General features: G+C 47.0%; 1 protein-coding gene across 1 annotated transcript; it reads right to left on the bottom strand.

Moving 5' to 3' along the window:
• Positions 1-7,831: 7,831 nt before the first annotated feature.
• Positions 7,832-29,320, bottom strand: TXNRD3 (thioredoxin reductase 3). The gene is made up of 16 exons (XM_044301388.1): positions 29,120-29,320; positions 26,965-27,025; positions 26,553-26,662; positions 25,194-25,301; positions 22,262-22,334; positions 20,919-21,038; positions 20,688-20,830; positions 19,394-19,509; positions 16,023-16,248; positions 15,704-15,796; positions 15,197-15,273; positions 14,962-15,118; positions 12,469-12,576; positions 11,924-12,019; positions 10,043-10,177; positions 7,832-9,279 (listed from the first exon to the last, which is right to left on the bottom strand). The coding sequence occupies exons 1-16, from the start codon at positions 29,222-29,224 to the stop codon at positions 9,217-9,219; spliced, it is 1,791 nt and encodes a 596-aa protein (XP_044157323.1). The 5' UTR covers positions 29,225-29,320; the 3' UTR covers positions 7,832-9,216.
• Positions 29,321-62,355: the final 33,035 nt, after the last annotated feature.

Raw genomic sequence — 62,355 nt, 5'->3', positions numbered from 1 at the left:
TAACCCTTCCAGCTCTTCCTGGTGCTGTGATCCGCGGGGATGCAGTGGTGCAGCTGCAGGGATTGTAGGGGTAGCTGTTCCCCTGGACCCTGGGATCTAAGGAGACCTCAACCACCTGAGACGACACCAGTATTATAAATAGTACATTGTAGGTGGAGGGACTCTGATCCCAAAATGAATCCCTGGAGATTTTTCTGAACAGTCGTTTCCCTCCTCCTGCTGCTCCTCCTCCCCTCTCACAGCGAGAAACTGCAGCTGTATACTCCTCCCGCCTGCCCCGTATTCACCGTTTTACTTTCCATTTTATATGCAGATTTTTTATTTTATTTTTACTGTCTCAGAAGCTTTGTAAATATTAACAGAGATCCTGCATGGAGGGAAATGGTGAACTAAAGGCAGGTAAAAGGGAAGTTCTATTCATATACTTAGTAGGCAGTATTATAGTAGTTATATTCTTGTACAGAGGAGCAGTATTATAGTAGTTATATTCTTGTACATAGGAGCAGTATTATAGTAGTTATATTCTTGTACAAAGGAGGCAGTATTATAGTAGTTATATTCTTGTACATAGGAGCAGTATTGTAGTAGTTATATTCTTGTACATACGAGGCAGTATTATAGTAGTTATATTCTTGTACATAGGAGCAGTATTATAGTAGTTATATTCTTGTACATAGGAGCAGTATTATAGTAGTTATATTCTTGTACACGGGGGGCAGTATTTATAGTAGTAATATTCTTGTACACAGGAGCAGTATTATAGTAGTTATATTCCTGTACATAGGAGCAGCATTATAGTAGTTATATTCTTATACATAGGAGCAGCATTATAGTAGTTATATTGTTGTACATATGAGGGAGTATTATAGTAGTTATATTCTTGTACATAGGAGCAGCATTATAGTAGTTATATTCTTATACATAGTAGCAGTATTATAGTAGTTATATTCTTGTACATAGGAGCAGTATTATAGTAGTTATATTCTTGTACATAGGAGGCAGTATTATAGTAGTTATATTCTTGTACATAGGAGGCAGTATTATAGTAGTGATATTCTTGTACATAGGAGGCAGTATTATAGTAGTTATATTCTTGTACATAGGAGCAGTATTAGTAGTTATATTCTTGTACATAGGAGCAGTATTATAGTAGTTATTTCTTGTACATAGGAGCAGTATTATAGTAGTTATATTCTTATACATAGGCAGTATTATTGTAGTTATATTCTTGTACATTAGAGGCAGTATTATAGTAGTTATATTCTTGTACATAGGAGGCAGTATTATAGTTATATTCTTGTACATAGGAGCAGTATTATAGAAGTTATATTCCTGTACATAGGAGCAGTATTAGTTATATTCTTGTACATAGGAGGCAGTATTATAGTAGTTATATTCTTGTACAGAGGAGCAGTATTATAGTAGTTATATTCTTGTACATAGAAGGCAGTATTATAGTAGTTATATTCTTGTACATAGGAGGCAGTATTATAGTAGTTATATTCTTGTACATAGGAGCAGTATTATAGTAGTTATATTCTTGTACATAGGAGCAGTATTATAGTAGTTATATTCTTGTACATTAGAGGCAGTATTATAGTAGTTATATTCTTGTACATAGAAGGCAGTATTATAGTAGTTATATTCTTGTACATAGGAGGCAGTATTATAGTAGTTATATTCTTGTACATAGGAGCAGTATTATAGTAGTTATATTCTTGTACATAGGAGCAGTATTATAGTAGTTATATTCTTGTACATAGGAGCAGTATTATAGTAGTTATATTCTTGTACATAGAAGGCAGTATTATAGTCATTATATTCTTGTACATAGGAGGCAGTATTATAGTAGTTATATTCTTGTACATAGGAGCAGTATTATAGTAGTTATATTCTTGTACATAGGAGCAGTATTATAGTCATTATATTCTTGTACATAGGAGCAGTATTATAGTAGTTATATTCTTGTACATAGGAGCAGTATTATAGTAGTTATATTCTTGTACATAGGAGACAGTATTATAGTAGTTATATTCTTGTACATAGGGGCAGTATTATAGTAGTTATAATACTACTGTATGTACAAGAATATAACAGTTATATTCCTGTAAATAGGGGGCAGTATTATAGTGGTCAGAGCAGTAGCCATTTCTCTCCCTTGGTCATACATAGTACATTATATAGTTATGGGAAACATAAGGTATTACTTTGGATTTGGGGTCGTAGACTTGGGGTGGGGAGATGTAATTCAGCATTTATGTTTGGATACAGTTGTAATCATTGTGTAAACCACTAGAAAGCTCTAAGACAAGCAGACGACTTGTGCAGTGACATAAGCCATGGAAAACAACCGCCCTGAAGATGATGGGAGAGCGCTGCCACTGGCTGTCTCGTTAATGACTGGTAATTACTTCAGTATATATCTATATATGTATCTACTGAGCGCATCTTCTGCTCGGCAGTGTAAACATCTCTTTATAGAATTACAGCATCAGGGAGATGTGAGCAGGAACAATGGAGAGAACATCAGCGAGATTAAATCTCCCTCCCACACACAGGTGCGCGCTCAGACACATTGACTGATTCATGGCCGCCATTAATGCTGCACCAGTCAAGGATCTGTATGTTTTCCACTAAGAAAAGTGACATAAAAATACGTACAATACAGAGGGAAAATCTGTCATTGCTGAATATCAATGATCCAGAAATCAGTTCACAGTGACAGGGTAATGATACTTTATTGTATCTTGAATGTCGCTCCCATGATGTCTCCAGGTGGAGCACAGATGTCAAATTCCTGGGAGGACCTTATTCTTCTCCTCCTTTTACCCAATGCTGGGTAGTTTACGATGTATCAAAGTGGAGAAAGGGAGGCTACAAATACTCTGAACAAATTATTTGCCTTTGTTACTTTTAAAGGGAGTCTGTCACCTACATAACATGTTATAAACAGATTACATAGCTCTGTGGGAGTCAGATCCATAACCCTGATGGTACCTGGGTTTAGTTTTTCAGAGCAGACGCTGGCTTTTGAATAGAGACGAGAATGACGCAGCAAGGACACAGGGCTGGTCGTGCGATACAAAGGGAAGGAGTCAGGCGGGAGCACTGGGCACTTGCGATATGCAAATTACCTATCTTTTAAAACTTAGTTTTTGGCACTTTGGAGGTTCTGAAAAACTAAACCCAGGTACCATCAGGGTTATGGATCTGACTCCCACAGAGCTATATAAATCAGTTTATAACATGTTCTGTACAGTCGTGGCCAAAAGTTTTGAGAATGACACAAATATTAGTTTTCACAAAGTTTGCTGCTAAACTGCTTTTAGATCTTTGTCTCAGTTGTTTCTGGGATGTAGTGAAATATAATTACACGCACTTCATACGTTTCAGAGGCTTTTATCGACAATTACATGACATTTATGCAGAGTCAGTATTTGCAGTGTTGGCCCTTCTTTTTCAGGACCTCTGCAATCCGACTGCGCATGCTCTCCATCAACTTCTGGGCCAATTCCTGACTGATAGCAACCCATTCTTTCATAATCACTTCTTGGAGTTTGTCAGAATTAGTGGGTTTTTGTTTGTCCACCCGCCTTTTGAGGATTGACCACAAGTTCTCAATGGGATTAAGATCTGGGGAGTTTCCAGGCCATGGACCCAAAATGTCAGCGTTTTGGTCCCCGAGCCACTTAGTTATCACTTTTGCCTTATGGCGCGGTGCTCCATCGTGCTGGAAAATGCATTGTTCTTCACCAAACTGTTGTTGGAAGAAGTTGCTGTTGGAGGGTGTTTTGGTGCCATTCTTTATTCATGGCTGTGTTTTTGGGCAAAATTGTGAGTGAGCCTACTCCCTTGGATGAGAAGCAACCCCACACATGAATGGTATCAGGATGCCTTACTGTTGGCATGACACAGGACTGATGGTAGCGCTCACCTTTTCTTCTCCGGACAAGCCTTTCTCCTGATGCCCCAAACAATCGGAAAGAGGCTTCATCGGAGAATATGACTTTGCCCCAGTCCTCAGCCGTCCATTCACCATATTTTCTGCAGAAGATCAATCTGTCCCTGATGTTTTTTTTGGAGAGAAGTGGCTTCTTTGCTGCCCTTCTTGACACCAGGCCATCTTCCAAAAGTCTTGGCCTCACTGTGCGTGCAGATGCGCGCACACCTGCCTGCTGCCATTCCTGAGCAAGCTCTGCACTGGTGGCACTCCGATCCCGCAGCTGAATCCTCTTTAGGAGACGATCCTGGCACTTGCTGGACTTTCTTGGACGCCCTGAAGCCTTCTTAACAAGAATTGAACCTCTTTCCTTGAAGTTCTTGATGATCCTATAAATTGTTGATTGAGGTGCAATCTTAGTAGCCACAATATCCTTGCCTGTGAAGCCATTTTTATGCAACGCAATGATGGCTGCACGCGTTTCTTTGCAGGTCACCATGGTTAACAATGGAAGAACAATGATTTCAAGCATCGCCCTCCTTTTAACAGGTCAAGTCTGCCATTTTAACCCAATCAGCCTGACATAATGATCTCCAGCCTTGTGCTCGTCAACATTCTCACCTGAGGTAACAAGACGATTACTGAAATGATCTCAGCAGGTCCTTTAATGACAGCAATGAAATGCAGTAGAAAGGTTTTTGGGGATTAAGTTCATTTTTATGGCAAAGAAGGACTATGCAATTCATCTGATCCCTCTTCATAACATTCTGGAGTATATGCAAATTGCTATTATAAAAACTTAAGCAGCAACTTATTCAATATTTATGTAATTATGAAAACTTTTGGCCACAACTGTAGGTGACAGACTCCGTTTAAGGGCAATTGTTATGATGAGCCAAGTAGGATATCTTTACTTACACACAACACTCAATGGGGGTCATTTATAAAAAGAAAATAGTGGTTTATGCCAATCTTTGAAATCCCCTGCGCTGCCAGAGGATGTGCAGTGTCATAAATTAGAAGTATCTTCCAGCAGTCCCAGTTCCTAGATTGCAGTCTACTCCAGTCTGTCACACGGGCATTAAAGTTGTATAACGACGAGTTTCCACTTTATCCACAAAACTTGCATAAACTTTCTTAGTAAATGACCCTAAATATCTACAAGAATATAACTACTATAATACTGCCTCCAATGTACAAGAATATAACTACTATAATACTGCTCCTATGTACAAGAATATAACTACTATAATACAGCTCCTATGTACAAGAATATAACTGCTATATAGTGTATATAAAAAAAATATATATAATGCAATAGCTCTCTGCAAACTAAATAAGGGCTCTTTCACACTTGCGTTGTTCTTTTCTTCCGGCATAGAGTTCAGTCGTCGGGGCTCTATGCCGGAAGAATCCTGATCAGTTTTATCCTAATGCATTCTGAATGGAGAGAAATCCGTTCAGGATGCATCAGGACGTCTTCAGTTCCGGACCGGAACGTTTTATGGCCGGAGAAAATACCGCAGCATGCTGTGCTTTTTGCTCCGGCCAAAAATCCTGAACACTTGCCGCAAGGCCGGATCCAGAATTAATGCCTATTGAAAGGCATTGATCCGGATCCGGCCTTAAGCTAAACGTCATTTCGGCGCATTACCGGATCCGACGTTTAGCTTTTTCTGAATGGTTACCATGGCTGCCGGGACGCCAAAGTCCTGGCAGCCATGGTAAAGTGTAGTGGGGAGCAGCATACTTACCGTCCGTGCGGCTCCCGGGGCGCCCCACGCGCATGGATCACGTGATCGCATGGCACGTCATCCATGCGCATGGGGCGCTCTGACGTCATTCTGGAGCGCCCCGGGAGCCGCACGGACTGTAAGTATACCGCTCCCCCGCTCCGCGCTCCTACTATGGCAACCAGGACTTTAAGAGCGTCCTGGCTGCCATAGTAACACTGAAAGCATTTTGAAGACGGATCCGTCTTCAAATGCTTTCAGTTTACTTGCGTTTTTCCGGATCCGGCGTGTAATTCCGGCAAATGGAGTACACGCCGGATCCGGACAACGCAAGTGTGAAAGAGGCCTAAAGCACAAAAAGTATTCTGATGCTAATGCTATGCTTATTAAATACATTTTAGATTCTTGGCAAATACATTTTGTACAAAATGATTTGGGCCCGTCTGCCACGCGTCAAGGCGATCTCTCTAAGACGGGAACCTAACACTAAATTCTACCTGTTATGAAAATTATTTTGTCCTCTATACGTTATACATTATATAGACTGAAGGCTGTGTCCTGAAGGGGTTAAGTACACCCTTTCATGTTCCAGTCATTACTTGTCCGGGTAAGTTACTGTCGCAGATTTGTGGTCGCTGAGGTGGCGTTCCTGTGTCACGGTGACAGTGCAGGGCGAGTTCTCTTATATAATCACCGCACGAGGCACAGTATGGGATCCATACTCCAGAGAACATTCTCTGCCCCTTGACCCCACCTGTTACATCACACTCGCCCAGAAGGTAAGAGATCATCAGGTTCAGCAGTTTTTTCCCTTCCCGTCAGCAGGGGGCGATCTGGATCCAGCTTCTACAATTCATAGATCTTACAAATATGTACAACCATTAGAAGGAGGACTTAAAGGGCCGGTACACCTGTATTCTCTCCATTTGCTGTGCAATCGCTTGTTCTCTGTTATCAGCCACTTTAGCTATCAGGTTGACTGACTGTAGTTAGTTTTTTTTTTTCTAGCCCATACCACGGATAATTTAATTTGTCATGTTCTTCGACGGTGTTTGGAGTGTGGCTGGGGCATTATCCTGCTGCAAGCGGCGCTGCTGCCATGAAGGGGGTACTTATCCGTACAGTGGGTAGGTGCGTGTACCACATAATGCCAGGACATAATTTCCAGCAGATTGTCCAGAGCTTCACACTGCCTCTTCCAGCTTGTTTTCTAATAGTGCACCTGGTGCCATCTCTTGCCCAGGTAAGTGACGCACCCGGCCGTCCACATGTAACCCGATTCATCAGACCAGGCCTCCTTCTTCCCATAGTGCCATCTCTTCTCCAGGTAAGTGATGCATGCACCCAGCCGTCCACATGATGTAACGCGATTCCTCAGACTAGGCCGCCTTCTTCCATTGCTCCGTTCTGGTGCTCACTGCAGGCACTTTGAACAACGGACAGGTGTCACACAGGGTGACGACCGTCTGCAGGTACACACCGAGCTGCAATGTCCTGGCACCTTTCCATTGCCGTCTGCATTAACCCCGACACCAATTCTGCGGGATCGGGCCAGACGGTCTAGCCGCCATCCCACCACCCTCAATCAATGAGCCTTAGGCACCCACAACCCCGTCACCGGTTGTCCACGTTTGGTAGGCATTAATCTCTACTTACCAGCAACACCCACAAGACCGGCCATTCCGGCATCATGTGGCCCCTAGCACAGTCGCTCATATATCAGCTCCACCACATCACTGTGGGGGGGGGTTCTCATGGATTCAGGGCATCCAGCCGCCATCTCCTCCCCTGTAATGAACCCTCATCTATATCAGTAATGTCCCACATTGCATCAGGGTTACGGCCATTCTGTGTTTTTCCTGTTTAGAGCTTACAAATGCCACCGAGCCTGAGTGGCCCCTGCTCTATCCACGTGTTACATGATCGACCATTCATTTGATCAGTTATGTAATGCTATATGTCCCCGCAGTATAAATGAGCCCCCAATGGGCCTGGCCGGTGTACCACTGAGTATCAGGGCGCAGCTTGAACCATCACCCCAGAGATCCCTCTTTACCCTTATGAGGCAAGGGTTTAGTTTTGATAGGGAGACAGGAGAAGCATTTGACGATTTCACCCGAATGTGTCCCAGTAAAGGAGACGCCTCCGACACCAGATGTTGTATCTCACAGTTTAATGCACCATCATTGTGAACGGACAAAACTACATGCAACATACACACAAAAAAACACAACTACATGACAGATCAGAGGCCTGCAGCCTCAGTACAGGGGTAAACACTGGATCAGTAGAGGTCAACTGCTGGGACGTCCACGACCAGGACTCGTATGTCCCCCATCTGCATGGGGCAGCAGACTATGGGACTGCAGGAGGTGATGAAGTGCTCTACTCCCTCCAGCAGCCCCCTAGATGAATGGAGAGGCCGTGCATGAGTGACCCCTCCTCTCATGCGGTCCCAGAGGTTAGACCCCCACCAATCTGATAACCATTTCATGTGTCAGACCTCCCACCAATTGCATTACATTGTAACTCTAATTCATCTTTTGCCTGGAGCTAAGGTCTCGTAGCTACCCCAACATACGACTCGCCTGAGAGGCACCCCTCTCCTCCATCATGCCCATGGAGTTTCTAATATTAAAGGCAATGTTCCAAAACAGCTTAGTGTTTCAATCCCTGCTTGCTGTCCATGAATACAAACCATTATCCCAGCATCCTTACGGTGAAACACCATCTGGTTCAGGGGCCGGTACAGTGTATCACACCCTTCTCTCATTGTGACCTGACACTCTGTCAAGCTGGATTTTTATCAGGATGCATTTTTTTATTTTTTTAACCTCTGGTTGCAAACTGGAATGTTTTCATTTACCGACAACAAGCAGAGATCTTGGAAAAGGTAGAATTAAATTTTTACAAAGCAGAAGAGCATTGTATCACATGAAACTCCTTTAATGTTCCGGCACAGCGAGCGCCCCCCCCCGTCTGGGTAGGAACAGTGGGGACCCTCTGGACGAGCTCCTATCGGGTAAGTTGGGGGATGAGGACATAACTATTCGATTACAGCTCAAATAAATACAGATGGACAGAAAGGTTTGTATCAGACAGACGTGTCCTTAGAGGAATCAGACAGGACGTAGAAGGTAGGTGATGGGGGGGCTGCAAGAAGTGGCGGCATAGAAAAATAACGAGAGGGGAGAGGGTTAACAAAAAATACTCCTAATCATAAAAAATAAACTGCAGACAGAAGATGATGAAGTAGTAGTAGTGATCCAGACCATGTCTGGTCATCCGCCGCTGCTCTCCTCCAGGAGAGGTGATGAGCAGAGGCTTCATAACAAGCATTGCAGATCCAAACGCTAATCCAAACAGGTCCAGGCCTCTCGGAAACCCTGCTGTTCCACCGTTCACCCTTGAGACTCATCCTCGTGTCGACCGCCGGGAGTTGTGGGTAAACGCATTGATGACCACACCTTTGGAGTCGCGGCCCCACACCGGACGTATCGCAGGAAGATCAGTCAAGGGGACAGTCAACAGCAGGGCTTAACCTCAGCAACCCTTCTGGGTGATGTCTCCTCCGGATGATTTGGTGACCTCCATGGTTGTAAATATCTACAAGGGAAAGAAAAAAAATCCAAAGATGGACGTTTTACTGCGATGAGATACAAAATCGGGAACTTTAGTACAAGGCAGGAGGGAAATAAAGGATTAGTCGCCCAGCTGGAGAGTAATAGCAGAGATTGTCGACTTTTATGATGTACAGGTGGTTACGCCTCAGCAGAGGAAACTGAACAGGCGGCCATTTAAAGGAGAACGGCGCCAGCAGAGCCAATTCGTTTATTTGACTATTTACAGCATATGTTTGCATTAAGCAGCTTGGTGAGAGCTCTAGAGCAAGTGGAAAAAGCTGGAATAAAAGCAATTCATAATCAGACAAGCGTCCTGCTCACACAACGGGCCGATACACCCGAAACACAGCTGCCTCCATTACAGGTTTACCTGGCTATAGATCCAGGTAGTTGTGATAGGAGGCAGAAGTCCTCTTTTGTGGAGGTACTGATCCATTAGGACAACCCTTTCCCATAAGCTCTATGAACGGCATAGAAGAGTACCCTTCTATTCGAGACGCAGAAGTATCTCAGCTAAGGTTTACATGGCATTACCCTGTAATACCACTTTTCTCCTGCAGTGGCCGCTGCAGGAGAAATAAGCGTTTGCAAGCAGCAGACGGAGCCACAGCGATCGGCCGATTGCCTCCAGAGTCAGAACACAGAAAGGGGCTCTGTCAGGCAGGCGAGAAGCACGCAGCTCCGCTGTGGCCCCAAGTGTGGTGCGCTCCTGAAGAAAGCAAGTTAGGAGGCCGGGATTAACTCACCTCTGCACATGTCGGGTGGATTCCGATGGTCTCATCCAGCTTCTCTTTGGTCAGACCACATTTCATGGCAGCTGCAAACCCCTGAGTGATTTCACCAGCATTTGGCCCCAAGACATGGAACCCAATCACCCGCTCCTGACAAAAGTAACAGACGAGGGCGATTAATGTGTAACGCAACACAAAACAAAGTGCAATTACTAAGGTTTAACCATTTGATGCCCGGACGGTCACAAAGATAAGTCATCTGTACTGCGGTGTTCTGGGGGGGGGGGGGGGAGAGGAGCCGTCCAGCCATGTGCAAACCTGACAGATTTGCAGGTCATAGAGAAGAACGTAAATCAATCAGGTTCATCATGAACTGGAGCATCTGTTAATATATATTGTCTGCATCACAGGGAATGAGACTCCTTACATCACATACAATCGAGAGCTGCATTTTTTAAGATTTTTTTTTTTAAACCCATCTAACCTCTATGACTATGACCTTCTGAAAATTTGGCACTTGTCGGGTCCCATTTATGGCACATTAAAGAGGACCTCTCCCCGCTCCCGACATGCCTATTTTAACAGCTTTATGCATCCCCCATGTAATAACAATTCTGGAGCCTCTATTCTCATGGCTCTATGTTGTGCCTTCCATTATTATTTCTACAAGTTATGAATGAATTGCCATTAGCCTTCAGTAAGGGTACAGAGGGGAGGTAACCAGTCCCTGCACAGACTGACTATCCAATCAGTGCTGCCATTTTCAGACTGTGCAGGTACACCCCCCCCCCAACTGGTAACACCCCTCTGTACCCTTACTGAAGGCTAATAGCAATTCTTTCATAACTTCTAGTAGAAATAAAGGAACGGCACAACATACAGACAGAAGAATAGATGCTCCAGAATCATTATTACATGGGGGATGCATGACGCTATTAAAACAGGCATGTCAGGAGCGGGGAGAGGTCCTCTTTAAGGCCACCTGCACACTTGCTTGTTCCCGTGCGGAAAAACTGCAGCGTATGACAGTACACAGATCTCCTGTACACTTTGCACACTGAAAACAAATCTGCAAATTGACCTGCATGTTAACTACGTTTGCGGTTTTAGCTGTGGATTTCACCCTTTCCAATGGAAGACTGAGATCTGTGGAAAAACTGCATCCCATCTGCAATTAGACATTGCAGATTTTGGTGCGGATATGCTGCAGAAACGCACAGGAAATTTATGTGGATCTTATGTGCATTCATGTGCAGAAAATCTGTATGAAATCTGAAACAAAACCACACAAATAAAAAAAACAAATTGGTTTTGGTGCGTTTTTTTGTTGTTTTTGCGTATTTTGCCCTCTATGTTAATGAGCCCTTGTCTATGGGGGAAAATCCTCCTACCGAAGTGCGAAATAGCACAGACAATTGACATGCTGCGGATTTTAAAATCTGCACAACAGGTCGCTGTCTGCACCTAAGAAACAAAGCAAAGTCTACATGAGGTTTGTCCAATCTCATTCATTTGGTTGGTTCTGTATTACGCTGCGTTTGTTCCACACAAAATCTGCATCGTGTGCAGCCAGGGGACGTGGAAAGTGTGATGTCATCTTTCTGGATCCAGTTTTGAGTGTTCAATAAAATGTAAATGAATATAGAAGGTCACCCTCCCCTAATAGAAATAAAAAACCCTAAGTGTTCTGAACAGAATAGTGTCTAAGGGAAGGGGGAGAGGGTGTAATTTATATATTACATACACACACACAGGGGCTGATCCATAGACTGACATTTCTATGCATGTCCTTAAGGCCTCAAAAACAGGAACCAGTGTAAACAATGGCGCAAGCTCCGCTCTTCGTGAGCACACCGACCCTGAACCTTAGGCAAGAAAAACGCCAATGACACTTACATTATCATGTTTTTTGCAGATAACTTTGGCAAAACAAGTATTATTGTCTCGCCCGGGAACGGTCCACTCCAGAGGCCAAAATAAAGTGTGGTAAATCTAGAGAGAGAACAGAACGGGATGTTTAGTGCTCTAGAGAAGTCGGCACAGGGACAGAAAACCTTTGCTACACCAGGAGCAGCAACACACCTGTCCGTGGGACATAACTGGTACGGCTCTATTCCAGTGAAGATTAACCTCCGGCACTCCAGCTGTGGTGAAACTACGACTCCCAGCATGCTCAATTCATTTCCACGGAGTTCTGAGAACAGCCAAGTGTACATCTTGGGAGCGGTAGTTTTACCACCGCAGCAGTGCCGGAGGTTAGCCATCACAGCTCTATTCAAATGAACCTGTGGAGAGGTGCGGCACTGGTCTGGAAGAAAGCAGCCATGTTATTGTAAGCCCGGACAATCCCCTTACCGTGGTTTCCACCAGCACACCGATACAGCCTTCTGTCACGTATAGGATCAAAGCAAAGTAGTAGGGCACAGGACCTGGGTACTAACCTCTAGATTTTCCTCGCCAAATATTTCAATGGCTTTTTCCTCCGAGTATCCACAGCAGCCGTACTCCATTGGAGTAAACACTGTGGTTGGTACATTGATGTAATCACACTGCAAGAAAGAGGATTTCCGTTAGAATTTGGCAAGACACACAAACCGCACCTGACCCCAGGCAGCAGCAATAAAACCCAGACAAACATTTACACGGACGCAGCTTCTCACTTTGTGGTGTTGAAGACTATACACAGTGCATTCGGAAAGTCTTCAGGCCTTTTTAATTTTCTCACATTTTATTATGTTGCTCCTTGTGATAAAAAAAAAATAAAAATTTTTTTTTTTCCAGTTTTCCCCCATCAATCGGCACTCGATATCCCAATAGGGGGAAAGTGAATACAGAATTTTAGAAATGTTAGCAAATTTATTAAAAAGGAAAAACTGAAATTTGTCTTGGACACGAGTATTCAGACCCTTTACTATGATACTTAAAGAGGACCTTTCACTACTGTACAAACTAAAAACTAACTAGATCAGTGGGCAGAGCGGCGCCCAGGGGTCCCCCTGCACTTACTAGTAAGTCTGGGCGCCGCTCCGTTCGCCCGGTATAGGCTCTGGTGTCTGCGCTCCCTCTGACTGATTTTTTGTAGGAGGCGTGTCCCTTGCTGCACTGCTGGCCAATCGCAGCGCACAGCTCATCCGCATTGCTGCAGCAAGGGACACGCCTCCTACAAAAAAATCAGTCAGAGGGAGCGCAGACACCAGAGCCTATACCAGGCGAACGGAGCGGCGCCCAGGCATACTAGTAAGTGCAGGGGGACCCCTGGGCGCCGCTCTGCCCACTGATCTAGTTAGTTTTTAGTTTGTACAGTAGTGAAAGGTCCTCTTTAACATCAGCTCTGCTGCCTCCCATTTCTTTCATCTTCGAGATGTTTCTCCATCTTGATTGGAGTCACCTGTGGTGAATTCAGGTGATTTGCAAAGACACGGCCTTGTCTATATAAGATCTCGCAGCTGACAATGCATATCAGAGCAAGAACCAAGCCATGAGGAGGAAAGAACTGCCTGTAGAGATCAGAGACAGGATCGTGTGGAGGCTCAGGTCTGGAGGGGGGACAACAACATTCCTGCTGCACTGAAAGTTCACAAGAGCACAGCGGCCTCCATAATTCTTACATGGAAAAAGTCTGGGACAACTAGGGATGGCACCCACCAAACGAAGTAATCGGGGGAGAAGGATCGTGGTAAGAGGTGACCAAGAACCTAATGGTCACTGCGGCCGAGCTCCAAAGATCCTGTGTGCAGATGGGAGAAACTTCCAGAAGGTCGATCATCACTGCAGCCTCCACCAGTCTGGGCTTTAAGGCAGTGGCCATTAAAAAGACTACTCAGTAAAAGATATATGAAGCCAGCCTGGAGTTCACAAAAAAGATTCTCTGACCTGATGAAACCAGGAATGAACTTTCTGGCCTCAATTCTAAGCATCACGTCTGGAGGAAACCAGGCCCTACTCAGCACCTGCCCAATACCATCCCTACAGTGAAGCATGGTGGTGGCAGCCTCATGCTGGGGGGGGGGGGGGGGGGGAAGATTGCTCCATTCAGCTTTCCCTCCACCCTGACCAAAGTATTAAGATGTTTTTAATGAGAATTTGATCGAGAGCTCTGGACCTCAGACTGGGCCAAAGGATCTATTTCCAACAAGACAATGACCCTAAGCACACAACCAAGACAACACAGGAGCGACTGAGGGACAACTCTGAGAATGTCCTTGAGTGGCCCAGTCAGAGTCCTAAACCCAATGGAACATCTCTGAAAATGGCTGTCCACTGACGGCCCGCATCCAACCTGGAGAGGAGAATGGCCGAAAATCCCCAGATTCAGGTGTGCAAACCTTGTGGCATCATCCCCAAGAAGACTGGAATCACTGCAAAATACTTGTGTGACTGATGTGGCTGAATCCGTACGGCAGGATTTTAGTTTTTCCTTTTCTAACATTACGTTCTCACTTTCTCATTATGTGGGACCATGCGCAGATCAATGGGGAAAATATGATTTGTTATTTTTTTTTAATATTTTTAGCACAAGGCCGTAACAAAACAAAAAAAAAAAAGTGAAAAAAAGAAGAAGACTTCGAATGCATTGTAACCAAACCTAGTTCTGTATGTTTTTGAGAATGATAAGCATCTGTCTAATGTCAATAGTGGCAAGTGGATTCTCATTCTGTTTTATAGGCTACCATCTAGCAAATCTTCTTCGTTATGTGGCACCATGCACACAGTTTAGGGTGAGGCCACATGTGGTGCAGTTACTTCACTGCAGACCTCTGTGCAAAGGGTCTGCAACAAAACCCGCTTGCTGAATTTGCTGCAGATTGTCCATTTTCACTGCAGGTGCAGAGTATAGTTATAGTGATGCAGAAAAACCATTGTAAATCAGAGTAAAGTCTTCTGCAACCCAGTGGTCAGGGCACGTTGGGAATTGTAGTAGGATCATACAGTACCTTGACTTTGGAGCCACCATACAGCCTCCTGGCCAGCAGCCGACCAGCTTGGATTGCCACTGGTGTCAGCTCTAACTTTCCATCCAGTATGTCCCCTATGGCATAGACATGAGGCACACTGGTCTGCTCCTCGTCGCTGACAGGAATCTTTCCATTCCTACAAACCGTAATTAGGATATTCAGAACACAATAAAAACAAACGATAAATGGCAGAAGGAAAGTCGTCAGCTCTCACCTCTCATTGATTTTCACTCCAATCTTCTCAAGACCAATATTTCTAGTGCAAGAATCTCTTCCAACAGCAACTAGGACCTGGAAGAAAAGACAAAGGACTAAACCTTTAGGGTGAAAATAATATTATGATTTGCATGTCTGGGTACTATAAAGGAGAACTGGTTAAATCTAACATTAAAGGGGTTGTCCAAGTTATATTTATTGATGACCTATCCTCAGGATAGGTCATCAATATCAGAGTGGCGGGGATCAGACACCCGGCAACCTCGCTGATCAGCTGCTTGAAGAAGAGGCGCGTGCCGTGAGAGCGGCAGGGATCCGACACCCGGCAACCTCGCCGATCAGCTGCTTGAAGAGGCGCGCGCCGTGCCAGCGCTGCCTCCTCTTCATTGTTTTCCTGCCTGCCGTCGCATGCACAGCGGTGAGCAGCTGTAATTACACCCAAGCCCATTCATTTCAATGGGACGGCTCGTTCCTATACAAGTGTATACTCTGATTGATCACTCACTGTATTATATTCATCTTCGATGACGGTATCGCTTTCAGTAGACTTGGAGATCACTTTCAGCCTCCCTGGAGTCCCGGCTTCCAGCTGCTCCACCTGTTCAGATGAATAAGCTTATTAATGCATCAATTAGGGCCCGAGGCAAACCACCATCAGTAGTGCGTCCCCAAATGAGCAGCACAATCCATAACTCTGGCGGCACTGCGTAAGCTTAGGCTCTGCCACCAATCCTCATGTCCTGGCTGAATGCTGGCAATACAGCTAAAATAAAACGGCGCCCCCACTGGTGGCCCTTTAAAAATACAACAAGACTGTTTCTTACTGAAGTTGGTACAAATTTCTTGATGAACTTCACTCCGTGGGTTTCCATGTAGGCTCCAGCTCTATCTGCCATCTCTTGGTCAAAGCCACGTAGGAAGATGGAGCGCACCATAACGGTGACATCCAAGCCGATCCCGGCAAGAAAACCAGCACATTCCAAAGCCACGTAGGAAGCTCCAACCACGAGCGTCTTCCCAGGACAGTGCGGCAACGAGAAGAGATCATCGCTATAAAGAAAAATAATGCAAATGGGGGTTATCCGAGGGTGGCCGCACCCAATATTAGACTTAAAAAAAATAATATTTTTTTTAGGTCTTTTCACCGATGACGGATCCTCTGGATTGGTTAATCAGTATCTGATCGGTTCGACACCAGTTTGAGACTCCACCAGCACCACCGCAGCCTTCTTGCTGCAGCTCACCGGGCTGTGCTTGGTTAGCAGAGAGGAGGTCATGGTGCTACTGTACCAGTGCCAGGGCTGTGGGGGGGGGGGGGGGGGGGGGGGGGTCAGTTCTGCAGAAAATGTCCCCAGGGCTGAACAAGGGGTTTTCTAGGCTCCCGATATTGATGACCTAGCCTCAGAATAAATCAATATACAGTCGGTGAGGGTCCGACACCCCGCACCCCACTGATCAGCTGTTGCCTCCAGCGCTAGATCTGGCACTGTGAATGGAGCAGGAAGCACAGCGCCGTGTCGGGTTAACGCAGCTCATTGAAGTGAATAGAAGGATAAGTCATCAATATCAGGAGCCTGAAAAACCCCTTTAAGCTTTGAGGCAAAGTCATATGCAGGCGCCCATGACTGCAAAAAGCTGGGTAACCCCCCCCCTTTTTTCTCTCCTCAATGTGTAATGCGTCTCCCCTGCCAACGAAAGGGTTAAAGTTCACACCATTTTCCCATGTATTCTTGTGGTTGGAGGCTATTAGGATTCTCCACGAAACAAGGTTTTCAGCTAATTAACAACCATAATCCCAGTAATTAAATATTACAGTCGCTATCTGTATATGCGGAAGAAGCGCAACAAGCGGCTTAAGAGGAGATTAACACAAACTGGGAGGAATTCACTTGCGGACGGCCATCCGATGCCAAGGTTCTGTCACCTCCGGACCCCATTATACTGAAGCACTCAGAACACGAGCTGCGTAAGAGGCGTTCGCTCAGAGAAACCATTAGTGCTCACCATCGGGCGATCCTTAGTGAAGCCAAGAGATGCTGGGAATTTAAGAAACTGAGACACGGCCCTAGGACGACGCAGAATAGATTGCCCGGTTCTTCCAGTCACTTGGGTTAATACAGGTCTGTTAGAGTAAATACGTTAATTCTCCATGAAAAAAAAATAATAAAAAATAAAACGGAAGCATCTTTTCTTAGAATTGTGTTCTACAGTTCCTCAGTTCTTCCTTCTGGAAGTGTGATGGGTGACACTCAGCCGTCAGTTACATATTTCCAGCATTGTATGGGGAATGCAAGTATTTACTAAAATAGACATGTCCAGTGAGGTCTTCCTTAAAGGGGGCTGTCAGGCTTTGGAGCAGATGACCACTGGGGTCCTCCCCTTAACATACAAAAGCCCACAGTCCTGCCACGGCTCCGTTCCTGGACGCCTCCTCTCCCGGCAGGATCAGGAATGGTCCAGTGACCGCTGCAGCCAATCACAGGCCTGCACAATCACAGCCATGACGTACCGTTCAAGCTGCTGCGGCCTGCGATTGGCCATACCAGTCATGGAACCAAACAGCTTGCTGGTCTTGCAGGGAGCAGAAGCAGCTGGCAACGGAGCAGTGGCGGTACCGTGGACGAGTGAGTGGGCTCGTGTTTAGGGGAACAGCAAAGGACCCCAGGGGGTTGTCTACTCCAAGGCCAGACAACCCCCTTTTAAATCGTTTTACCGCTATTTTTCAGGTTCTACAGAAAAATAAAAATAAAACGCTGCAAAATGCTGTGTGTGAATCTGGGTGTTGTATGGAATCCCAAAATTAAAACCCCTTTTAAAAGAACAGACGCCGTGAATTTTTGTAGACATTGATTCAGATGTCAGGAAGTCATTTGGTATCCGTAAATCATATTTCATGAGACATCCAAGCGGTGTGTACACAGGCAGGCGAGGGTTTACAGTTACGGAGGAAGTTTGCTTCATGACTGTAAATTGAGAAAGCCGTCAGGGATTTCAAAACCTTTAACACCCGACACTCCCTTCCTTTGTAAACGCCTGTAAGTCTATGACTTACAGGCGACAGACTCAATACTACAAGCTCCGACGAGTACAAAGAAACATTACACGTGATGCGTTTCTAAAGAAATGATGCATATATCAATGAGGCCTGGGCGCCCATGATCCTACTAATCACTGCGTACCAGGAGACCGGCCATTCTGGAGATACTTAGGTCCTTACGCTTTTTTTCCCCCCCCCGCTTCCAACACATTAACTTCAGGAGATGACCGTCCATGCAGCACACTGGGGGCGAGCAGAGCAGACAGGTTGATGAGAGCTAGACTCTCAGCTACTGATGGTGGTTTGGACAACCCCTGTCACATCCGAGTGCGGCTGTGACCAGGACTGAATGGCACTTGGGCTGGGAGGCTGAGCTGAAGAGGGGATCTCATCAGATGACGCACAAGTCACCACACTTGACCATGAACGACAATCTCCAGCTGATCCACTTGCACCATTTTTCTCATCATTTGTTGCTGTTGTGGGGACAAGTCCCCCCCCCCCATTATTATTTCCTTTCATCATTGCTGTGGCTGTATAAGGGCTCATGCACACGGCCGTTGCCGTCTTAGCAGTCTGCAAATTGCGGATACCAGCTGTGTGCATTCCGCATTTTGAGGAACGGACAATAGGGCATGTTCTATTTTGCAGGCCATACCGATGCAGACAGCACACAGGTGTGCTCTCTGCATCTTTTGCGGCCCCGCTGAAGTGAATAGGTCTGCATCCGACCCTCCAAAAAACGGGGAGCGGATGTTTGTGTGCCTACTATTGTAAGGCCTTGTTTTATTCAGAGGAACAGCAGCAGTAGTAGGTTAAGTGGTGATCTGTACAGACAGTCCTAGGGTCTTTTCTAGGTCCCCAAGAACACCTGCACCCAGTAATTTTAAAGGGTGGGCTACGCTTATGGTGCAGTGACTCAGAACATCCATGCAGGCACATTGGCAGTTAAGGGGTTAAATACTAAAAGTGAAATTGGCTTTTAAAACCTCAAGCGCACAAATATGTACTTGGAATTCCTCCTCCACATCATAAAACTGCAAGAACGCGGCAGAGATAAGGAAACTGGTGCAATGTCCTCGTAAAGAGTTGCCCGACTGGTATGTGGTAAAGCCAAGTCGGGAGCAGACCGCTTTTACCTGTAAGTACACGACTTACCTGGTAATGCAGAATTCCTTATCACCCAGGATACTGAGATATCGGGGCCTCTCCCCTGTGGCGATGACAAACTTCTCTCCTGTGAAGAAGCTCTCTTTGCCTCGTTTGTTTGTTGCCTAATATTCCAGAAGAGAACAAAATGCAATTTTAACGCCATTTAATAAAGCATCCTGGTAGAAGACCCCCACAACAGCTAAAACGAGGGGGCCATGAGGCTCCTCAGAGCAGCAGGCCGGACATGCACGGTAATACACATCTATCGTGCCTCTCAGGCTTCTTTCACACTGGCGTTTCTGGGTCCGCTTGCGAGAGCCGTTTCAGGGCTCTCACAAGCGGCCCCAAAACGGATCAGTTTAGCCCCAATGCATTCTGAATGGATAAGGATCCGCTCAGAATGCATCAGTTTGGCTGCGTTTTGTCAGCGTTGTGTTTTTTTTAGGCGTTCACTAAAACGCAGATTGCAGCATTTTGGTGACCGGCTGACGATGCGGAGCCAAACGGATCCGTCCTGATTTACAATGCAAGTCAATGGGGACGGATCCGTTTTCAATTGCACCATATTGTGTCAGTGAAAAACTGATCCGTCCCCATTGACTTACATTGTAAGTTAGGACGGATCCGTTTTGACTTTTTTTTTTTTTTTTTTTTTATGAATAATGCAAACTGATCCATTATGAACGGATACAAGCGTTTGCATTATCGGTGCAGATCTGTCTGTGCAGATACAAGACGGATCCGCACCGAACGCCAGTGTGAAAGTAGCCTTAGGCCCTCATCAGCTTCTGCATTTGGAAGGGGTAGAGGGTGCTCCTGTATAGTTACTGGTGAGGGTCTCTGCACTGGACCCACACAGATGAGAATCTATGACGTCTTCAGAGGGGTTGTCCACAGTATAGGGTAAGCCATTACATGGAACCTAATGGAATCACATAACGGGCATGAGGACGTAACTGGGGAAGGGGCATTCAGTCAGGAGCCACTTCAAGTCAAAGCAAAGTCATTAACAAGCAGCAGCTCTGAATCTGGGAGGTTCATGTAATACATAAGTGACTATTCAGCGTAATGGCGGCCATCTAAAACTTAAAGGGTTATTCCCCTTTCAGCCATTCATAGGACGGATATTTCTGATCTCTGCTACGTGGTGGACACGTGGAGAAAACCCTTAAGAGATTCTGCAGCAGCTGCAGCGACATGTAGAACTGCACTCGGATGTAGAGCTTTCCAGCATCTTCACTTCATACTGGAGGACAGCACAATACAGAACTCTGCCTTACATAAAATGTTCACTATTCACCTTGATCTTGTGCGGTTCCACAAACTCTCCATAGGCGTTCTCGTAGCGGACGTTCTTGTCCCTCAGTGATACCCTGTAGCCCCAATTCAAAGAGCCAATGTAGTTCTGGATGTTCTCCTTCATGGTCTCCCAGTTGTGTTTTACTGGGAATAAAACATTATAAATGTGAATACAAAGCAATTACTGAAGTTACTGACACAAAGCCTCCGGTACAGGACGCTCTCCTCGTACCTTGTTCATCGTATTCCCAGCCGAACTTCCTGGAGTCTTTCAGCGATTGTCCCAGGAGAGCCGCTTGGTGCATTAACTTCTTGGGAATGCACCCGACATTGACACATGTGCCGCCAAGCCCTGTGTAAAAGCAGCCGCACATTAGTCCTAAAAGACGAGGCCTGAAGATTCCAGGAAAGACACTCATGCCTTGGAGCCGTTGCGGCTTCCATAATTCAAGGCCAAAGCAGCAATTGTCTGCCGTTTCCAGTCAATCTCAGTAATCTGCAGGAAAGGCCATCTTGTAAAGCATTTGCTTCTTAGCGATCATCTTGCAGTGTAATACTGCAGCCGACTGCCCGACGCTCGGGCACCGGCAATCCAAATCTTTTGACAATTTTTTTTTTGTATCTATCGTTTGCAGGGGGTAGATTGTGATCAGACACCAAAAACCCCAATACAGTATCGCTGGCATAGCATTCGCTCCTCCCCCAAATAGCAGCCGTCTCCTCCGCTAGTGAGCAGGCGACTGAGGCGATTGCCGGAGGGAATGCTTCCCTCCCGACAATCGTCTCCCACATTGGGCTGTGTAATACAATAAGACTGAAGGGACCCCTAGCGCTGCTGTACCTTTCATTGCACATCAGCACCCCAGCCACCCATTATGCAGGGAGCTGCATATGGCCGCTTCCACTGCAACATACTACAGCTCCCTGCACAGCGGATAGCCGGGCACTGCTGCGCAGGGATGAATAGTGAAGGGGGTGCAGCCTACACCAGAGCTGTGGGTCCCTTCAGTGTTAGGAGGGGTCCCTGAGGCCTGGTCTTCTGAAGGCAGCTAGTCCTGCTGTCAATGCTGAGGGTTTGTACCAACAGCACAGATCTTTTCCCTGTTCTGCACTCCTGGTCATTAAGCTTTCACATGTCGCCTGCACTGACACACTGTAACAAACTGCAGCTGAGTGAGAATACGTTGTCAGCTCCAGAAAGTTTACATTTAGGCCTCATGCACACGACTGTGCCGTTTTTTTTTGTGGTCCGCAAACCACGGATCCGCCCGTGTGCCTTCCGCAATTTGCGGAACGGAACAGGCGGCCCATTGTAGACATGCCTATTCTTGGCTGCAAAACGGACAAGAATAGGACATGCTATATTTTTTTTGCGGGGCCACAGAACGGAGCAACGGATGTGGATATTACACTGAGTGCTGTCCAGCATCTTATGCGGAAAAAATTGAAGTGAATGGGTCTGCACCCGGGCCGCAAAAACTGAAAGCTCGGATGCGGACCATAACTACGGCCGTGTGCAATAGGCCTTACTGTCAACAAGCAGAGATCTTGAACTACGTAACACAAAAAACTTACCCCAAGAAGCCCCTAGAGGTGTAGGAACAACGAAATCCAACACCATGACTTTCTTCCCCAGAGCTGCAGCTTCCTATAAAAAGAGAACATATTATAAATGACTACTGCAGGAAGCGTGGCTGCTTAATACAAAGGGGTCTTCCCGCCCGCCGAGCATCAAAAAGAGACTCAGGTAGGCTGCGGTCATACAGGTCAGGACGTGACACGCAGAGAGCCAGCACAGAACCCTTTATACAGATTTACCCAGGATAACCCCATCCTCATGTTTCTCTTGGCATCCCACCAACGTTATGTTATGCCGGTTTTCACGCCTTAAATGAGACAGACCCGACACCATTACAAAATCGCTAAAAGCATAGAAAATAGAAGCTTCAGGATCCACTGTGCGCTTCAGATATGATGTAAGGAAACATGAAGCACGTTCGATGCCACATGTGCGAAAATGAACCAGAGCAGCGAGCCGCACATGGATCCTGACAGCACAGGACGGTATTATTCAGGTCATAAGGCAACACACATACAAAGGAACTGCGCAGAGGACTTGGATGTGGCAACAGCGTGAAATCACACGCTTACACGGGGCCTGCAGCAATAAGTCTAAGTGATTGCAATGTGACAGCGTTACACTGCTTCCATGGGTGACGGGCAACATAAAAGACTCATCTTGGAGCCAACATATGGCACCTGGGCCACTGAAGGAGAATGGCGATGACAGCACGCTACTATTGTTGTCAGCCCCACAGTGAATGCATAAACGTCTCTTCATACAAACAGGAGCATGAGAAAAAACCCCACCGAACTATTTACTTTTGCTGTAGGACGACGATAGTCTAAGGGGTGCGGACACAGGATCCGGTTTTCTGCCAGTTTTTGTAGCCAAAACCAGGAGTGGATTGAAAAAAGGTGGAAAAGTTGTATCTGCCCTTAAAGGGGTATTCTGGTTGGTTAGAGAGTTATCCCCTATCCACAAGAAAGGGCATGACTTTAACCAACTGAAATACCGCAACCGGAATACCCCTTTAATACTTTCTCTCCTGTTGTGATCCACACCTGATTATAGCTTTAAAATCTAAAGCAGCACCCTAACCCTGCTTTCACACCTGAGCGTTTCTCAAACGCGCGTTTTTATGCAATAGTAAACGCGCGTTTGTGTGATTGACTGCAGTGTCCTATGGCCACAAACGCGCGTCAAAACGCCCCAAAGAAGCTCAAGTACTTGATTATGCGTCGGGCGTTTTACAGCGCGATCGTACGCGCTGTAAAACGCCCAGGTGAGAACCATTCCCATAGGGAAGCATTGGTTTTCATGTGTTGAGCGTTTTACAGAGCGTTTGAACGCGCTGTAAAACGCTCAGGTGTGAACTTAGGGTTAGGCTAGGGCTACACGGCCACATGTGTTGCACAACTTCTAGTCGCAGAAAAGTCGAGCAACTTTTTTTTTTTTTTTTTTTAACTACAGTCAGTGGTGTTGCACTGTTGGATTTTTGTGCGACCATCGTGTCGCAGCGGGACACCACTATCATTATAAAAATTTTGCGCGACATGTCTCGATGTAGTTGTGCCCTTTTCGTCGCCGTGTGGCTCTAGCCCAAGTGGTAAAGGCGAGACAACCCTACATTGCCAGATGCATGTTATTAACGGCAATTAAACCCAATGTCTAAAGGGCGAGTCCGCACCCTCCTCCTCCTCCCAGGAGAAAGGCTTGTGCACTCACCCTAAATGAAAGCAGGGAGATAAAAGCTTAGTGTCAGTAACTTGATCAGGGAGCACGCTCTACAAGCTGGAGATGCCGCGGGCGTAGATCAGAGCTGAATGACGTTGCAGAAAATGATTGCAATGAAGAGTCAACTGGGAACAGCGGGTGAATGCACCGCCATGCTTCACTGTCCGGGACACCACGCAACAAACGCTGCCACCGACTGAGATGGGCACAGCTTTTTCCAGAAATTAAATATCGTGACCTATCCTGAGATCAAATACAGGCTGCTCCGGTGATCAACTGTTCGATAGGCCACAGCGCTCAGACGAGGCGCTCTTCCTCGTATACCAAGCACTGCCTGTTGTGGATATGCAAGTAAGGCCTCATGCACACGCCCGTGGTGTGTTTTGCAGTCCGAAAAACACGGATGGCGTCCTTGCGCGTCCCGCAATTTGCGGAACGGCACGGACAGCCTTCAATATAAATGCCTATTCTTGTCCGCAAAGCGCGGACAGGTTATATTTTTTTAGCGGGGCCATGGAACGGAACAACGGATGTGGACAGCACGCGGAGTGCTGTTCGCATCTTTTGCGGCCCCATTGAAGTGAATGGGTCCGCACCCGAGCCGCCAAGACGGTAGCTCGGATGCGGACCAAAACAACGGCCGTGTGCATGAGGCCCAAGGCTACTTTCACATTAGCGTTTTTTGCAAATCCGTCATGGATCTGCAAAAACGCTTCTGTTACAATAATAAAGCCGCATGCGTCCGTCATGAACGGATCCGGTTTTATTATGTCTTTTATAGCCATGACGGATCCGTCATGAACACCATTAAAAGTCAATGGGGGACGGATCAGTTTTCTATTGCGTCACTGAAAACGGATCCGTCCCCATTGACTTACATTGTGTGTCGGGACGGATCCATCTTGCTCCACACCACATCGCGGACAGAAAAACACGTTATTCTGTCCGCGATGGGAGCACAACGCAATGCATTTTAGTGCATTCCATTACGTTCAGTTTTGTCCCCATTGACAATGAATGTGGACAAAACTGAAGCGTTTTCTTCCGCTATTGAGATCCTGTGACGAATCTCAATAGCGGAATTGAAAAAGCTAATGTGAAATGTATAATAGAGAAAACCGTACAACAAGTGTTTACACCAACACCTGCTGTCACAACTTCTTCACATGCAAAACTGACTGCCGGAACCAGGATGGGGCGAGACAATACCTTAGAGCACGCCAGACCGCCGGAACCGCCTCCAATGACGATAAGGTCATAATCATAGGTGACAGCGTTCTTATCCAGCAGCTTCTGCAGAGTCCCGTCCCGATGAGCCTGCCATCCAGAACACACACATTAGGGAAACAGCACAGACGTCACTTGTCCCCTCCTGCCGCGCATTTACTCCTCTAATCTCCCATCCACACACACTGATTTTACTCCACCCCCACATCCCCCAAATCTACCATCAACAGGTAACGATTAGTCCTGGATCAGACAAACATGGCTCCTTTCTTCCATAAACAGGGAGACACCTGTCCATGGGTTGTGCCCGCTATTGCAGCTCCACTGAAGTGAATGGGGCTGACCTGCATACCAGACACAACAAGCAGCCATGCTTTTCTCATTATGGACAACCCCAGTCACGCGATGGTCTGTGTGCATCCCGCACTTCTCGCGGTCCTCCGTAAAACCGACAACAGGACATGATCCATCATTTGCAGACAGCACACAGACGACATCAGTGTGCTGTCCACATTTTTTGCAGCCCCATAGAAATGAAGGGGTCTGCAAAAAACACGGATTGGACATGGATGGAAAATACATGTAAAGTTCTGTGAATGCACAAGTGTGCAGAGACTACATGGCAGGGGTGGGGGGTAGGTGGTCTGCAACCATGGAAACACATGGGCTTGCACAGGAGCTGCAGAGACAAAAGGCTGATTTTTAAAGGGATTTTCTGAGAGTTTTACACCTATCCTCTGGATAGGTCATCAGTATCTGATCAAAACCAGGACCGACATCGATTAGCTGTTTGAGAAGGCATCGACGCTCACAGTAGGGCTGCGCGGTGCGACGTCAAGTTCTTCGGTCACGTGGCCTAGGCGCAGCTCAGCCCTATAGAAGTGAATGGGGCCCGAGTGTGAGAGAGAAAGAAAGAGCTGACAGGGGCGCCGCTGCCTTCTCACCCTCACCGATCAGATACCGATGACCTGTCCAGAGGAGGTCATCAGTGAAGAACTCCCAGAAAACCCGCAATTTCACGTCCGCAATTTCGTTTTGCATTTTGTGGAATGGAATTGCAAACCCATTCATTTCTATGGGGCCGCACGATGTGCTGCCTGGATACGGAATTGCGGACCCGCACTTCCGTTCCCGAAAAACATAGAACATGTCCTATTCTTGTACGCAATGGCGGACAAGAATAGGCATATTCTATTAGTGCCGGCGATGTGCAGTCTGCAAAATGCGGAACACACATTGCCAGATCCGCAAAACACGCTTCGGACGCGTGAATGGACCCCAAGACCGTTTGCAAAGCAATTCTGAAGGCAGCTTCAGAACTGTACGTAGGGGGGAACGTACCTGGAGAGTTTTATTGCAGCCGCCCACGTGGGTCTTATTCACAAACACGCTGGGGACCGTCCTCTGTCCGGTCATTTCATGCAGTGTGTCCTGGATACTGCCGCCGTCCTCTAGAATGGGGGAAAAAAGAAATGCAATCAATGACAACATAGCCACCTCTTCCTATGAGACGAACGGGCGCGGACCACTCAGAGTCCGCCTCCCGTGCGTCCTCGTGAATGGCGCCCATTTTCACCGCAGTCCGCCCATTAACACTTAATACGGCCCAGAGGACGCGTGTCATGACAGATGATTACACGGCACACGCAGTCAGCGGGCATCGAGCTGTGCCTGAAACACGTCAAACATTAACAGCTACGAACTGAGCAAAAGCACAATAACGTGGGACGTGGTCGTCTAATGGTTCACTCACCGCACTGATCCAGCTCCAGCGCAAAATATTCCCTGCCCAGCTCGGTGAAGAGGGTCTTTACCTGGAGGAGAAATGACCACAAATCAGTATTAACGGCCGTTCCTACCCGGACATTTGCACCGCATCTAGCGAAGCCTTCTCCAGTCTAAATGTGAATCTTTTCACTGGTAACTAAAGGATCTCGGAACGTCTGCGCTCAGAACCGGCCGCGCTCTCTCCTGAATGGACAGATGGTCAGTGAAGAACCATGTTCATGGCCATAAACCCATTGAAACGGCCGCGTGAATAACCCCATAGACGGACACCTATAACGGATGGGTGACGGTTGTCACATGTTGTGTGAATGTAGCCTAAGGGCCGTTTCACACCACGAGCGAGTCCATTGTAGGAATCGGGCTCCGTGTGGGAGAGTGATCCTCCGTTCTGGACTCGCAGGGCGTTACACTGATGTGTGCCTCTGACCCTACAGATACAGGATCACACAGACAGCTTTATGTCACTATGATCCTGTAGAGGTAAGGTCAAGCAGAGACACACAGCATAACGCCCTGCGCTCCTGCAAGTCCAGAACAGAGGATCTCGCTCCCACACGGAGCCCAAATCCTACAATGGACTCGCTCGTGGTGTGAAACGGCCCTGACACTTATTTCCACCACTTATGCTGCCTGCAGATATCCACATGTGACCTGAACATAAACCTTCCTGCTTCCGTCCGTATCTGTAATTTGCATGTGACGGCAGAAATTACAGGAAAATTTGGATTTCCCAACAGGAAATAAAAAGATAAAAATCACACTGAGTCACCGTGTACATACATTACAATACTTACCCTGTACTGATCCTGAGTTACATCCTGTATTATACTCCAGAGCTGCACTCACTATTCTGCTGGTGCAGTCACTGTGTACATACATTACTTATCCTGTACTGATCCTGAGTTACATCCTGTATTATACTCCAGAGCTGCACTCACTATTCTGCTGGTGCAGTCACTGTGTACATACATTACTTACCCTGTACTGATCCTGAGTTACATCCTGTATTATACTCCAGAGCTGCACTCACTATTCTGCTGGTGCAGTCACTGTGTACATACATTACTTACCCTGTACTGATCCTGAGTTACATCCTGTATTATACTCCAGAGCTGCACTCACTATTCTGCTGGTGCAGTCAGTGTGTACATACATTACATTACTTATCCTGAGTTACATCCTGTATTATACTCCAGAGCTGCACTCACTATTCTGCTGGTGCAGTCACTGTGTACATACATTACTTATCCTGTATTATACTCCAGAGCTGCGCTCACTTTTCTGCTGGTGCAGTCACTGTATACATACATTACTGATCCTGTATTATACTCCAGAGCTGCGCTCACTAGGTCTGCAGACACATCAGTGATGTATAACTACACGAGCAGCAGGATAATATTACACATTACCTTATGTAAACCCTCCTGACACGGAGAGCTTTCTTGAGAGCATTAGTTTCTAGTGATGAGCGAACTTGTGTTTTAAGTTCGGCGTCTAAAGTTCGAGTTCAGGTTATCGAAGTGTCCCGTTATGGATTCTAAGGCTGGGTTCACACCTGAGCGTTTTACAGCGCAATCGTACGCGCTGTAAAACACCCGACGCCCCAAGAAATACATGAGCTTCTTTGGGGCGTCTTGTCACGCGTTCCCGCTGAAGTCTATGTACGGGAACGCGCGACAAGACATTCCGTTATGGTCCATAGTAGCGAAATCCATAACGGGATACTTCGATAACCCGACGCCGAACTTAAAACACAAGTTCGCTCATCACTATTAGTTTCCTTAAATCTCCACCAAGTTCAATATCTCTGCTTGCTGCCAGTAAAGGGGAACATTCCTGTTTAAATTCAGGGACTGAAAATAGTCCTAGTAATGCTTCTCACAGCTGAGGATTTGTTACAGTTGTACCCAGACTAGACAGTCCCAGGCTCTGCGCATATACAGCTTTATCCCATTCACTTGAATGGCAAGTTCAGGGGCCCCACCTATCCGAGGACCCCAGGGGCCACAAAGGTGCAGCTCCCAGCCCCCCCCCCCATACTGCCGCCCGCCAGGAATTATGGGAGATTCCACACCTGGAGAGTCATGCAGACAGAGCGCAGCCCCAGCCCCCCGCCTCACCCTGTCGCAGTAGGGGCAGGAGCTCTTGCTGAAGACCATCACCGGGTTCTTCTCCACCAGCTCCTCCACCCGGCTCCGCAGCGCTTCTCTGCCGGTTGGCGGCATGGTGTTAGCGTCTCGGCCTGACCCTGCTCGGACACCGTCGTCGGTCTAATGTCACTGTGTAGTCTTCCCGCCTGGCAAGTGGCAACCTCATGACGTGACGTCACTCAGCTCCGCCCATCCAGCGCCTCGTCAAAGCTCCCGGCGTCCCACGTGACCGCGCAGAATGCCTAGTAATGATGAGCAGGCAGGACGTCCCGGGGTCACGTGAACTTGAAGCGGCAAGAACGTGTCCAGACTCCAGAAGACGGTGATGAGGAAGGGGCTGCGGAGCTCACTGACTGTTATGTGTATCTAGGCCAAGTCCAACCAGCTGTGTCACTCAGCCTTCCCACATCCCTGAGGGGCACAGATACCTGCCTAACCCTGTGCAGCAGGATATTATAGTATTTGCTCTTATGAGAACCTGAACTCCTATAATTGCACAACACACCAGCGGTAAGGTTCATACAAAATCTTTATTTAACATATATGCATACTGACAAAAATTGATAAATATTATAAAATACAAACTCAGTGGGGAAATGCAAGAGAGTGTGGATGAAAAGCCCCCCAAGACCAGTACATATATAAATAAATAATGTTTGTATCAAATTGCCACTGCCCATGTGCTACACTGGACCCTGTGTGAGAGAAAAATGACAAATGAAATGTGCTCCAAGTCAGTCAGCTCTATAAATGCGCAACCTCGCCACAGGCTGCACCAGCCACACCTGGGTGGATTGAGATGACTGGTGAGCATACCAATGTACCTGTGAAACGGATGTCGGGCCGCCCCCCATTCACCAGGTTCAGTATTTCCATATGTTATGTGCTGCACATGCCACTTTTGCTGCCTCTCTGTGTCACTGGATCTACGCTGTGTCTTCCTGTACATTAGTATGCTCACTGGTCATCTCCATCCACCCAGGTGCGGCTGGTGCAGCCTGTGGCGAGGTTGCGCATTTATAGAGCTGACTGACTTGGAGCCCATTTCATTCGTCATTTTTCTCTCACACAGAGTCCAGTGTAGCACATGGGCAGTGGCAATTTGATACAAACATTATTTATTTATATATGTACTGGTCTTGGGGGGCTTTTCATCCACACTCTCTTGCATTTCCCCACTGAGTTTGTATTTTATAATATTTATCAGTATGCATATATGTTAAATAAAGATTTTGTATGAACCTTACCGCTGGTGTGTTGTGCAATTATAGGAGTTCATATTCTGCGGCCGTGCGGTTTATATGTTGGCTGTTTCAGCCTTTTTTGGGGTATAATATCTTATGAGAACCTCTTGCTAACTGCAAATATAACTTTGGCGCATACAGTTTTGGTTCCCAGTCTTCTTAAAGGGGGTGTCCAACACCTATAATGCCCCCCCCCCAAAAAAAATGCCCGGGCCCCTCACGCAGGTTGTACTTTCCTGCAACTAGGGTTGCCACCCGGTCGGTGTCTAACAACGGTAAATTTTTTCTACTAGCGGTATTTTCCTACAAGGACTGCTACTAATGAGGCTTCCATTGTGGGGCGCTCATTAGTGCAGCCTTTACCTCCCCCCACTTGTGTTATGTGCCCTGTCTGCAGTATGTGGGTACTCTCTGGCACTATGTGCCCTGTCTGCAGTATGTGGGTGCTCTCTCTCTGGCACTATGTGCCCTGTCTGCAGTATGTGGGTGCTCTGTGGCACTATGTGCCCTGTCTGCAGTATGTGGGTGCTCTCTGGCACTATGTTCCCTGTCTGCAGTATTTGGGTGCTCTCTCTCTGGCACTATGTGCCCTGTCTGCAGTATGTGGGTGCTCTCTCTCTGGCACTATGTGCCCTGTCTGCAGTATGTGGGTGCTCTGTGGCACTATGTGCCCTGTCTGCAGTATGTGGGTGCTCTGTGGCACTATGTGCCCTGTCTGCAGTATGTGGGTGCTCTCTGGCACTATGTGCCCTGTCTGCAGTATGTGGGTGCTCTCTCTCTGGCACTATGTGCCCTGTCTGCAGTATGTGGGTGCTCTCTCTCTGGCACTATGTGCCCTGTCTGCAGTATGTGGGTGCTCTCTCTCTGGCACTATGTGCCCTGTCTGCAGTATGTGGGTGCTCTCTCTCTGGCACTATGTGCCCTGTCTGCAGTATGTGGGTGCTCTCTCTCTGGCACTATGTGCCCTGTCTGCAGTATGTGGGTGCTCTCTCTCTGGCACTATGTGCCCTGTCTGCAGTATGTGGGTGCTCTCTCTCTGGCACTATGTGCCCTGTCTGCAGTATGTGGGTGCTCTCTCTCTGGCACTATGTGCCCTGTCTGCAGTGTGGGTGCTCTGTGGACAGGGACCCGAGGGCAGAGGCATTAGGGCTTGCCTTCTACAGAAGCCTAGGAGATCCAGCCCCCAGACCAGTACACTGATCGATCAATGTAGTACAATACAGCATATCTTGTACTGCATTGAAAGAGGGATCAAACTCTGAAAAGTTAAAGTCCCAAAATTAAAAAAAATTAAAGTATCAAGTAAAAAAATAGAGATAGAGACGTATAAGGCCCCTTTCACACGAGCGAGAATTCCGCATGGGTGCAATGATTGAGGTGAACGCATTGCATCTGCACTGAATCCGGACCCATTCACTTCAATGGGGCTGTGTACATGAGCGGTGATTTTCAAGCATCGCAGCATGCTCTATATTGTGTGTTTTTCACGCAACGCAGGCCCCATAGAAGTGAATGGGGCTGCGTGAAAATCGCAAGCATCCGAAAGCAAGTGCGGATGCGGTGCGATTTTCACCCACGGTTGCTAGGAGACGATCGGGATGGAGACCCGATCTTTATTATTTTCCGTTATAACATGGTTATAAGGGAAAATGATAGCATTCTTAATACAGAATGCTTAGTAAAATGTGGCTTGAGGGGTTAAAAAATTAACTCGCCATGGTGATGGACCATGTGATGAGCGCAGTGACGTCATCAAAGGTCCTTTAGCCAGGTCCTGAAGAAAAAAAGAAGAGGAGGTCCGCTGCGCGATCAAGTGGATAAGGTGAGTTAATTTTTTTTATTTTTTAACCCCTCCATCCCTCATTTACTTAGCATCCTGTATTAAGAATGCTATTATTTTCCCTTAGAACCATTAAATTTACACAACACCGATCCCAAACCCGAACTTCTGTGAACAACCGGTCCGTAACAACCGGCCCTATAAAAATATAACATGATCCATACCGTCAGGTGAACCTGTAAAAAATAAAAACTGTGCAAAACAGGCATATTGTGTGGTGAAAATGAATACCAAGCAACCAAAAAGTCATATGTACCCCAAAATGTTACTAATCAAACCGTCACCTCGTCCCACAAAAAACAAGCCCCTACACTAGATGATCGGCAGAAAAACATATATATATGGCTTTTAGAAAATGGCAACACAAAAACAGGATCTTTTCTTTTCAGAAATGCTTTCAGTTTGTAAAACTTCACACCAAAAAATAAACATATTAGTTATTGTTGCATCCATAACGACTAGCTGTGTGAAATATCACATGATCTACCCCCTCAGATGAATTCCTGAAAAAAGGGACAAAACAGACATTTTTTGGTCACCTTGCCCCAAAAAGTGTAATATTGAACAATCATAACATTATATGTACCCAAAGATGGTACCTATAAAAACCAACTTTTCACGCAAAAAAACAAGCCCCTGCATAAGACAATCGCCCGAAAAATAAATAAAAAATATTGCTTTCAGAAAATGTAGACACATAAACATGATTTTTTTTTTTCCAAAAACGCTTTTATTGTGTAAAACTAAAATAAATGTAAAAAAGTTGACATATTAGGTATCACCGCATCCGTAATGATCTGCTCTATAAATATATCACATGATCTACCCCTTTAGGTAAATTTAGTAAAAATTATTTAAAAAGTGCAATTTTTTGGTTACCTTTTCCCAAAAAAGTGTTATATTGAACGATCAAAAAATCATAGGTACCTAAATATAGTACCAATAAAAATGTCTACTCTTCCTGTGAAAAACGAGCCCCTACACAAGATGTTTGGCGGAAAAATAAAAAAAATGGCGTTCAGGATATAGAGACACAAGACATGGTTTCTTTTCAAAAATGTTTTATTATGTAAAACTGAAACGAACAAGATAAAAATACACATATATGGTATCGTCGCTCCCATAACGACCTGCTCTCTAAAAATAACACATAACTAGAGTTGAGCGGACACCTGGATGTTCGGGTTCGGCCGAACTTAACAAAAAAGTTTGAGTTTGGGACCCGAACTTGACCCCAAACCCCATTGAAATCAATGGGGACCCGAACTTTGGAGCACTAAAATGGCTCTAAAAAAAAGTCATAGAAATGGCTAGAGGGCTGCAAATGGCAGCAAAATGTGGTTACGAGCATGGCAAGTGCCCGGCAAACAAATGTGGATAGGGAAATGACTTCAAATAACAAAATACGTAAAAATAAAAAATAATAATCTTGATCTAGGAGGAGGAGGTCCATATGGAGTAGGAGGTTGAGGAGGTGGTGGATGTGGCGGTGAAGGTGGAAGCCGCGGTGGAGGAGGAGGAGGTAGCCTACACTGTTTTTTGTTTTTTATTTTATTTATTTTTTGTTTAAATTAGGGTACATTCCAAAACATTGGGAAATATAAAAAATAAAACAAAGAGATAGTGCGCTGGACTACAACAATGGCTGGGTGAGGCCGTTATAAATGTCTATTCTGCACAAGGTACGGACAAGTCCTGTGGGATCCAGGCCTGGTTCATTTTAATAAACGTGAGCTTGTCCACGTTGGCTGTGGACAGGCGGCTGCACTTGTCTGTGATGACGCCCCTGTCGTGCTAAACACACTTTCGGACAGGGCAGGCCAGCACCTCCAAGGTGTAAAGGGTAAGCTCAGGCCATGTGCCCAATTTGGAGACCCAGAAGTTGAAGGGGGCAGACCCATCATTCAGTAGGTGCACACTTACTGCCCCACATCCCCGTGATGTCCACGATCCAATTGGATATCTTCTCTATCAACTTTCGATGTTCTTTTCTGCACCTACCATGTTGATCACGGGTGGCGAGGAATCAGGGTTCCACGCCGGAGAGGAAGCGCGAGAAAGAGAGACCACATCCAAGGAAGGTCAATGGCTGAAATGTGATCGAGCGGAAATGTGGGGCAAGTTATTAAAGCGGAAGGATCAAATGAAAGGAGTGGACGCACGTCAATTAAAGACGAATTTTAGAAATGTAAGTCCCTGTCACCTATGCAGAGCAGGGGTTTTTCATCTGCAAAAATGGGTAAATGTCACCCACCAATGGAACAGACGATTTTTGAAAATTTCGGGCCCTGTCAACTATGCAGAGCAGGGGTTTATTCACGGCAAAACTGGTAAAATGTCACCCACCAATTGAACAGACGATATTACAAAAATTTGTTCCCCTGTCATCTGTGCAGAGCAGGGGTTTGTATACGGCAAAAAATGGTAAAATGTCACCTGAGAATGCAACAAACGATTATTTTAAATTTCGGTCCCTGTCACCTATGCAGAGCAGGGGTTTATTTATGGTAAAAAGGTAAAATGTCACCCAAGAATGTAACAGACGCTTTTGCACCCTGCTCCCCCTTTTGCTGTGCTGGTGCCTCTGTGCGACCACCGCCTCTTCCTCACTCGCATGACCTTGATTCCACGTGGGGTCGCGGACCTCATCGTCCTCCACATCATCTTCCACCCAGTCTTCACCCCTGCCCTCCTTGTCAGAAAGCCGCAGCACCTGTGTTTCGTCATCATCCGAGACGTGCTGCGGTGGTCCTCCCATGTACTCATCTTGAAACATAAGTGGTTGGGCATCGGTGCACTCAATCTCTTCCACTTCTGGGGCAGGGCTAGGTGGATGGCCCTGGGAAACCCTGATAGCAGAGTCATCAAAAAGCAGAAGAGACTGCTGCATGACTTGGGGCTCAGACTGCTTGGCTGATTTGCAAGGGGCTGAGGTGAAAAACTGATGGACATCGGCTGCAGGCGCCAACTGTGGTCTTTCAGCAGGAGACTGGGTGGGAGACAATGTGAAGGAACTGGATCCACGGTCAGCCACCCAATCTACTATCGCCTGTACTTGTTCAGGCCTCACCATTCGTAGAACAGCCTTAGGCCCGACCAAATACCGCTGCAGGTTCTGTCGCCTACTCGCTCCTGAGGAAGGTGTTTCACTTGTGCATGTAGCTGGCACAGATCGACCACGTCCTCTCCCTGCAACAGGAGCTCCACCAGCAGCACCACGACCGGGGCCACGTCCCTTATTTGACGCTCTCCGTTCTTTGCGTTCACCCACCGAACTAACACATGGTTTATGTCAGGCGACAATGTAACCGCCAATAGTCAACAATTAAGTTCATTGAGAGTAAGGCCGTGCGGGTGTCATACAGAGGAAAATGTCTTGAGGTCACACAACAGTGAGACAGGCGAATTTTTTAAAATTACTTCCCAGTCCCAAAAATTTTTAATTTGTCAACCAACAATGTAACTGCAGTATTGACTGGTTGTATTGGACTGGCAAAGGCCGCAAATGTAGTATCTTGCCCAAAATGGGTGTTTTTATAATACCAGAATATAACAGCAGTATATAACGCTTGTATTGGACTCTGAGAAATGCGGTGCAGGGCGTAAATGTACTTTTTAGCAAAAAATAATAATACTTTGTCCCCCCAGAATCTAACAGATGGATTTACTTGGATTGTACTTTACAGAAGAAAATGTGAATATGTCTCCCCCTGGGTCCCTGAACTCACAGAACGATTCCCTATATTATATATTATACATATGCAGCGCAGGTGCACTTAAAAAATGGGTACATGTTGCCCACTGAACTAAAAGAACAGGGTTAAATTATTGTCCCTGGCACACGTGCTGGTGCACTGAATTTGCACAAAATGGCCGCCGCCGCCCACCTAACTAACAGACGGATCAAAGTTATTTTTCTGTGTCACTGGGCTCAGGGCAGGGTAAAAAAATGGTGCACTGCACCCACAAAACAAAATCGCTGTAGATCGCAGAGTTAACAAGCACATAACAGATTCTGTCCTGTTCTCTCCCTCACAGCAGCAGCATCCTCTCCCTACACTAAGCACAGCAGAGTGACGTGCGGCGCTATATAGAGCCCGGGTCACATGCTGCTCTGGCCAATCACAGCCATGCCATTAGTAGGCGTGGCTGTGAGGGCTTCTAAGGGCACACAGTTAAACGCTTGTTGATTGGCTGCTCTGCAGCCTTTCAAAAAGCGCCATTAAATCGCTGAACACCAAACTCGAACCCGAACTTTTACTGAAAAGTTCAGGTCCCGGGTCCAAAAATCCTAAAGTTCGGTACGAACCCGAACTTTACAGTTCGGGTTTGCTCAACCCCCTACACATGACCTAACCTGCCATGCGCCCACACAGCAGTATAGGACCACATATGGCGTGTTTCTGTAACACTGTGTAATAGACATTGAGTTTTGTTTGGCTGTTAACCCTTTATGTGCTCCAGGAAAATAGATTAAAATGGAAAATCTGCAAAAAAAAAAAGGAAATTTTGAAATTTCACCTCCATTTTTCTTTCATTCTTGTGGAACACCTATAGGGTTAACAAAGTTTGTAAAATCAGTTTTGAATAACTTGAAGGGTGTCGTTTCTAAAATGGGGTCATTTATGGGTGGTTTCTGCTATGTAAGGCCTCTTTCACACGGGCGTTCGAGGAATCCGGCAGGCAGTTCTGTTGCCGGAACTGCCTGCCGGATCTGGAAATCCGTGTGCGGATCCGTCTGACAAATGCATTGAAATACCGGATCCGTCTCTCAGATGTCATCCGGAAAAACGGATCCGGTATTCATTTTTTTCACATTTTTAAAGGTCTGCTCATGCGCAGACTGGGAAACTGGATCCGTTTTTCCGCAACACTTTATACCGGATCCGGCATTAAAACATTTCAATGGAAATTCTGGCAAGTGTTCCATGATTTTGGCCGGAGAAAAAAACGCATCATGCTGCGGTATTTTCTCTGGCCAAATACTGTAAAGGTGACTGAACTGAAGACGTCCTGATGCATCCTGAACGGATCGCTCTCCATTCAGAATGCATTAGGATAAAACTGAAGCGTTTTTTTTTTTTTCCGGTATTGAGCCCCTAGGACGGAACTCAATACCGGAAAACTTTCACGCTAGTGTGAAAGTACCCTAAGGCCCACAAAGTGACATTATAAGGCCCCTTTACACGAGCGAGTTTTCCGCGCGGGTGCAATGCGTGACGTGAACGCACAGCACCCGCACTGAATCCGGACCCATTCATTTCAATGGGTCTGTGTGCAGGAGCGTTTCTTTTTTACACATTAGTTCTGCGTTGCGTGAAAAACGCATCATGTTCTATATTCTGCGATTTTCACGCAGCCCTGGCCCCATAGAAGTTAGGCCTCTTTCACACGAGCGCGATGGATTAGGTCCGGATGCGTTCAGTGAAACTCGCACTATTTTGCAAGCAAATTCAATCAGTTTTGTCTGCGATTGCGTTCAGTTGTTCACTTTTTTCTGCGCGGGTGCAATGCGTATTGATGTGTTTTTTACGCGCGTGATAAAAAACTGAATGTTTACAAACAACATCTCTTAGCAACCATCAGTGAAAAACGTATCGCACCCGCAATGCGTTTTTTCACGCAGCCCCATTCACTTCTATGCGTGAAAAACGCAGAATATAGAACATGCTGCGACTTTCACGCAACGCAGAACTGATGCGTGAAAAACAACGCTCATGTGCACAGCCCCATTGAAATGAATGGGTCAGGATTCAGTGCGGGTGCTATGCGTTCACGTCACGCATTGCACCCGCGCGGAAAACTCGCTCGTGTGAAAGGGGCCTAACTGAACGTTTTTTATGAGGTATCACTATGGCCCCTTTCACACGGGCGAAACGTGGCTTGGTACTGAAGGGGTTAAGGCAGAAAGACCCTCAAACAAGCAACAACTGAAGAAATTTGCAGGAAAGGCCGATCAAAGCGTCGCAAAACGGGAACCCAGAGGGCGGTGATGTCCACGGAATCCAGACTTCAGGGAGTAAAAGTGAACATTTTTTATTTCTGGTAATATTAATTTGTCCAATTATGCTGCCATATAGCGGCATATTGTGCCCAGCGTCCACACAGAGCCACACAGTGCCCACAAGGTGCCACACAGTGCCCAGAGAATGGCATACTGCACAGAACCACAATGTGCCCACACGACGCCAAACAGCGCCTAGAAAGTGCCATAGGTTGTCCACTTAATCATACAGGGTAAAAAAGACTAAACAGTGCCCACATATAGTGTCCACAGAGCGCCGGGAGTGCCCGGAGGGTGCTATAGTTTGCCACATTATGTCCACATAATATCAAACTGTGACCAGAGAGTTCCCTGATGTGCCAATATCGTCATACCGTGCCCATATAGGGCTAATAGTGCCAGACTGTGCCCAAAGAGTGCCATGGTTTACCCAGATGACCAGTGCGTGTTCTGCTGCCCATTCAGTCCCACGTGGTCCTCACAACGCCACAGCCTCAGTGCAGGAGATTTATGTTGCCCTCTGCTGGCAGCAGCAAGTATCACCATTAACTCTTCATGTACAGCACCAGTTTTACTATATAGCAGCCCTAGAGGCAGCAGGATGGGGCGAGGGAGACGCCTTTAGTATTTATTTATTTTTTAATTTTTTGGTCTTACTACAGCTTTAAAAACGTTTAGATGTCCTTTTTGGACTGAGACCCATCATCACAGCCCGGCAATTTGCGAATGTCGTAAACGGCGCCGATTCCATCGCATTTTTTTTTTTTTTACGATTTCCGATAAAGCAGACTACAACGACGTAACATGTTAATAAAACAAGTCTAAATATTTTAATTATAGAGCATAAGCCTTCTGTGTTCCCATGGAAACCGCCACGTTTCTACGTCTTTGATCTCTCGGGGGATAAAACTGTTTGCAGATATTAGAATCAACAAGCGCCGATACATTTTACATTCTAAAATGTCGGTTGGCGACATAGTAAATAAGTCGTCAGGTGGTGCTTTTAGCGGCCCGTGGTCCTCCAGGCTGCACCAGGAGCTGTGATCGCCCCTGATGCTTTACTTATCCTCCAGTATCATCATTATCTGTTCACTGCTGCTGTGCAGAATGCCTGTGGTCCTGACGAGCAGAGCAATGTCTCCCTCTGGTGGACACACAGGATACCACAATTACTTCAGAAAATCAGGACTATCATTTTACGTGAGAAGTTTTTGCAGTATGCAATTTTCCGACTGAATGCTTGTTCAGCTGACCCCCCACCATGCACATGGACTCTGAGCTCGGCCAAGCATGCATGTGTTTTTAATGGAAGGAGGGGAATAAACCACCTCTGGGCACCAATATACACCCTAGACCAGTGGTTCTATCTCTGCACTTGGGGGTTCACTCAGAAAACAATATCTAAGACTGCCCTCGGGTGCAGCGGTGTTTCATTAGGGCACTGATAAGGGGCAAAGCTCTTAAAGGGGTTTTCCTGGATATTACTATTGATGGCCCATCCATATCAGATCCGGTTGTCTTGGAGGTTTATGTAGAAGAAATTTGATTTCATGATCTCATATCGGGGATTTCAGCCGTCCTTCACTCGTTTGTTTATTAATTCTGCATTTTATACTTTTCCTTCCTTACTCCTTTTTTCCCCCCCTCGTTCTTCCTATTCATTTGTATTCCCTATTCATTTTGTCCTGCAGGCATATTCGTATCTCTGCACCCATATCCACTCTTCAATATTTGGTGGTCCGTCCGCCCCCCACCTTCTAGCCACTACACCCCGCACCAGCATCAGTCCTTTTCCCCATTTCCTTTCACCTTTTCTGTCAAGGCGAATTTTTCTAATATATCCAATCACCGCTGTAGCGATCCGCAGTGGCACAGTGCACCCAAGTGTTCTGGTGAGTTCCTGAAATACCTGGGTCCAATAGACCCGCATAGAAGGACAATACCCGATCAAGTGGATAAAATCTGCGTTGTTCATTCTGCACTTCCAACATCTAGAATCCTTTGTTTTATAAATCCTGCTCAACGCCCAGGGAGTTATAGAGGTTCGATGGAGAATAAAAAACTGCGTCAGCCGGAAATTGCTCGATAAGGTGCTCCTTTTGATACTTTTATAAATACATCTCCAATCTAAGTTATTAGACTCCACTTCTAGTGCCCATTTACTTTCACTTTTAAATTTGATCACGTCCCCTAACCCCCTTTTAATTTTTTTTTGTATATCTGTGAGATTGATATTTTAGTCCCGTTGCTGTGATAAAGGGGTTATCCCATCTTAGACAATGGGGGCATATAGCAAGGATATGCCCCCATTGTCTGATAGGTGCGGGTCCCACCGCTGGGACCCTCACCTACAAGAAGAACGGAGCAGAGAAAGTGGAGGAGGGCGCACTGCGCATGTGCGGCCAACGCTCCCATTCATTTCTATGGGGCGGACGGAAATAGCCGAGCCAGCGCACGGCTATTTTCGGCGGCTCCATAGAAATGAACGGAGGGCGGCTGCGCATGCGCAGTGCGCCCTCCTCCACTTTCTCTGCTCCGTTCTTCTTGTAGGTGCGGGTCCCAGCGGTGGGACCCGCACCTATCAGACAATGGGGGCATATCCTAGCTATATGCTGCCATTGTCTAAGATGGGATAACCCCTTTAATAATGGCAATTCGATCAGCCTGTCGAATCAGTAGTTTTTGCCAGGTACTTATTTTATTTTTAACCCTTTTGAGCAGAGGGGAAACATTAAGTTCTATATACTCCTGGATCCTCGAGCTAATTTTTATTCCGAGATATTCAAATGATTCCGTAGGTTTCAGTATTTTGACATTTAAATCCGTTCGCGTAATTTCACAGTACATAGCACGTCCTCTAGGTTACAGAGGTTTTCCCACTAGGAACATTGGATATCCCAGGCATGCTCAACCTGAGCTCCTCCAGCTGTTGCAAAACTACAACTCCCAGCATGCCTGAACAGCCTACAGCTATCAGCCAACAGCAGGGCATGGTGGGAGTTGGAGTTTTACAACAGCTGGAGGGCCGCAGGTTGAGCATCCCTGGGATATACGATCCATGTCTGGTCTGACTGCCGGGACCCCCAAATTCCCTACTGTGAGAGGGCAGCAGCAATAGGGAGAGCCAACCATACCCACATATCAGTATAGCATCAGTGAGTCTAGTGGGAAACCCCTTTATAATTCTGTAGTAAGGGAATACAATCCCCTATGTATGAGTCCAGATAATATCAAGCCTCAGGTAAACAGCCCTATCTCTTCTCCCACTGCATGAGTGATCTCACTATGGAGGTAGGTGGGAGCTTGGCTGTGAGTTAGATCTTAGCACCTCTCAGACCGTGTTCACACACCGTAGGTAGTCAAGTGGTAGGAACCCATGCCACACTGAGATAGCTTGACGGTGGTGCAAAAGGGCTCCGATGTGTTCCTGAATTAAATACATTGGCTAAAGTCTCAGGTTTTAACATCAGCCTCAGGGATGAGCCAGTGCTGTCAGTTGCATATCATTGTGGTGCACCTTTTGCAGTGAACATAGAAGTGAACCTTCACCTAGTGTACTTGTGTGAAGTGAGCTCCCCCTAGTGGTGTCTGTATAATCTGTATGTAGTGAGCTCCCTCTAGTGGTGGCTATATAATCTGTATGTAGTGAGCTCCCTCTAGTGGTGGCTGTATAATCTGTATGTAGTGAGCTCCCTCTAGTGGTGTCTGTATAATCTGTATGTAATGAGCTTCCTCTAGTGGTGGCTGTATAATCTGTATGCAGTGAGCTCCCTCTAGTGGTGGCTGTATAATCTGTATGTAGTGAGCTCCCCCCTAGTGGTGTCTGTATAATCTGTATGTAGTGAGCTCCCTCTAGTGGTGGCTGTATAATCTGCATGTAGTGAGCTCCCCCTGGTGGTGGCTGTATAATCTGTATGTAGTGAGCTCCTTCTAGTGGTGACTGTATAATCAGGTGATTTTCCTATTTCATGACGTAAAGTCATGATTTTATTAAAGACACGGAGGCGAGTATTGCTATTCTCCTTCTTTACTCTGACCAATAGCAGCAAAGAACAAATAAAAATATTGAAACATGTGATCAGCCCCTCCCCATAGTCTCTCTATAACAGGCCCCACCGCCTGCAAATCCTCCTCTTTCTTTGTAAATCCGAACCGAACAGTCCAACTGAACCGCCAACCAGGAACCGGAACAGCCTGGGAACAAAAGCGCCATCCATCCGGAAGCGAACAGGAACACCAGGAACAACCTTGAAGAACCTCCTGAAGCTGTCCACGTCACATGACCGGCTGGAACCGAACTGCCGACCCTCCGAACCAGGACGTAGACCAAAGGACACCACGGAACTGACCGATCTCAACCTGAAAAAAGGCGAAAACAGAGCCATGATAGAAGCAAATTGGTGCATGGTATTCACAAACAAATGGTTGCGACAAACCTACTCAGGAAAAAACTCATAGAGTTAAAGCAATATGCAAATGACACACAATCAAAATCATTCCAATATGAAAACTCACATAGGGATGGAACTAAGGGTGGGCAATACTCGCCTCCGTGTCTTTAATAAAATCATGCCTTTACGTCATGAAATAGGAAAATCACCTGATTTTATTACAAGACCCGGAGGTTCATATTGCAAGTTCAAAATTAAGATAAATTCCCAATAATTGACGAAAAAACGTGAGGACATGGACGGAAGTAAAATTCCCTGAACGTGGACACGCTGGACCAGTCCGCCAGTTTCAAAATGTCCTCCAGTCTGGCGCCAGAAACCGCCAAAGAGGTAGCAGACGCCCCCCTAGCAGAATGCGCCGAAAAAACAGAAGTATCCACGCCCGCAAGCTCCATGATCCACTTCATCCACCTAGCCAGCGTGGGAGTGGTCACTGGGGCAAAGGGACGAATGGTAGAGAGGAAGAGATGAGGAAACTCACGTGACCGATGCAGAGAAGTGCGAGCCTCATACTCCCTGAGGCAGGCCACTGGGCAAAGTGAAGGTGAAGCCGGGAAAACAGGATAAGCCACCGAACGGATGTGGGTCTTAGTCCTCCTAGAGATGTCAAAAGAGACCCCCTCCGGGGTGTACGAGCGTGCATCAAAGTCCAAAGCCCGGACGTCTGAAACCCGCTTGCAGGAGATCAGGCAAAAGAGAGTGACGAGCTTCGCCGACAGTTGCCGAAGGGAAAGGTCCGTATTCTGAGGCCAAGAAGACAAAAAAGAAAGGACACAAGACACATCCCACGTGGCAGTAAATCTAGGTCTAGGAGGACGAGACATCCGAGAACCGCGCAGGAGGCGACATACCAAAGGATGTTGTCCCGCAGGGGTACCATCAAAACCCTGGTGAGAGCCCGAAATAGCCGATCTGAACAGGCTGATTGTGCGGTAAGCCTTGCCCTGGTCAAATAAAGAAGAAAGGAAATGCAAGACCTCCGTCACAGGTGCCGATACGGGATCCAAGTCCCTAGCCACGCACCAGCAAGCCCAAGATCCCCAGGCCGATCTGTAAGATCTTCTGGTGCCAGGGGCCCACGCATTTTCCAAGAGGACTCTAGCTGTTCCTGAAACTCCCGGGACCTCCCAGGGTCCCCTGAAATCCGACATGCCAGCAGGCGCAGGGATCCGTCTAGGAGAAGAGGATGTGGTTGGTGATTCGGACCTCGGAGGAGAGTCTGAGACGTCGGGAGCAGGTACGGGATCTCTATCATCATCTCCAGAAGGTGCGGAAACCACGACTGGGAGTTCCAAAAAGGGACCAGTAGCACCAGATCCGCTGAATAACGTCGCACCTGAATCAGGGTCCTGGGGATCAGCTGAAATGGAGGAAACGCGTAAAGCAGATCTCTGGACCAATCCTGCAGAAAAGCGTCCACCGCTTCGGCTTCCGGGTCCGGGCGCCAACTGTAAAAACGTCGTAGTTGCGAGTTGAGACGGGAAGCAAACAGGTCGATGCAGCAAGGACCCCAAATTGACATTAAGGAACGGAACACCGCGGGATCCAACTGCCAGTCGCTGGAATCAGAAAGATACCGAGAGCTCCAATCCGCATGAATGTTCTGGACGCCAGGGAGATATTCCGCCAAAACAACCAACTCCTGTCTAGACAGTAGTCCCAGAAATCCTTCGCCAGACGAGACAAGATGGTGGAGCGGGTTCCGCCCATGCCAGTGATGTACCTCACCGCTGACACGTTGTCCATGCGAAGTTGGATGCAGGATCTGGCCGTGTCTTTCGTGAAACTCTTGATTGCAAATGATCCAGCCAACAGTTCCAGCGCATTGATGTGGAATCCCGCCTCGGCCTCTGACCAACCGCCTCCGGTCGTGATCCCCTCGCAGTGAGCTCCCCAGCCCGACAGGCTGGCATCCGAATCCACCACGAAATCCGGACGATGGCCGAAGATCGCCTTGCCGTTCCAAGCACGTAGATTGTGGATCCACCAGGATAGTTCCTCCTTGGTCTCCTCGTCCAGCGAGATCCAATCCGCATAGGAAGCCCCCGCCCGAAGGTGGGAGATCTTCAGGCGCTGTAGAGCCCGGTAGTGAAGCGGGGCTGGGAAAACCGCCTGGATAGACGAGGCCAGCAGCCCTATGATCCTGGCTAGATGGCGTAGAGGGATCTGGGAAGACGACCTGGCTCTGCACAACTCCTTCCGTATGGACCGAACCTTGGCCGGAGGTAGGCTGAGCGTCCCTGCCGTGGCATCCACCTGAAACCCAAAGAACTCCATCACGTGAGACGGGGTGAGGCAAGATTTCTCCTGATTGAGGAGGAAACCCAGATCTGACAGAAGATCCATGGTCCAGCGAAGATGATCCAGTAATACTGACCGATTCTGGGCCATGATCAGAATGTCGTCCAGATATACGATGAGACGAACTCCACGACTGCGTAGCCACGCCATAGCCGGACGCATCAGCTTGGTGAAACACCAGGGAGCTGAAGAGAGGCCGAATGGGAGGCACGTGAATCGCCAAATCCTGTCCTGCCAAGAGAAACAGAGAAGGTTCCTGGACGCGTCCTCTACTGGGACAGTAAGATAAGCGTCCTTCAAGTCCAGCTTGACCATCCAATCGCCCATCTGAAGGAGGTCCCGAAGGAGATGGATGCCCTCCATTTTGAAATGGCGGTATCTGACGAACGCGTTGAGGGCGCGTAAATTGATAACAGGCCGAAGTTGGCCCCCCTTTTTTGCCACTAGAAAAATATTGCTGATTATCAGGCCAGGGGACATCGGAGCCGGTTCTATGGCTCCTTTGCGGACAAGGTCCGACAGTTCTGAGTCGACCAGTATGCGGTTCTCCGCTGAGAGTATTGCCGGGTGCGGAGGTGGGAGGGATAGTGGAGAGGACGTCAGCTCGATATGGAAACCCCTGACCGTGGACAGGACCCAACGGTCCGAGGTGATGTGGGACCAAGCTGGAGAAAAAAGACGTAGTCTGCCCCCTACACAAGCCTTTAAAGAATTGAAATGAGTTGGTAGACTCACCGTAGGGACGTCTAGAAGATGGATTTCCTCGATATCCTCTTGGACGCCAGGAGCTTCCTCGTGAAGGGAAGAACGAAGACTGTTCTCGTCTGTGCTCCTGGAATGACGACCTCTGGGAGTAGGAGCCTCGGCCCGAACCACGGGACTGAAATTGGGCACGGCCGGACAGGCGGCCCCTGAAGCTGCCGGCCCTGGTAGAGACCCTACCGTGAAAAACTCGCTTCATGGAGGACTGGGCCTTGTCTAAGGCCGTGAAAGCCCCCACAAACCTCCCTAGGTCCTTAATGAACGGTTCTCCAAATAAAAGGCCCTGGGCCTCCTTTCCAGCCTCTGTCAGAGCTAGGTTTGACAGCTTTGGCTCAATTTTGAAGAGGATGGCCTTTCTCCTCTCTATAGCCAAGGACGTGTTCACGTTCCCTGCTATGCAAATGGCCCTCTGTACCCATTCGCGCAATTCCAGCGGGTCAACTTGCTTGTCCTCGGCTTTAGCTGTCTCTGCCAGGTCAAAAAGCTTAGCTAGCGGGCCAAATATGTCCAGGAGTTTATCCTGGCAGGATCGTAGCGCCGACTCCAGACCCCTACGCGGGTTCCAACCCGATTTGGCGAGGAACTGCGTCATCTTGGGGTCGACCGCTGGAGTCTCGCACACCCTGTTAGGGATGACGGGTCTGGGGCATTCCGCCCTAAGCTTATTGCGAGCCTCTTTGGAAAGAGGACATCGCACTCTAGCCTCCAAATATTTGGAGACGTGCTCCAATGGTAACCACTCAGCCGAGCGGGGGTGGTGGAGCGAATCTGGGTCGAACAACGGTTCCCCAGAGGGATCCGTCAAAGGTGCAGGCATACCTTCTGCAGCAGACATTAGGGAGCTACACCCGGGTAGGGGGTTATCATCCATGACCCCTGATGGGTCCTCCTCTGCCTCCTCAAAGGCGTCATCTAAAGCCTCCTCCTCGGATCCGATATCAGAGTCGGAATCCATCTCCTGCAGTGCTCTAGCACTTTTCCAGTTGCGCGTGCGTTCTGCCCGACGCGTACGGGCTCTCTTGCGCGGACCAAGCGCGCCAACATTGGTGGAAACATCATCACCTTTATTTCTTTTTCTGGAGGCAGATGGCCCTGGCCCGGTGGGTGAGGACACCATGACGGGCTGCGGGGTTTGGGAGGTAGCGGGATGGGTCGCAAGGGCCTGGGCAATCGACTGGGAAATGACCGAAGTCATAGATCCCATGGCCGCGGCAATGGCGTTAGACAGTGAGGCCTGAAAATCAATGGGCTGGTCACCAGGGGCCATAGTATGAGCATCCTCCCCTGAAGGGGTTAATTCAACCAGAGGGACATCCTCTGCTGCAGGGCCCTGGCCACTATGCACATGGTTAGGCATGATGACCAGTTGGTAAAATAGGGTTAACAACAACTGATGCCTAAAATATATATAGGATATGTAACCACAGGTCAGGATCGTCCCCAAAAGGGTTAATAACCTGACGCTGTGGAGGTGAGGGTAATGTGCCGGCAATGGGGATTTGCCCCAGGCCAGACAGAGAAGAGAAAACCTAAGAAACCTGAAAGAAAACTAGCCGAGGGACGGGCCGAGGCGCAGGCAGCTCCGATCGTGTGAAGACGCCAACCGGAAGCGGAAGTGCCCGAGATCTCGCGAGATCTCGGGCGCGCCTGCAAGGATGAAAGGGGAAGCCGCCGCAGCCGCACGGAGGTAAGCGGCGGCGGAAAAAGAGCCCGTCCGATCACAAGGGGGGAAAGAACAGAGCGCCCGATAACTAGGAGAGAGGCGAATTAACCCCCTGATAGCCGCAGGCTAGGGTGAAAACAACCTAAGAGGGAAAAAAGGCTACAGAAAAAATATACATATATATAGATTGATATATACTCTAAGATAACCCCAAAAGGGGGGGGGAACAAATACAGAGAAACAACTGCAAAACCCCAAAACGACAATCAATATCTATATGAAAGACACAATGATAGAAGCAACAAATCCCACTACTTATCTCTGCGGTCAGCAGCAAAGAAAGAGGAGGATTTGCAGGCGGTGGGGCCTGTTATAGAGAGACTATGGGGAGGGGCTGATGACATGTTTCAATATTTTTATTTGTTCTTTGCTGCTATTGGTCAGAGTAAAGAAGGAGAATAGCAATATGAGCCTCCGGGTCTTGTAATAAAATCTGTATGTAGTGAGCTCCCTCTAGAGGTGGCTGTATAATCTGTATGTAATGAGCTCCCTCTAGTGGTGGCTGTATAATCTGTATGTAGTGAGCTCTCTCTAGTGGTGGCTGTATAATCTGTATGTAGAGAGCTCCCTCTAGTGGTGGCTGTATAATCTGTATGTAGTGAGCTCCCTCTAGTGGTTGCTGTATATTCTGTATGCAGTGAGCTCCCTCTAGTGGAGGCTGTATAATCTGTATGTAGTGAGCTCTCTCTAATAGTGGCTGTATAATCTGTATGTAGTGAGCTCCCTCTAGTGGTGGCTGTATAATCTGTATGTAATGAGCTCCCTCTAGCGGTGGCTGTATAATCTGTATGTAGTAAGCTCCCTCTAGTGGTGGCTGTATAATTTGTATGTAGTGAGCTTCCTCTAGTGGTGGCTGTATAATCTGTATGTCAAGAGCTCCCTCTAGTGGTGGCTGTATAATCTGTATGTAGTGAGCTCTCTCTAGTGGTGGCTGTATAATCTGTATGTAGTGAGCTCCCTCTAGTGGTGGCTGTATAATCTGTGTGTAGTGAGCTCCCTCTAGTGGTGGCTGTATAATCTGTATGTAGTGAGCTCCCTCTAGTGGTGGCTGTATAATCTGTATGTAGTGAGCTCCCTCTAGTGGTGGCTGTATAATCTGTATGTCAAGAGCTCCCTCTAGTGATGGCTGTATAATCTGTATGTAGTGAGCTCCCTCTAGTGGTGGCTGTATAATCTGTATGTAGTGAGCTCCCTCTAGTGGTGGCTGTATAATCTGTATGTAGTGAGCTCCCTCTAGTGGTGGCTGTATAATCTGTATGTCAAGAGCTCCCTCTAGTGATGGCTGTATAATCTGTATGTAGTGAGCTCCCTCTAGTGGTGGCTGTATAATCTGTATGTAGTGAGCTCCCTCTAGTGGTGGCTGTATAATCTGTATGTAGTGAGCTCCCTCTAGTGGTGGCTGTATAATCTGTATGTAGTGAGCTCCCTCTAGTGATGGCTGTATAATCTGTATGTAGTGAGCTCCCTCTAGTGGTGGCTGTATAATCTGTATGTCAAGTGAGCTCCCTCTAGTGGTGGCTGTATAATCTGTATGTAGTGAGCTCCCTCTAGTGGTGGCTGTATAATCTGTATGTAGTGAGCTCCCTCTAGTAGTAGGCTGTATAATCTGTATGTAGTGAGCTCCCTCTAGTGGTGGCTGTATAATCTGTATGTAGTGAGCTCCCTCTAGTGGTGGCTGTATAATCTGTATGTAGTGAGCTCCCTCTAGTGGATGGCTGTATAATCTGTATGTAGTGAGCTCCCTCTAGTGGTGGCTGTATAATCTGTATGTAGTGAGCTCCCTCTAGTGGTGGCTGTATAATCTGTATGTCAGTGAGCTCCCTCTAGTGGTGGCTGTATAATCTGTATGTAGAGAGCTCCCTCTAGTGATGGCTGTATAATCTGTATGTAGTGAGCTCCCTCTGGTGGTGGCTGTATAATCTGTATGTAGTGAGCTCCCTCTAGCGGTGGTTGTATAATCTGTATGTAGTGAGCTCCCTCTAGTGGTGGCTGTATAATCTGTATGTCAAGAGCTCCCTCTAGTGATGGCTGTATAATCTGTATGTAGTGAGCTCCCTCTGGTGGTGGCTGTATAATCTGTATATAGTGTGCTCCCTCTAGTGGTGGCTGTATAATCTGTATGTAGTGAGCTCCCTCTAGTGGTGGCTGTATAATCTGTATGTAATGAGCTCCCTCTAGCGGTGGCTGTATAATCTGTATGTAGTGAGCTCCCTCTACTGATGGCTGTTTAATCTGTATGTAGTGAGCTCCCTCTAGTGGTGGCTGTATAATCTGTATGTAGTGAGCTCCCTCTAGTGGTGGCTGTATAATCTGTATGTAGTGAGCTCCCTCTAGTGGTGGCTGTATAATCTGTATGTAGTGAGCTCCCCTAGTGGTGGCTGTATAATCTGTATGTAGTGAGCTCCCTCTAGTGGTTGCTGTATAATCTGTATGTAGTGAGCTCCCTCTAGCGGTGGCTGTATAATCTGTATGTAGTGAGCTCCCTCTAGCGGTGGCTGTATAATCTGTATGTAGTGAGCTCCCTCTAGCGGTGGCTGTATAATCTGTATGTAGTGAGCTCCCTCTAGCGGTGGCTGTATAATCTGTATGTAGTGAGCTCCCTCTAGCGGTGGCTGTATAATCTGTATGTAGTGAGATGCCTCTGGTGGTGGCTGTATAATCTGTATGTAGTGAGCTCCCTCTAGTGGTGGCTGTATAATCTGTATATAGTGAGCTCCCTCTAGTGGTGGCTGTATAATCTGTATGTAGTGAGCTCCCTCTAGTGGTGGCTGTATAATCTGTATGTAGTGAGCTCCCTCTAGTGGTGGCTGTATAATCTGTATATAGTGAGCTCCCTCTAGTGGTGGCTGTATAATCTGTATGTAGTGAGATGCCTCTGGTGGTGGCTGTATAATCTGTATGTCGAGAGCTCCTTCTGTGACAAGTCACTAATTAGGGTTTTTGGCCTAATTCCCTGCATACAGGAATACCGTAAGGAGTTTGTTGCTTCCCGTCGTCTCCCATTTATACCTTCAAGCTCTCTTCTGTCTGCAAATTATTTTACAAAGTGGGGAAAAAATATGTTTGCACTGATTTTCAAGTTATCCAAATTGATGGAGGATTCTCATCATCCGGAGCCTTCGCCAGCACAGGTGCTCTTTATATCATCTGCACCACTCCGAGCAGAAGGAAAATTGGCAAGACACGCTTCCCGAATAGTCAGCCCCATTTAGCAAATTGTAAATATGAAAGCTGTTACCATCGTGTTTAACAAACATCCTCTCATCGTTCTCATGGAAACCCATCGTTCCCAGTCACGGAGGCCCCCACCTTCCCTCCTCACCCTCCCATCGCTCTGGAATTCATACAGGTGTTCCGAGATCATATTGGGATCTTACATGATGGCACTTAATAGCAGCGAGTACATGCTATCCAAGAGCCTGCCAAATGATAAACCATCAGCAGAACAGTGAGTGCAGCTCTGGAGTATAATACAGGATTTAACACAGGATAAGTAATGTATGTAAACAGTGACTCCACCAGCAGAATAGTGAGTGCAGCTCTGGAGTATAATACAGGATGTAACGCAGGATCAGTACAGGATAAGTAATGTATGTACACAGTGACTGCACCAGCAGAATAGTGAGTGCAGCTCTGGAGTATAATACAGGATATAACTTAGGATCAGTATAGAATAAGTAATGTATGTACACAGTGACTGCACCAGCAGAATAATGAGTGCAGCTCTGGAGTGTAATACAGGATGTAACTCAGGATCAGTACAGGATAAGTAATGTATGTAAACAGTGACTGCACCAGCAGAATAGTGAGTGCAGCTCTGGAGTATAATACAGTCCTCATACAGTGGAGGGGATTGCTACCTTTAAATGCACAGTCTCCTTTACTGAACAAGCAGTCAACTGTCCGGCAGGAACGCTTTCTTTCCGACAATCAGCTGCAGAATTGTCCCGTGTAAGCCCACTATAAGGCCTCTTTCACACGGGCGTTGCGGGAAAATGTGCGGGTGCGTTGCAGCAACACACTCGATTTTTCCACGCGAGTGCAAAACTTTGTAATGCGTTTTGCACTTACGTGAGAAAAATCGTGCATGTTTGGTACAGAAGTTCAGGCTTGGGATCGGTGTTCTGTAGATTGTATTATTTTCCCTTATAACATGGTTATAAGGAAAAATAATAGCATTCTGAATACAGAATGCATAGTAAAATAGCGCTGGAGGGGTTAAAAAAATAATAATAATAATTTAACTCACCTTAGTCCACTTGCTCGCGTAGCCGGCATCTCCTTCTGTCTTCATCTTAGCTCTGTGTAGCAACAGGACCTGTGGTGACGTCACTGCGGTCATCACATGATCCATCACCATGGTAAAAGATCATGTGATGGATCATGTGATGACTGGAGTGACGTCACCACAGGTCCTGTTGCTACACAGAGCTAAGATGAAGACAGAAGGAGATGCCGGCTACGCGAGCAAGTGGACTAAGGTGAGTTAAATTATTATTATTATTTTTTTAACCCCTCCAGCGCTATTTTACTATGCAGTCTGTATTCAGAATGCTATTAGTTTCCCCTATAACCATGTTATAAGGGAAAATAATAATGATCGGGTCTCCATCCTGATCGTCTCCTAGCAACCGTGCGTGAAAATCGCACCACATCCGCACTTGCTTGCGGATGCTTGAGATTTTCACGCAACCCCATTAATTTCTATGGGGCCTGCGTTACGTGAAAAACACACAAAGAGGAGCATGCTGCGATTTTCACGCAACGCACAAGTGATGCGTGAAAATCACCACTCATGTGAACAGCCCCTTAGAAATGAATGGGTCGGGATTCAGTGCGGGTGCAATGCGTTCAACTCACGCATCGCATCCACACGGAATACTCGCCCGTGTGAAAGGGGCCTTAGGGTTTGTGTTCTACCCGTTTGGTTATCAGATCTAATGTACACAACAGTCAGGGAGGGGCCAGTGGTAATCCCCTCCCTTGTTTGGCTGTGTCCCCCCCAACTAACTGACTTTGGTTTAGGGAGAAGTTAATCTTGCTGACTCCCGACTATACTGTCAGGAGCTGTTCTTTATTCCTCGCAGGATGTCTTCTCCTGGGGCAGGAGCTTTGGGCCCAGTAAACAGGGAGGAATGGATCAGCAGGTAAGTGACAACTCGTGAGCTCAACGTCCCAGAGGAGTTCAGTTGACAAAAAATGTAACTTTGTGTCAGAATCACTGGAAATGCAGACAACTCTTATCCACATATTAAACCCTTGATGAAGCTTTCATCCAAGAGCCATGGAGAGGTGTCTAAAATGTAATTTTCCTAATTATCTTGCAGTTCTCTGTTGGAATCAGTGAACTATCAGATGCTGGATTAAAGGAATTTTACTATGGCAATTATGATTAGAATATTGGCTGACCAGTAGAGGACTGACTTTTAGCACAAATTGTTCTGAGGATTAGAGCTTGAAATCCATTGCATATAAAAGTACTATATATATATATATATATATATATATATATATATATATATATATATATATACACATACAGTACAGACCAAAAGTTTGGATACACCTTCTCATTCAAAGAGTTTTCTTTATTTTCATGACTATGAAAATTGTAGATTCACACTGAAGGCATCAAAACTATGAATTAGCACATGTGGAATTATATACATAACAAAAAAGTGTGAAACAACTGAAAATATGTCATATTCTAGGTTCTTCAAAGTAGCCACCTTTTGCTTTGATTACTGCTTTGCACACTCTTGGCATTCTCTTAAAGAGCTTCAAGAGGTAGTCACCTGAAATGGTCTTCCAACAGTCTTGAAGGAGTTCCCAGAGATGCTTAGCACTTGTTGGCCCTTTTGCCTTCACTCTGCGGTCCAGCTCACCCCAAACCATCTCGATTGGGTTCAGGTCCGGTGACTGTGGAGGCCAGGTCATCTGGCGCAGCACCCCATCACTCTCCTTCATGGTCAAATAGCCCTTACACAGCCTGGAGGTGTGTTTGGGGTCATTGTCCGGATGGAATAGCATGCCGCTGCAAGATGCTGTGGTAGCCATGCTGGTTCAGTATGCTTTCAATTTTGAATAAATCCCCAACAGTGTCACCAGCAAAGCACCCCCACACCATCACACCTCCTCCTCCATGCTTCACGGTGGGAACCAGGCATGTAGAGTCCATCCGTTCAGCTTTTCTGCGTCACACAAAGATCTCAAATTTGGACTCATCAGACCAAAGCACAGATTTCCACTGGTCTAATGTCCATTCCTTGTGTTCTTTAGCCAAAGAAACTGTATGTAGTAAGATCCCTCTAGTGGTGGCTGTATAACCTTTATGTAGTGAGCTCCCTCTAGTGGTGGCTGTATAATCTGTATGTAGTGAGCTCCCTCTAGTGGTGGCTGTATAATCTGTATGTAGTGAGCTCCCTCTAGTGGTGGCTGTATAACCTTTATGTAGTGAGCTCCCTCTAGTGGTGGCTGTATGATCTGTATGTAGTGAGCTCCCTCTAGTGGTCGCTGTATAATCTGTAAGTAGTGAGCTCCCTCTAGTGGTGGCTGTATAATCTGTATGTAGTGAGCTCCCTCTAGTGGTCGCTGTATAATCTGTAAGTAGTGAGCTCCCTCTAGTGGTGGCTGTATAATCTGTATATAGTGAGCTTCCCCTATGGGTGGCTGTATAATCTGTATGTAGTGAGAGACCTCTAGTGGTGGCTGTCAAATCTGTATGTAGTGAGCTCCCTCTGGTGGTGGCTGTATAATCTGTATGTAGTAAGATCCCTCTAGTGGTGGCTGTATAATCTTTATGTAGTGAGCTCCCTCTAGTGGTGGCTGTATAATCTGTATGTAGTGAGCTCCCTCTAGTGGTAGCTGTATAATCTGTATGTAGTGAGCTCCCCCTAGTGGTGGCTGTATAATCTGTATGTAGTGAGATCCCTCTAGTGGTGGCTGTATAATCTGTATGTAGTGAGCTCCGCCCTAGCACGCCAACTAACAAAGGGAGAAAAAGACGCCGGGGACACAGTAAACTTTCACCAACAAGCTACAGGACAAGGTGAAATTTACTACATACAGATTATACAGCCACCACTATGAGGAGCTCACTACATGTAGATTATACAGCCATCATTAGAGGGATCTCACTACATACAGATTGTACAGCCACCAGTAGGAGGAGCTCACTACATGCAGATTATACAGCCATCACTAGAGGGAGCTCACTACATACAGATTATACAGCCACCACTAGAGGGAGCTCACTACATACAGATTATACAGCCACCACTAGAGGGAGCTCACTACATACAGATTATGCAGCCACCAGTAGGAGGAGCTCCCTACATACAGATTATACAGCCACCACTAGAGGGAGCTAACTACATACTAATTATACACCCACCTGTAGGAGGAGCTCACTACATGCAGATTATAAAGCCACCACTAGAGGGAGTACATTACATACTGAATATACAGCCAACACTGGAGGGAGCTCACTACACTATATATACATCCATCCACCACTAGGGGGAGCTCACTACATACAAATTATACAGCCACCCAGTGTCAGACCAGTAAAATTTATTTCGGGGGCCCACCAAACGGATACATTCAAATAATACCTGCTCACACAGCAGCAAGATGCTACCAGATGATTGGATGTTGGGGTCCCTGCAGCAACTTTGAGAAGGTAGATCCTAGGGAAAAAAATGATACTGGCAGCTTTCCTCTATACCTAGAAGTCATCTCAGCTCTGATCGAATCTATAATAATATAGATACATACAGATTATACAGCCACCACTAGAGGGAGCTCACTACATACAGATTATACAGCCACCACTTGAGGTAGCTCACTACATACAGATCATACAGCCACCACTAGAGGGATCTCACTACATACAGATTATACAGCCACCACTAGGGGGAGCTCACTACATACAGATTATACAGCCACTATTAGAGAGAGCTCACTGCATACAGATTATACACTCACCAGTAGGAAGAGCTCACTATATACAGATTATACAGCCACCACTAGAGGGAGCTCACTACATACAGATTATACAGCCACCACTAGAGGGAGCTCACTACATACAGATTATACAGCCACCACTAGGGGGAGCTCACTACATACAGATTATACAGCCACCACTAGAGGGAGCTCACTACATACAGATTATACAGCCACCACTAGAGGGAGCTCACTACATACAGATTATACAGCCACCACTAGAGGGAGCTCACTACATACAGATTATACAGCCACCACTAGAGGGAGCTCACTATATACAGATTGTACAGCCACCACTAGGGGGAGCTCACTATATACAGATTATACAGCCACCACTAGAAGGAGCTCACTACATACAGATTATACAGTCACTACTAGAGGGAGGTTACTGCACAAAGGTTAAAGTGTTTTCACAGGGGAATACATAAAAAAATGTGTTATGGGTTAAAAAATAATAATACCTAACTCTTAGTTTCCTCTCGGCTGATGTTTTGACACTGCTCCAGTCCACTTTTTGCTTGGCTGATTGCTTGGTGATTGGCTGAGCAGATATTTCCTGCACGCCCTCTGCATAGAGTTTAATGATGCAATTTTGTCTGCCTGCAGTCACCACCAGGTGGAGCTACTGCAATGCTGGTTACACACGGAACTACATTAGAGGGCTTTTTCACATGGATTTTTCAGCTGGAGGAATCTGCAGCAGAATTCCAAGGCTGACCCTCACATTTCACCATAGGTTTAGCCGTGGATCCAGCTACATACAGTGAGGGGCTAATCAGTATGCGGACACCCAGTGTGCTTTCCATGTGTTTTCCTGAACATGGCCCTTTCATATGAAATCTGCACAAAAAAGCCACAGATTCCCATGGGATGCGCATTTGTATTCGTAAAATGCGTCAAAATCTGTGTGAATGAGCCCTTATACAACAGAGGATTGTCTAGGCAGGATATAAATGCAGCAAACCCACAGTTGCCAGATCAGGAAGGGAATGTTGCCATTCACTGACAGCAAACAGAGTTCTGAAGAATTGATATAGAACAGGTATGGCCAACAGGCGGCTCTCCAGCTGTTGTAAAACTACAAATCCCACCATGCCCTGCTGTAGACTGATAGCTGTAAGCAGTCTGGGCCTGCTGGGAGTTGTAGTTCTCCAACAGCTGGAGAAGGTATGTAGGAAAGTTGCAAAGGTGTATTAACCCCTTCAAAGAGGCAGCTTCGGGAAATCATTCTAGAAATGTTTGTCTTGAGGCGGTTTTAAGGGGCATCGCTGTGGAAAGCACTCCATGGCAGAAGCTATAGGGGGCATCATGGATGTACCCACATTTTTGCCCTGGACTGGATTGTATAGACAATGTTACAATGTAACCAAAACAGACTGTGACAAGTGTATTCCTAAGGCTACTTTCACGCTTGCGGCAGAGAGATCCAGCAAGCAGTTCTGTCGCCGGAACTGCCTGCCGAATCCGGCAAAATGTATGCCAACTAATGGCATTAGTAAGACTGATCAGGATCCTGATCAGTCTTAAAAATGCCTGATCAGTCAGAAAAATGCATTGAAATGCCAGATCCGTCTTTCCGGTGTCATCCGGAAAAACGGATCCGGCATTAATTTTTTCACCTTTTTTTCCCCTATTAGTGCCTGTAACGGCACCGTTTCAGCGGACAAGGGGTTAAGATCCGTTCAGGCGATATGCCCCTTTCCGAGAGACAGGCACAGCTACTGCAGAACACCAACCTCCCGAACTGGATACAAAATAGCACTCCAAACTGGAACCTCACAAGTAGCTGTCAGTCAGACGAACAGGAAAAGCGTATCCGTCAGCTTACACTCCTGGCAATCAGTCTCCAACAGCATACAGGGAATCCCCCAATAACGAGACAAGGCTCCGTGTTGAGGGTCAGCAGTGGTCTGAAGTGCTGGCACACCCAGCCTGGTTTTTATTACAGTTTTTGCAGATACAGGACAGATACAACATATCCCCACAATGCATCATGGTTTCCTCCCCTCTGTCCCGGAGACGACCGAACACAATCCAATTATCTCTCAGGACAAAGGGGAGATCACCAATACACATGTGGAGACAACAGGACAGGAATCACCACCCAAACACACAATGGCACACCCCCACAGCAAACACAGACATTTAACATATGCCCAGATAGCTCAAGTCTGAGTGCATATCATTAGGTGAATGGCACTCAGAATACACAAATACAATGATATTAGCTATCTGGGTGCCCTCACATAACATACAATTTAACCGAACGCATAATAACATAAAATACAATTCTACAGACAGATTTAAGCTGTGCGGCCGGTCTGTCTTCTCCTTTACAGTTACTATGGGCCATAATCCTGAGGCAAGAGGCTTTTAAACAGTCCTCTCCAAAACCCAGTGGCGAGGTTGGTTTCGCCACACATCTCCCCCCCCCAGGGAAGACTAACCAGATACCTGACCTCACGCCGGTCGGTACCTGAGTTAGTCTGGCAGGCCACCCACAACAAAATACTGGACCTGCTGAATTTCGTAGCATGTCTCTGTCCAGTGAATCCACCAAGGTGATGTTGGAAGCTGGTACTCCCGGTCTCTGTGTTGCTCCCTGGTTTGGAGTGGAGGTTGCTTTGTGGGCAGGGATCAGCGGTACTCAGCCCTGGTGCCAGCGCTACCACGGAAGAAGCCTGGTTGGAGCCTGGTTGTTGGAGGGGGAGACCAACTGTCCCTACCCCCTGTGCTGTAAGTGCAGAGACCACGGTCCCATCTGCACTGTTGTGGGGCTTACTGTCTCCCCCTGGTGCGTTAAGCTGCCGCTGGGGAGAGGGGGTAGCGAGCTCCTCTCCCATACATACTTCCAGCCGCTGGGGAGAGTGACCGACCGCCTCCGCTCCCAATACAGTGTCCTGCTGCTGGGGAAAGGAGACTGGGCTCTCTATTCCCTGTAGGACACTCTGCCGCTGGGGGACAGGACCGACTGTCTCTGCCCCCTGTAACTCCGCCTGCCGCTGGGGAATGGAGACTCGGCTCCCAATTCCCAAAAAATCATGCTGCTGCTGGGGGGCAGGAACAACTACCTCTGCCCCCTGTAACTCAGCCTGCCGCTGGGGAGGGAGGCCGCTGCTCTCCTCTCCCTGCATTTCACACTGCCTTCCCGGCATATCACTCTGCTGCTGGGGGGCAGGAACAACTACCTCTGCCCCCTGTAACTCAGCCTGCCGCTGGGGAGGGAGGCCGCTGCTCTCCCCTCCCTGCACTTCACACTGCCTTCCCGGCATATCACTCTGCTGCTGGGGGGCAGGAACAACTACCTCTGCCCCCTGTAACTCAGCCTGCCGCTGGGGAGGGAGGCCGCTGCTCTCCTCTCCCTGCATTTCACACTGCCTTCCCGGCATATCACTCTGCTGCTGGGGGGCAGGAACAACTACCTCTGCCCCCTGTAACTCAGCCTGCCGCTGGGGAGGGAGGCCGCTGCTCTCCTCTCCCTGCACTTCACACTGCCGCTGGGGAATGGAGACTAGGCTCCCACTGTCCCGCAACCGTAATTTCCGATGGAGGTCCACCCAACGTGGCAGCTGACCGTCACCTTCTGCCCGGTATAGTAGGGTCGTAGACACTAGATTCCTCACGAACTTCACGTATTTCTCACCTGGATTGGGTCCGAAGAAGTTCAGCCGCAACCACATCATACGGTCAAATTCCTCCACAGAGTATCTGTACTCCACTGCTGGTTCCATCCTGGTGCTTTTAGGGTCGCTGTACTGAGACATGCGTTGCCCTTAAATTGTAGAATCCACAGAAATGGTGTCTCCTGTAGCTGTCCTTCTGGCTGTAGGAACGATCCCGCTGCTGCCACCAATGTAACGGCACCGTTTCAGCGGACAAGGGGTTAAGATCCGTTCAGGCGATATGCCCCTTTCCGAGAGACAGGCACCGCTACTGCAGAACACCAACCTCCCGAACTGGATACAAAATAGCACTCCAAACTGGAACCTCACAAGTAGCTGTCAGTCAGACGAACAGGAAAAGCGTATCCGTCAGCTTACACTCCTGGCAATCAGTCTCCAACAGCATACAGGGAATCCCCCAATAACGAGACAAGGCTCCGTGTTGAGGGTCAAGCAGTGATCTGAAGTGCTGGCACACCCAGCCTGGTTTTTATTACAGTTTTTGCAGATACAGGACAGATACAACATATCCCCACAATGCATCATGGTTTCCTCCCCTCTGTCCCGGAGACGACCGAACACAATCCAATTATCTCTCAGGACAAAGGGGAGATCACCAATACACATGTGGAGACAACAGGACAGGAATCACCACCCAAACACACAATGGCACACCCCCACAGCAAACACAGACATTTAACATATGCCCAGATAGCTCAAGTCTGAGTGCATATCATTAGGCGAATGGCACTCAGAATACACAAATACAATACTATTAGCTATCTGGGTGCCCTCACATAACATACAATTTAACCGAACGCATAATAACATAAAATACAATTCTACAGACAGATTTAAGCTGTGCGGCCGGTCTGTCTTCTCCTTTACAGTTACTATGGGCCATAATCCTGAGGCAAGAGGCTTTTAAACAGTCCTCTCCAAAACCCAGTGGCGAGGTTGGTTTCGCCACAGTGCCGGATTTTGAATTCCGGATCCGGCACTAATACATTCCTATGGAAAAAAAAATGCTGCATCCGGCATTCAGGCAAGTGTTTTCGCCGGAGAAAAAACCGTAGGATACTGCGGTTTTATCTTTTGCCTGATCAGTCAAAATGACTGAACTGAAGACGTCCTGATGCATCCTGAACGGATTGCTCTCCATTCAGAATGCATGGGGATATGCCTGATCAGTTCTTTTCCGGTATTGAGCCCCTGTGACGGAACTCTATGCCGGAAAAGAAAAACGCTAGTGTGAAAGTAGCCTTAGTTACAGATGTAGCAGAGCTGGCTGAGATGGGATACATTTGCACATAGAAATATCTTCCCTGCAGTCTATTTCCAGTGTGTATAACATGAGGGTAGTTTATTTCTATAGCATATACCCTCTTACCTCTGTAACCCGCACCTGTGAAGTGTCCTTATGTAACCCGCACCTGTGAAGCCCCCTATGAGTATCTGCGGCTCTGTACGATGCTGAGGATGGTGCCTCGTACTGAGCCGCGTGGAGTGCCTGCATTCATATGCTCCTCTGCAGGTTGTTTGTGTGCCAGGTGCGGGAACAAACCCTCCGCCACTTTATGTTCATTAAAACCAGCGCCATCAAACACAGACGTGTGCTGTCAAAGGGACTGCATGTAATACAAAGAAGGGATTCACTCCGAAATTTAAAGGGCACCTATCTTTTATTGAAATTGTCGCCATACTGTACAGATCAACTTTAAATAAAGACTGTATTATTATTATTATTTTATTTTTATGGTCCCCATTGCTGAGAAAAATGATGTTTTAATATATGCAAATGAGTCTCTAGGAGCAACGGGGGCGTTACCATTACACCTAGAGGCTCTGCTTTCTCTGCGACTGCTGCGCCCTCTGCACTTTGACAGGACCAGGCAGTGAAAACATCATCACACCTGGACCTGTCAATCAACGTGCAGAGGGTGTGGCAGTTACAGAGAGACCAGAGTCTCTAGGTGTAACGGTAACGCCCCCATTGCTCCTAGAGGCTCATTTGCATATATTAAAACATCATTTTTCTCAGGAATGCGGACACATAGGAACATGGGACCAACACAGATGCCTTCAGCTGCCAAGCGCACATGGAACAGGTCAGCCAGTGTCATAAGTACAAAACTGCTGACAGATGCCACAAGTCCACTATGTGTTTTCCTTTGCTGAAAGAAATGTAGGTATCTTGTTGCAAAAACCTAATGTTTTTTGCCGCACCTAAAATACAGCACTGTCGCAACATGTGGAAGCGGCCTTGGCCAAGTGGCTGTATCTGTTTTATGGTCTGAAAATCATGAATCCTCAAAATACGGATGGTCCCATTGAAAAATGACTATTCATGTCCGCAAAACAGACAAGAATAGGACATGTTGTTTAATTTGCAGCTCGGATACATGGATAAGTACAGCACACAGATTGCATCCGTGAACTGTCTGCATTTTTTGCGGTCCCGTAGAAATGGGGAAGATGGGCAACGATTCATCCGTAAAGATGTCCAAGAAGGATCTGTGTTTGGTCCGTGTGTCATCCTTATGCCACGGACACTGCTTGGCTGAAGATTATTTTCCAGCGCATCTCCTACCAATGGACAGGACACGAACCCATAGACTATAATATATGTGGGGGATGTGGACAACAATAAGGCATGACCCACGATGTGACCACTGACCGCTGATCTGTAAATACACACATTAAAGTCGATGGAGAACACGGACAGCGCACGTCCGTGTGAAAGAGACCTTTGGCCATTTTTTTCCCCTTGTCCGTTCCGTTCTTTTTAGGAGCCCGTATGCGAAACCATTCACTTCAATTGGGCCGCAAAAAACGGATGTCCAGGTGGCTGTTCCACAAAAAAATAGAACATGACCTATTATCGTCCACATTACCGACAAGCATAGGACTGTTCTATTAAGGGCTGGCTGTTCTGTTGCGCAAAATGCGGAATGTACACGACCGGTTTCTGTATTTTGCGAAACAGCCAACGGTCGTGTGCATGAGCCCTAAGGGAAAGTCCTGCACCTGTTCTGTGTTTCTGACCCACATCTGGTTTTGGCTCACAATCACTGATGGAAATAACTGACCAAACACTGACTGTGTGAATAAAGCCTGACTTTATTAGCAGCTGCTAATCAGTCATCATTAGTCACTGCTGGGCATTGTGGTGCTACCTCCTTGTAATAGAGTTGTGTCAGCTATATTTCTGCAGG

Source organism: Bufo gargarizans, chromosome 7 (assembly GCF_014858855.1).
Source record: "Bufo gargarizans isolate SCDJY-AF-19 chromosome 7, ASM1485885v1, whole genome shotgun sequence".
NCBI classification, from domain to species: domain Eukaryota; kingdom Metazoa; phylum Chordata; class Amphibia; order Anura; family Bufonidae; genus Bufo; species Bufo gargarizans.
This window is presented reverse-complemented; position numbering and strand designations above follow the sequence as displayed.

What these genes read in the sequence shown, in the direction of transcription:
- TXNRD3 (XM_044301388.1), bottom strand. Translation starts at nt 29,224, where the DNA reads ATGCCGCCAACCGGCAGAGAAGCGCTGCGGAGCCGGGTGGAGGAGCTG. An exon ending in CCTGCCCCTACTGCGACAGG is followed by an intron (nt 27,026 to 29,119) that starts GTGAGGCGGGGG and finishes TTTCTCCTCCAG; the next exon opens with GTAAAGACCCTCTTCACCGA. An exon ending in GCTGGAGCTGGATCAGTGCG is followed by an intron (nt 26,663 to 26,964) that starts GTGAGTGAACCA and finishes CCCCCATTCTAG; the next exon opens with AGGACGGCGGCAGTATCCAG.